At 35.5% G+C, this 69,692-nt stretch overlaps 2 protein-coding genes and 1 pseudogene across 2 annotated transcripts in view; 2 read left to right on the top strand and 1 right to left on the bottom strand.

Annotated features, from left to right (window-relative positions):
• LOC141503322 (semaphorin-4D-like) overlaps positions 1–24,027 on the bottom strand; it is a 77,066-nt gene extending 53,039 nt beyond the window's left edge. The window contains 2 exon segments of the mRNA XM_074208548.1: positions 11,206–11,330; positions 23,968–24,027. Of these exon segments, the coding sequence (XP_074064649.1) occupies positions 11,206–11,330; positions 23,968–24,027 (185 nt within the window).
• Positions 24,028–33,867: 9,840 nt separating this feature from the next.
• LOC141497362 (actin, cytoplasmic 1 pseudogene) lies at positions 33,868–35,093 on the top strand (annotated as a pseudogene).
• A 22,347-nt stretch (positions 35,094–57,440) lies between these two features.
• LOC141499318 (cyclin-dependent kinases regulatory subunit 2) lies at positions 57,441–65,111 on the top strand. Its single transcript, XM_074202094.1, has 3 exons — positions 57,441–57,891; positions 63,827–63,954; positions 64,301–65,111. The coding sequence occupies exons 1-3, from the start codon at positions 57,833–57,835 to the stop codon at positions 64,351–64,353; spliced, it is 240 nt and encodes a 79-aa protein (XP_074058195.1). The 5' UTR covers positions 57,441–57,832; the 3' UTR covers positions 64,354–65,111.
• The last annotated feature ends 4,581 nt before the right edge of the window (positions 65,112–69,692 follow it).

The following is a 69,692-nucleotide window of genomic DNA, read 5'->3' as shown; positions in this document are numbered from 1 at the left end:
TTTACTTTCATTTAACCTATGGATGAAGGCAGCTAGGTAGCACAGTGTATAGAGTACTGGGTCTGACTTCAGGAAGGCTCATGTTCCTGATAGCAGATCCTTACTAGCTGTGTTACCCTCACAAATAACTTAATCCTACTTACCTCAGTTCTTCTGTAAATGAGTTGAAGAAGAAAGTAACAAACCACTCTAGTATCTTTGTCAAGAACACCCCAAATAGGGTCACAAAGAATTGGACAAAACTTAAACAAGTGAACAGGAAATGAGTGATCCCCTCTCTCATGATCAATCTGCTGCACTCATAATGAATATGTTCATGTTCCTATTTGATGCTGTTAATTATTATATTAAGTATGTGTCAATAAGGTAACATGAATGTGAAATTAATTTTGATTTATTAGGTGTTATCTAATTGCATATAGAGTACTGATATTTCAGCAGAGTTACTGTTGATACTTTCCTGTGTTGATACTTTCCTGTGATCTTATGCATGTCAAGTACCATCATTAATTTATTGTTTTATTTGCTATATAATGTTTACCTGAAGCATTGCCTCATTATATTATTATGATATAGTCTAAAATTTAGTTACAGTTTTTCAATCATATTCAACCATTCCTGATCTCATTTTGGAGTTTTCTTGGCAAAGATAGTGTAATGATTTGCTACTTTCTTCTCTAGCTCATTGTCAAGGGTCACATAGCTATTATATGCCTGAGGTTATATCTGAACTCAGATCTTTCTGACTCTGGGCCCAGCATTTTAACTACACTTAGCTATCTCATACACTAACATGTTTGGTGCTAATTTATTTCTACTGATTTTCTAAATACTATAATCATGGAACAAGCTCTTGAAAAAAAATAAGGAGGCTAATTGTATTGAAACAAAATTATAGGTGTTTAATTTGACAGAGGTCTTCTGATATTAGAAAAGGACACAGAGTGACAATAAGGACATTGGAAGAGTGATGAGAAGAAAGATGAAAGAGAAGGGAAATAATGATATAATTTTTTAGTAAAGTTAAGACTGAGGAGAACATTCAGTAACTACTTTGTGAATAACCCAAAATAGTAGCTTGCAATTAATTTCCAAACTTATTCCCCACCACAACCCCAAGAAGGAATTGATCAAGGGAATAAAAGTCATAATGATCAAAAGCAATCTGCTTTTGAGACAAAAAAATAAGAGATTTTTAAAAAAATATTTAATTCAGATAAAGGAAGTTCACCTCTACATAGGACTTCTCCATGTATAGGTCTAAATCCTCCTCCTTTTGAACTTTGTAAAGGATATCCTTCATTAAAGTAGTGGCAAGCTACCCAACTAAACACACATCTTTCCATTGTATGTCTCATTTGTTGCTGGTAATAAATGTAATATTTAATAAAGTTATTTTTGTGACTTGATTCTATCAAAAGTTTCTATTAGATATGCATCGACATGAAAGATTCTACTTAGTGAAAATTTTTATAGACTGGTTTGCTTCATTGAGTCAATATTGATCAAGGAAATAATAGCCCATTAACATAAAGCTTTTAGAGGAGAAAGGAAAAGATATATAGATATATATATATAGATATATATAGATATATATATATATGAATTTCTAGTTAGCATCTTTCAAATAATCTTTTCCATAATTACCATTTTCAGATCCAATACATAGGCAAAAGAGAAGAAAAAATGCTGGAGGGAGAAATAAAGAGAGAGAAGAAAGAAGGAAAAGAAAAGAAAGAGAAGAGGAAGAAAAAAGATACATGGTAGGGAATTCAGTTTACTTCAACCAAATTACTTAAGCACTTATTTCATGCAGAAAATAGAGTTGTGTTAGGAGTAGCAAAAAGTTTAGATAAGATATGGTACCTACCTTCTTAGAATTTAGAGACTACCAGAAGGATATGCAAAAATACTAATAATTCTTGCTATATGTACAAATTAGGTACCATATACTTATATAGGACTTTATTAATAATTTGTATGTACATAAAATTTTATGATATATAAAATACTTTACAGGTAATATTAGCTTATTTGATCCTTATGACTATCCCGTAATATAAGTATTATTTTGTCACTTTATAGACATAGAAATCATAGTTAAAATTACTTGCCCAAGATCACTGTTAATAAGTAGTAGAGTCACTTCTCCAGAATCTATTTCTGAGGATTAGGGGGGTCTGAAGACTTAAATATTATTACCCCCCTGGTAGAACCAAAGGGAATAGGATGAGGATAAATATGTACAAAGACATAAAAGCAGGCATTCATGTTGTGTTCAGCAAGCAAAGTTGTCCAGTTTGGTTCAGGCATGGAGAATAAATTTGAATAAGCCTAGTATAGTAGATTGTGTGAATCAAAGGAAAATTTTACTCAACAACGTGAATCAAAGGAAAATTTTACTCAACAGACAATAAAATCTCTTGAATATTTCTAAGGATAAGGAAGATAACTCTGACAGTTTTAATCCAGAAACATAGCTAAAGAGAGAGTTGAATGGAGGCATAAAAGTCTGGTAGAAAGCCATTTCAAAATTCCAAGTTGACAGTGATAGAGACCTATAATAGGACAGGGATATTTGAAATGGAGAGGGAGAAATAGAATCCATAAATATGCTTGGTAAAAATCAGCTTCATGACTAAATGAATATGACTGAAAAAAAAAGCATGAAGAGTAAACAATAATCCTAAAACTACAATCAAGACAGACCCAATGAATTGTGCTACCACAGAAAAATGCAAGAAAGTAGAAGAGGTTATAGGGAAAAGCAAAAAATTCCACTGGATCTAAAAGTAGATAAGACTAGAACAAACTCTCCATTTTATAGATGAAAAGAGGCAAAGAGGTTAAATAGTTTACCTAGTGTCACACAGCTTATAAACAACAGTCCTGGAATTCACACACAGACCTTAGGATGAGGTAGAACATTGTTATCTCTTTTCTCATGCTGCAATTATGGTTTTTCCTAAGGTCATAAAGGTAGTAAGACAGAGAAGTGAAATTTAACTTAAAATTCAGTGCCCTTTCCTGTATAGTTCTCTCAATATAAGCTCAGCTAGATTATCATTAGAGAGATTTTACATATATATATATATATATATATATATTCATAAACACAAATTTTTGTACTTGGCCTTGAAACAAAAAAAGTTGGATAAACTAAAGAAATAAGCAGGTGACATTTTCCTCAGATATTGATTACGTTTCTCACAGCTCAATTTGGGGCATATTGAATTTGAAATGTCAGGTGAACAACCAAATAGAGAAATAATATAGCAATTGTTGATGTAAGCTAAAAGTCACTTAGCACAACTATTATTGAAATATAAGAACAAAAATACTTCCTGTTTATTAATAATGAAAATAGAACACCAACAGAAATTGTAGTAAATCTATTTCATTTCAAAACCACCTGTTATCCTTCTGGTTTCATTGACAAATATTCTTAGGACAGAGGTGTATTCAATGAAGGCTAGTACTTCTGGTGTGAGTGCTAACAATGTCTTTTCAGGGCGTGTTTTGATCTTTTGTATTCACCCAACTCTCAACCTGGGGCTCAAAAAAGCTGTAATATGTAGAGTGGCCACAGCCCAGTAAACCATTTCTGCAAATGGTTTAAGAATACTTGAGGGGGTCTGAAATTCTTTGGTGAATTAAAGTGATGTCTATCCCAAGCTTGTGAATATTTCTAGTGGAATAGGCAGATGAGAAGAATTTATTCCAAATGCCCTGAAGTTGGCCACAGTTTACAGCTTAGTAGACACCAAAGACACCACTGTAAATTGAGTCATAACAAGTTATCTTGTTATTGGACTCTGGAAGAGAAAGTGAAGGCAACAAATTTCCACAACTCTTTATTTAAATCAAATTTATGCACAAATCAAAAGAAAACACTTGTACTATTTACTTTTTTTACCTATCTCGAAGTCCTTTGTCAACAGGCAAGTAAATGATGAAGTAACAGGTGTTGTGATGTTTTGTCCTTTATTCTCAAAGAAGACTATGACATCAGGGAGGTGATGCCATGACAAACACATGAGTTTGATTTGTGTTAGGGGGTGCTGTGTTAAGTCACCAGTCCCACTTTCTCCTCCAGAGTCATCTGGATCCAATGGTCAGATATGAATCAGGATGACTAGAGTATAAGGCAATCAGGTGGAAGTGACTTGTCCAAGGTCACACAGCTAGTAAGTGTCAAGTGCCTGGGGCTAGATTTAGTGCCTGGGGCTAGATTTGAACTCCCATCATGCTGATTCCAAAGACAGTGCTCCATCCACTGTACCACCTAGCTGCCCAAGTAGTAGTAACAACTCTGCACACAAGTGGCCCAGGTTATAGGGTCATCTTCTCACTGGAAGCAACAGTGGAATATGGCATTCCCTTGAGTGTATGAGCAACCTTTTAAGGATCACACTGTTTACTTCCTGTTATGAGGAAGGGACTATAAAAGATGCCCTAAAAATTTTCTGCATCATCCAATCCTGGCCTGCTTGCCACAATATCCTGAAGTTGAAGGACAAAACAAATGTTCAAAAACTTTTGTAAATATCATTTCATTTACCATCAAAACATGAAATATGTGCACTTTTAAAGAAAACACAAAATCCAGTAGACTTGAGAGGTGAACAGCTTTTTGTTGCAGGGGAACTCAGCCAATATCTCATTCAAACAGCAGCCCTTAGTGCAGCAAGGCTAGTACATAAAGACCAGTTCACCAAAGTCAAAGGTAGATGCACATTTTTTCTGGAATGACCATAGTGAAGTAGTCCCAGGAAATTGGTACAGGTTTAGCTTGGATGCCTATCAAAAGAAGTGAACATCAGGGGGTGGAGTCAAAATGGTAATGGGAAAGCAGGAATTCCCAGAAACTCACTCCCCCAAAAAAACTTCAAAAGCAGTCACATTAGTACTCTAGCCCAAATCTAGAGGGGCAGAACCCACAGAAAGATTGAGTGATATGGGCAGCTAGGTGGCATAGTGGATAAAGCACCGGCCCTGGAGTCAGTCGTACCTGGTTCAAATCCGGTCTCAGACACTTAATAATTACCTAGCTGTATGGCATTGGGCAAGCCACTTAACCCCATTTGCCTTGCAAAAAAAAAAAAAAGAAAGACTGAGTGATACAATTTCCCAGTCCAAGACGACTTACAAGTTCCCCAGGAGAGGTCTGTTTCACCAACCAGGTGTTGGAAAAAAAGCTGCAGCTACAGCTGCAGCACAGCACAGCAAAGCACAGGGATCACTGTTAACAGCATGAAGGGATGGTGAAAGAACTCTTCTACAGAAGAATGAGTGCAGAGCAAGCTCCAGCCTCAGAGCAGCCCTGCAGTGAGAACCTGCAGCAGGAATCGAAGAAGCCAGCCATCACATCCAGAGCACATCCCAGACAGTAAGGGGGTTGGGGGGACTGCAGAAATCTCTCTACTCTCCCTGGGACAGGACTTTGCTGTTTGCCTACAATCAGATCCAGGTTGCAGGGACTCTCCTCACAGTTTTGGGGGGGGGGGAGAGGCTATGGTCATCCACATATCAAAGCACAGAAAAGAAAGCATTCAGAGCCTCTCATAAGACCTTGGAGGAATTAAGGTCCCAGTGAGGTATCCCAAAAATCCCCCAAAGCATTGGAAGTGCAGTAAATCAATCATAGGCTGAGAAAATGAGTAAACAAAAGAAAAAGAAGAATCAGACCATAGAAAATTACTTTGGTCCCATGGAAGATTGAGAAGATGACAAAGTTGAACCTTCTGTATTCAAAGCTTCCAAGAGAAATAGAAAATGGTCTCAGGCTATGGATGAACTCAAAAGAAGACTTTGAATCTAAAAAAAAGACTTTGAAAAGCAATTAAGGGAAGCAAAGGTAAAATTGGGAGGAGAAATGAGAGCAATGCAGATAACTCATGAAAACCAAATCATCAGCTTGGTGAAAGAAATACAAAAAAAAATGCTGAAGAAAATAATATGTTAAAAACAGCTTAAACCAAATAGGAAAAGCAACACAAAAGGCAAATGAGGATAAGAGTGCCTTAAAAAGCAGAACTGGAAACTGGAAAAGGAAATTTAAAAAGCTCTCTGAAGAAAAAAACTCCTTCAAATGCAGAATGGAACTAAAAGAAGCTGAGGACTTTGTGAGAAATCAGAAAGAAATGAAACTCTTCCAAAAAATTCAAAAATTAGAAGAAAATGTGAACTATCTCATTGGAAAAACAACCAACCTCGAAAACAAATCCAGAAGAGATAATTTTAAAATTATTAGGCTACCTGAAAGTCACTAACAGGCTAAGAGCCTAGACTTCATTTTTCAAGAAACCATACAGCAAAATTGCCCTGAGATCCTAGAAACAGAGGATAAAATAGAAATGGAGTCACCTCCCAAAAGAGATCCCAAAAGAAAAATTTCCAGGAATATTATAGTCAAATTCCAAAATTCCCAAGTCAAAGAGAAAATACTAAAAGCTTCCAAAAACAAACAATTCATCTACCCAGGTTCTATTGTCAGGATTGCACAGGATCGGCCAACATCTACATTAAGGGCTTGTAGGACTTGGAATATGATATTCCAGAAGGCAAAAAAAATCTTGTTTTAAAATCAAGAATTTAAAACCCAGCAAGACTGAACATACACTTTCTTGTTTTTCATTTATTTATTGAATTAGAACTTTACAAGTTTTACCCTAATCTCACTTTCCTCCCCCCACCCCCCACAGAAAGCAGTCTGTTAGTCTTTACATTGGTTCCATTGATCTAAGTTGAATGTGATGAGAGAGAAATCATATCCTTAAGGAAGAAAAATAAAGTATAAGAGATAGCAAAATTATATAATAAAATAATGGGGGGGGTTAATTAAGGCAATATTCTTTGGTCTTTGCTCAAACTCTACAATTCTTTCTCCAGATATTGATCTCCATTGTAGATATCCCAACATTGTGCCTGATTGTTGCACTGATGGAATGAGCAAGTCCATCACTCCCATGTTGCTGTTGGGATGTATAATGTTCTTCTGATTCTGCTCATCTTGCTCAACATTAGTTCATGCAAATCCTTCCACACTTCCCTGAATTCCCATTGCTTCTAGTTTCTAATAGAACAATAGTGTTGCATCACATACAGATACTACAGTTTATTAAGCCATTCCCCAGTTGCTGGACAATCACTTAATTTCCATTTCTTTGCCACCACAAACAGGGCTGATACAAATATTTTTGTACAAATGATGTTTTTACCCTTTTTCATCATCTCTTCAGGGTATAGACCCAGTAGTGGTATTGCTGGATCAAAGGGTATGTACATTTTTGTTGCCCTTTGGGCATAATTCCAAATTTCTTTCCAGAAACGTTGGATGAGTTCACAGCTCCATCAACAATGTGTTGGTGTCCCAGATTTCCCACATCCATTCCAACATTAATCATTGTCCTTTCTGGTCATATTGGCCAGTCTGAGAGGTGTGAGGTGGTAACTCAAAAATGATTTAATTTACATTTCTCTAATAAGTAGTGATTTAGAGCAATTTTTCATCTGATTATGGATTGCTTTGATTTCCTCAGCTGTAAATTGCCTTTGAATATCCTTTGACCATTTATCAATTGGGGAATGGCTTGTTTTTTAAAAAATTTGACTCAGTTCTCTATATATTTTAGAAATATTCCCTTTGTCAGAAATACTAGTTGTAAAAATTGTTTCCCAATTTACTACATTTCTTTTGATCATGTTACAGTGGTTTTGTCTATGCAAAAGCCTTTCAATTTAATGTAATCAAAATTATCTATTTTGTTTTTAATGATTTTCTCCATCTCTTCCTTGGTCATAAACTGTTTCCCTTTTCATAGATCTGACAGGTAAACTATTCCTATTGTTTTCTATGTCTAAATCCTGCATCCATTTTTGATCTTATCTTGGTATAGGGTGTGAGGTGTTGATCCAATCCATACTGCCATTTCTGCCATCCATACAATCCATTTCTGCCATACTAACTTCCAATTTTCCCAAAGAGTTTTCATTGAAGAGAGAGTTTTTTTTTTCCAATAGCTGGACTCTTTAGGTTTATCAAACAGCAGATTACTATAATCATTTCCTGCTATAGCACCGCATCTATTCCACTGATCCATCACTCTATTTCTTAGCCAATACCAGACAGTTTTGATGACTGATGCTTTATAATATAATTTTAGATCTGGTAGGGCTAAGCCACCCTCTTTTGCATGAAAAGATGAACTTTCAATGAAATAGGGGACTTTCAAACTTTCCTACTGAAACAACCAGAGTTGAACAGAAAGTTTGGTCTTCAAGTATAGGACTCAGGTGAACCATAGAGGGGATGGACAAGAAGGACTAACTATGAGGAACTTAATGATGCTGAACTGTTTGTATTCCTGCATGGGAAGAAGATACTGATGACTCATATGAACTTTCTCGTTTACAAGAGCAGTTAGAAGGAGCATATATAAACAGGGCACAGGAAGGAGCTGAATATAATGGCATAATACAGTAAAAAAGATGGAGTCAATGGGTAATAAACAAAAGTACTGGGAGAAAGAGAAAGGAGAGAAGAAGAGGCTAAGATATTTCACATAGGAGTCAAGAAAGAGCTTTTTCAATGGAGTGTAATGGGGGAAGGTGAGGGGGAATGAATGAGCCTTCTTTCAGAAATGACTCAGAGAAGAAATAACATACACACTTAATAGGGCATATTAATTTATCTTACCCTAGAGAAAAATGACAGGAAAGGGATGGGATAAGGGGGAATTGGGGGAGGGAAGGAGGGAATAGTGATAGGAGAGGGAAGATCATGGGAGAGAGTACTCAGATACAACACACTTTTGAACAGAGACAGGGTGAAAGGAGAAAGAGAATAGAATAAATAAGAATTGGAAAGGATAGAGTGGAGGGAAATACAGCTAACAACTGTAGGGAAAAAATAATGAAGCAACTTCTTTGGTGGAATTAGGATAAAGAAGTCTGAATACGGACTGAAGTACATTTTTCTCTCTCTCACTATTCTTGAGGTTTCTCAACTTCTTGGGTAGGGGGGCAATTATGTTTACTCTCATACCAAGATTATTATAATAATATAAAATAAATGAACAAAAAATAAAATATGAAACAAAAAAGAATTGAACATCAGATTTATGACAATGTGATTACCACTTGCAAAAAGTACACCAACATCATTAATGCAAATACTCCCACCATGTAGAACACTGACGTGATCATAGAAAAATTTTATGTAGACTTCATAATCAATGTGACAAAAAAGTTCAAACTTATAATTATGGGTAACTTTATTGCAAAAGTAGGCACAAATTACCACATATAGTAAGGAGTCCTTGGGAAAAATGGAATTAGAAACAGTCACTTTACTATTGAAGACTTTTAAATCTCATCACCAATATTATCTTCTGTTTACCTAAATATAATAAAAACTTTCTGGATGCCCCATTGGAGCACAAACATTGGCATTTAATAGACTATGTCATTGTAAGGAGAAGAGATAGACAGGATGTGAGAGTGACCAAGGCAATATTTGGCACAAAATGCCAGACTGATCATAGACTTACCTGAGCCTACTTTAGTAGGCTGATCTTTCACCTGAAAGAGCCTGAATGACTTCAGAAATTAATGAACAGTCAATATGGTGTTTGCTGCCTGACAACTCTAGGAGGAATGCCAAAGAACAAAGATCCATGTGCCACTTTGACCAAGGTTTTTGATATTGTCATTTGAGAGGGATTGTGGAAAATTTTGTCAAAATTTGGTTGCCTGGAGATGTTTATCAGCATGGTATGCCAATTTCAAGATGTCATGTTTCCCTAGATTCTGGAAAATGGAAAATGCTCTCACACTTCCCTACTATCAGTGGAGTGGCTGCTTTTTAGCATATCTTCAACAATGTTGTCAAAAGCCTTCAACAAGGATTCAAATAGCATCAAGGTCAACTATCACACTGATAAAAAACTATTTGACTTGAAAAAGCTATAAGCCAAGGCTAAATGGGAAGATAATTGGTGAGCAAATTTTTGTTCACAGTTGTACTCAATGCTGCGATACAACAAAGAATGAACCTTGTACTAATTTTGGCCTAACAGCACCAAGAAAACAGAGGTTCTCCATCAGTCAGCACCACACCATCCAAACTTGGAATCATCAGTTATAGCAAATGGAGAAATTTTGAATACTGAGGATAAATTCACTTACCTAGGCAGTATAATTTCCAGAGAAGTACATGCATGATGGGGTTGATGAAGATATTGCCAGAGCTAGTTTGGTATTTGGGAGACTCTGAAGGAAAGTATGAGAAAGAAGAGATGTTAGAATGCCTACCAAATTGAAGGTCTACATAGTTGTTGTGCTGACCTCATTGTTGTATGCCTATGAAACCTGGATATCATAGGGGAATTTGGAAAAGGGAGGGGGAGGCCTTAGAAGGAAATATAATCAATTCTGTTTTGAACATGTTTAATTTAATATGCCTGCTGGACATCTAGTTTGAGATGTGTAATAGGTAGTTGGAAATGCAGGACTTAGAGGTTTGAAAATCATCAGCATACAGATAATTTAATCCATGATGAGATCACCAAACAAAGTAATTTCCAATTCTGGAAAAGTATCAAGATTAGAAAAGTAAGTTGAGGTCAAGTTGTGATTTTAATGTTAAATTTTTATATTTTATCTAGAGGTGATAGGGAGCTGCTGGATTGAATAATCAAGTGATACGGTCACTTCTCTAGGAAAATGACTTTAAAAGCAGGGTGGAAGGAGATTTGGCAAGGAGAGACATGAGCCAGGAAAATCAGAATACAGGAGGGTAAGGGTGGCTAGGTGGCACAGTGGATAGAGCACTGGCCTTGGAGTCAGGAGTACCTGAGTTCAAATCCAGTCTCAGACACTTAATAATTACCTAGCTGTGTGGCCTTGGGCAAGCCACTTAACCCCATTGCCTTGAAAAATCTAAAAAAAAAAGAATACAGGAGGGTGTCAGGCAGTGATAGTCTTAGTCATAACTAGGATGGTTGTCACATGGATTCAAAATCCATTTGAATTCAATTGGCAAAATGAGGTACACTGAGGTCCTTTCTCAAGCTAAATGGACAAGCATTCAAACTCTACTACAGAAGGAGAACCTCCTGTGGACTGGCCACATCATTTGAATCCCATTCATTCATTTGCCTAAAAGATTATTTTACAGAAAACTCCTATAAAGCAGGCACTCACATGGTAGTCACAAGAACACTCTCAAGGTTTCTCTGAAGAACTTTGGAATTCATTGTGAAATATAGGAGACATTGGAAAAGGACCATCTGACATTGCACATCCTCATCAAAGAAGGTGCTGGTGCTCTATGAGCAAAGCAGAATTGCAGTAATTCAAAAGAAATGTGAAATTTGTAAATTTAAAGATAATTCCAATCCAAATGTTCATATGAACTATTTGTTTCTAACTGTGCAGTACCTTATTTTGCCAATTAAATTCTAGGTAGAGAATTCCAAGTTCATATTGGTCTGATAAAATACAATCGATCCATTTGTATCTTGGCTCCAACAAAATGATGGCATGTTGATCCTCTTTGAAAATGAAGACAACAAGAGGTGGCTAGGTGGTGCAGTGGATAAAGCACAGGCCTTGGGCAAGCCACTTAACCCCGTTTACCTTGCAAAAACCTAAAAAAAAAAATGAAGACAACAACCAAACAACCAACAAATGTTTTCAATGTCATCTGGATGAGTTTGGTTCTTTGTTGCTTATTTTTCAGGTTACATTTTACTGAAGTACTTTTTGTTGATTTATGAGACAATATTGTTAATAATCTCTCATAATCCTCCCCATAATATTTTTGAATTATCTTTAATAAGTGTTGCCCTTGGCTTCTTGACAAAAAGGTAAGGTGCTTTAAGTAGAAACTTGGTTAAAGATAATAGGCAGAGATGATAGATAAAACCTTAGGTAGGATCAATAGTTAAAGTCATGTGTGGGAATGAGGTTGTCAAAGAGTCAATTTATCAAGTATTAAGAGTTGTGACCTAGCATATATACCCTATATCAAATTGTTAACCTTCTCTATGTGGGAAGCAAGAGGAAAGAAGGAAGAGAATTTGAAACTTAGCTACCACAGTAATGAAAAAGTTCTTAGGAATTTCAAGTATCATCAAAGTTTTAAAAAATGAATTCTAACTTCTCTGGTGGACTTATTCAATAAAGAAGTCAACTCATCTCAGAGACTGAACCAATGAAATATGAACACAGACTGAAGTACACTTTTTTCTCACTTTATTTCTCTTTTGGGGGGCAAGGGGGTTTATGCTTACTTTCACAATAAGATTATTATAATAATATAAAATGAATAAACCATAAAAATGAATGCTAAGATTTTTTTACATATAACTGGGGAAAAATTCTATTACAAAATTTTTAAAAAGAATTATATTCCAGGTACTGAGTCAGGCAATGAAGATATGAAGAAAAAATAAATAAAATAGTATCTGTCCCAACATTCCATCAGGGGAAACAATATATAAATATATATGTATATACAAAATAAATACAAGGTAGTTTTCTGAGTAGCAATTGAGTAAATCAGAAAGGGTTTCATATAGATGGTGGTACTTTGTTTCAGTTTTGATGGAAACTAGGTATTCTAAAGGATCATTGTGAGAAAGGAATGCATTCCAGACCTGGGGCAAAGTCAGTACAAAGGCATGGAGAAAGTATAGTGCCATCTGTGAAAAATTATAAGCAGATCAGATTAGTTGTCAGATAATCAAGAAATATTTTTAAGACCCTACTATGTGTGAGGCACTGTGCTAAGAACTTGGATACAAATATGCAAAAGATATTCCCTTCCCTTGAGGAGCTCACAATCTACTGGGGAAGATGAAATACAGGAATTGTGCACAAACTACTTATAGAATAAATAGGAAATATAAACAGAAGGAAAGTGCTAGAATTATGAAGGGATTTGAACACCAAACATAGATTTCTGCATTTGATCCTGAAGGTAATAGTCACTAGAGTGACATGGTTGAACTTATATTTTTGAAAATCACCTAGGTGACTGAATAGAGGATGGATTGTAATGAGGAAACACTTGAAGCAGGACAACCCATTAGCAGGCTATTGCAATAGTCCAGGCAGGAAGTGATGAGTGCCTGCACCAAAGTGGTGGCAGTGGCAGAGGAGTGAAATGGGTTTATTTGAGAGATATTCCAAATGTGAAATTGACAGGCCTTGGATATGGGGACATAAAAGATATTTAAAAGTCAAGGATGACACCTACTTTGCAAGCCTGGGGGACTGGGTGGATTGTGGCACCCTTAAAAGTCATAGGGGAATTTGGAAAAGGGAGGGGGGCATTAGAAGGAAATATAATCAATTCTGTTTTGAACATGCTTAATTTAATATGCCTGCTGGACATCTAGTTTGAGATGTGTAATAGATAGTTGGAAATGCAGGACTAGAGGTTCGAAAATCATCAGCATACAGATAATTTAATCCATGAGAGCTGATGAGAGCAGCAAGTGAAGTAATTGAGGGAGAAGAGAAAGGGACTTAGGACAAAGTCCTTTGGGATGCTCATGATGAGTAAGCATGACCTGGTTAAGGATATAGGAATGCAGACCAAGAAAGAGTTAGATAAGTGAAGAGAAGATTCAGGAGAGAATTGTGTCCTGAAAAACCCCATGCACTTTACAATTCTGGAAAAGTATTAAGATTGGAAAAGTAAGTTGAGGTCAAATTGTGATTTTAATGTCGAATTTTATATTTTATCTAGAGGTGATAGGGAGCTGCTGGATTGAATAGTTAAATGATATGGTCACTTCTTTAGAAAAATGACTTTAAAAGCAGGGTGGAAGGAGATTTGGTGAGGGGAGACATGAGCCAGGAAGATCAGAACACAGGAGGGAATCAGGCAGTGATAGTCTTAACTAGGGTGGTTGTCACGTGATGATATAAAGGCAACAGATGCGAGAAATTTTGTGGAAACAGAATTGACCAGACTTGACAACTAGTGTGGAATGAGTTAGGTTAGACATCACGCCATCACAATCAATTCAAACCCATGCCCTCTGAATAGGTAATATATCTTTTAGCTACCCTGTTAATGAAAAAGTTCTTAGGAATTACAACTATCATCTTCCCATAAAGGAATATAGACAGTTTAACATTATTGAATCCCTTATGACTGCTCTTTTCTGTTTATCTTGTTATGCTTCTCTTGATTCTTGTATTTGAAAGTCAAATTTTCTATGCTTGAAAACTCTCTATTTCATTTTATACTCAATTTTTCTGGCTAGATAATTGAAGTACTTTCTCCTTAAGCTCTGGAATTTCATTATATCATTACTGGGAGTTTTCATTTTGTAATCTCGTTCAGGAATTGATCAGCGAATTCTTTCAATTTCTATTTTATTCTATGGTTCTAGGAAGTCAGGGCAGTTTTCCTTCATGATTTCTTGAAATACATGTCAAGGCAATTTTTAATCATTGTTTTCAATTAATTCAATAATTCTTAAATCACCTCTCCTGGATCTTCAAGTCAATTCAAATGAAATATTTCACATTTTCTTCTATTTCTTTCATTCTTTTGATTTTGCTTTATGGTTTCTTGATGTCTCATGGAATCATTAGTTTCTGTTTGCCCAATTCTAATTTTTAAGAAATTCTTTTCTTCAGTGAGTCTATGTACCTTTTGTCTCATTTAGCCAATTCCAGTTTTAAAGAATTCTCTTCAGTGGATTTTTGTACCCCTTTTATCTTTTGGCCTATTGGGTTTTTTTTAAGTCTTTGATTTTCCAGCATTTTGGGTGTCTTGTTTTTGGTTTTGGTTTTTGCGTGGCAATGGGGTTAAGTGACTTGCCCAAGGTCACACAAATGGGCAATTATTAAGTGTCTGAGACCGCATTTGAATTCAGGTACTCCTGACTCCAGGGCCAGTGCTTTATCCACTGTGCGACCTAGCTGCCCCCTACTTTTGGTGTCTTTATCAAGTTGATGACTCTTTCCAAGATTATCTTGCATCTTTCTCATTTTTTCCCAATTTTTCCTCTACCTCTCTAATTTGATTTATAAAATTCTTTTAGTTCTAAGCACATCAAACTGTAAACATATATACAAAAACATAACTCTTTTTAAGGTGTCAATGAAAGGGAATCTGAGAGGGTGATTACAAATTGAGAAATTTATGAACAAGTTATAGTATACAAATAGATAGAATACTATTGTGCTGTGAGAAATGATGAAGGAAATGGTTTCAAAGAAGCCTGGGAAGATTTACATGAACTTCAGAATGAAGTGCATAGAACCAGAAGAACAATTCTATAATTACTAAAATCTTGTAAAGACAAATTTCAAAAGAATTAAGAACTCTGATCAGTGTAATTGGCCATCCAAGATTCCAGAAAACAAATGATGAAACATGCTGCTCACCTACTGGAGAAATGAAAGCCTCATCAAGCAGAATGAGGCATACTTTTTAGAGACAACAAAGGTGAAATATAGTTTACCTGACTATATGTGGGGGGGGGGGGGGTTCACTCTCAATTAGAGATGATGTTGAGGTAGGAGGGAGAGAAGGTGAATTTCTGTTTGAAAGAAAACAAATATGTGTGTGTGTGTGTGTGTGTGTGTATAATTGTAAAAAGAAAAAATCCTTTTAAAAATAAGTTTTATGAGTTCAATGCTTCTGAAAGATCAAGAGTTCCATAGAAATATCACCATATATACTCTAGGGGTTCTTAAACTTACACTCATACTGACAAGTGAGGTCCTCAGAGGACAATCCTATTTGCTTCCCTCACTTATCCACCTCAGGATTCTAAGTTTACACTCCTGAATGGGTAAGATATCTTTATAGTACCTGAGACCCTGTTCCAATGTATTGAAGTTAATATTAATCGCTAGTTATTTCTAGAGTGTTGTCTAACTAATTTTAGTTATTTCCTCAACATCATCACTATGAATTAATGACTCTGTATCTATCACTTAACCAATTGACAGTAATTAACTCTTACAGTAATTATTTGCTGAGAAGATACTACAAGAACATAAATACAAACATACCACTCTCCCCACAAAAAAAAAAAAACCCTGGAAAACAAGTCTCCCCTATACTTATTCTCTGAGCAAAGTGAGCTCAGACTTAACATTTTGCTGCAAATCATTTGACCCACCAAATTCAATCTGAATTCAACATAGGTAGTGGATGAAGTTACTCACTTATTTGAGACCAGGGTCTCAGTTTTGATTCACAGATAGGCAGGTTCTGCCCTAAAAAGAAATGTAACTGAATGTATTAGTAGTAGAAGTTAGCAAAGTAGCTACAGAACATATGCTATGTCATGAACTCAAGGCCTTTCTCCAACGTGGTAGCTCTCCTTTGGAAGTTCTCCAACTTAGTAACATCCTGCTTAAATTGTGGTATACAGAACTGAACACAATACTCTGTCAAAGGGCAGATTCTGACAGGACAGAATCCAGTAAGATTGCCACTTCTCCAATCCCTATTCCCTCTTTTTAACTTTCCTTTTAATTTCGGGGGTGGGGGAGCATTTCCATAACATAGTACAATTAAAAAAAATTATGATTGCACTTGAAACTGCAAGTCTACTATACAGAATTGCTATTCCTTTCCAAATATATAACTAAATTATCATGAAAATTTCCCTTCCTTCCCCCCCTCCCTCACCCCAGAGAAATGGCTATTAATTAGACACAAATGTAGATAGATAGCTTGATAGATATGTTAAATTATTTTATACATATTTCTATTTATTTATTTTATCTCTGGATTCAAATAGCATCTTTCTTCATCTATCCTTTATGTTAATTTTAGAATTTATAATATTCAAAATAACTCATACCCTAAAAATCATTCTTAAGACAATATCGCTATTATTGAATGCAATATTCTTTTGGTTCTGTTCATTTCACTCTTTGATATTTCTCACAAATCCTTTCATTTCTTACAGCACAGTCGTCTTCCATCACAATCATCTGCTCACATCTTGTTCAGTCATTCCCCAAGTGATGGGCATCCAGTTCTTTGCCACCACAAAAAAAACTGCTATATACATTTTAGACCATATCGAGTTTTTCCCTTTTTCTCTAATTATCTTTAGAAAAAAGTACTAGTATTGCTGGGTCAAAGTTAAATATAATTAGCTTAATAATTCTTTAGGCATAATTCTAGACTACTCTCCAGAATTCTACCAATTCCCTCAATTCAACCTAAGATCAAATTAGGTTATTTTTGGTTTCATTAACACACTATTGATTTACTTTATGATTGCCTAATTTTCTAAATATTTTTGTCAATAACTTATATCTTCATAAGAATATCAATTAGCTTTACTTATCAATAATTCTCCATTATATATTCATTAGAATATTCAAATTCATAATTATTCAACAACACTAAATTTGTACCCTTAATTTCAACTTGTCTTTCCTTTGACAGATCTGCACCCAATTAATTTAATAGCCCTGTATTTTTTACCATATTTGTTATCATTAAATTTCCTAACACATGATCAAATGGTTAACAATAAATGATTTATAATACAATATCTAATATACACTGTCATATTACTGGCAAAAATTTCTTATCAGCTTAATTAAATGACAAGAATTTTTGAAATTTGTTTCATTCTAGAATTAATTCTATTCCAAATTTCTGAACCAGCATGATCATTTCTTCTATGTAGCTCCATCTGTGCAGTGAAATTTTGTTTAAAGGAACCATAGTAACGCCTATTATTTCATAACACGTTGAAGGAATGCTTTTCAAATGTCTCTAGCAAAGACAAGGCACATACAAAAAAGAGATGCTAGAATCCATTGGAAGAGGTACTTCTCACAGAAACTCAATGGATATTTCATGACAGTTATTGATGCAATGTCATAATAAAATGAGAAATCATTGGAATGTCTTTTAAAAGATTTTCAAACTATACTGAATTTTATTATTTTTGTACTTCAATAATTTTCACTTTCATTATTCTGAAATTTAAAAGATATCAACAAACATGAGAATTTCCAGGAACAGGGAAAAAAAGGTTTGAATAAAACCATGAATATCTAGCTTGAATTTGGAGGATCATGTGGATTTAAGGGTTTGGGGACATTGGGATATATAAACAATTCATTGCTCTGGTTTTAAAACTGTGCTGCTTGTCTGTATCTCCTTCTGAATTGTCTTCTGTGATCTGTGCATTTTTAAGTGCTTCAATGCCTCAATAACTATCTTTTTTTCTTTCTTGATGTGTTTGAGTTTTGGGGGATTATCACTAGTCGCACTAATTTTCCCAAATCTTCTTCCCAAATTTAAGGGGAGAAAACCTCCATTAAACAAATAACCATATTGATAAGCAATAAACCCACATATTGTCAAAGACTGAGGATATCTTTCTTATTCTACATCATAACCCATCATTTCTCTGTGAGGAAATGGAAAGCATGTACACTTCATCATCAGACCTTTGCCATCTTAGTTAGTCTTTGCATTGATTAAAATCTTTTAAGACATGTGTTTCATAGTTGTTTTTCTTTACCATATCATAGTCAAGATATATATTGTTCTCTTGCTTCTGCTCACCTCACTTTGGATCATTTCATACAAAGTCTTCCAGTGCTTCACTGAATCCATTCCTTTCTTTATTTATTACACTTACATATCATTGTATGTTCAATCATTCTTCAATTTATGGGCATCTCCTTATTTTTCAATGCTTTAACATAAGAAAATGTGCTTTTTCTTTGAACTCATTGAGATATATCTCTAATAGTGATATTATTAGATCAAATATATGCAAGGTTTGTTGTTGCTGTTGTTTGTCCTTCATTTTCCAAGACCATGTTATCAGGGAGGTGATGCCAGGACATGTACTTCTGGAGTCTATTTCTCCTACAACCCTTGAAAAATTATCATTTTACTTCTTAGTCTAATGATTTGAAAGAGAACAGTAGAGTTATTTTAGTCTGTATTTCTCTCATGGAGCATTTTTTTCACATAGTTAATGACAATTTGAATGTCTTCCCTTGAAAAACTGCTTATTTATATCCTTTGATAATCTACCAATTGGAAAATATCTCTTGCTATTATAACTTTATATCAATACTCTATACATCTTGGATATCAAACCTTTATCAGAGAAATTTCCTGTGAAGATTTTCCCCTGAATTTGTTGTTTTTCTTCTAATTTTAACAGCACTAATTTTGTTTATCCCAAAACTTCAATTTCACATTACCAAAATGGACCTTTTCCCTCTATTATGAAACTCTCTACTTGTTTGGTGTATTCATTTTCCCTAACCACAGTTGAGGAAAGTATCTTCTTACATATTTTCTAATTGGATTATTATTTGACCTTTTGCATTTAAATCATACATTTCTTTAGAGCTTATTGTGGGATATAAGATATTAGTCTAAATCTATTTCTGCAAGACAGTTTTCCAGTTTTCCTAACTTTTTTTGTAGAACAGTATGACCTTATCAAAATTTCACTATGTTCAATTGTTTCCTTATGTTATGTATCTGTTCCACTGATCAAAATTACTATTTTTCAACCAGTACCAAATATTTTGATGATTACTGCTTTGTTATATAGTTTGAGATCTGATAATGCTAAAACCAATTGTTTCTTTTTTTTTCATTATTTCCCTTAAGATTCTTGACTTTTATTCTACCAGATGACTTTTGCTATCATTTTTCTAACTTTGTGATGTAAACAATATATTTTCTTGTGCCCTTGGGCTAATTATTCCTAAGGTCCTATCCAGGTAAAATTTCCTAGCTCTTTTCCTTAAGAAGTATCAAAACTTTCTTTGATATTTGATTTCCTGAAGAAACTGACTCAGGATCTGGAGGTAGCTTCTGTTCTAAGTACCAAAGACCACAAATTCTGCGAATCTTCTTAAAAATAGATTGACAGTATGACTAACACCAAGAAGCTCTGCAAAAGCTAAATCAGTGTGATATTGTTACTGAATATTGTTGGTGAATATACTGGTCAAAAAAATCTTTTGCTAATTGTTAAATGGCAATTATCTCTTCATTGTCAAATCCAATAGCCTTTACTAGTGGTGAGATTCAAAAAATTAACAACCAGTTCCACACTCAACATAAAATTAGGTATTAGTTCTCCTAAATTATTGCAAACCAGATGAATCCCATCACTGACTCCAAACCCTGATTACAAGTGTCATTTTAACAACTGTTTCACCAAACTCAACATAAAATTGGGTATGATTTCTGAGAACCAGCTGTATCCCACCACTACCTTTTCCCAATCTTTATCTACCTCCAACTCTCTGAAATTGAGCACTTTCTCTCTTCCCATACTCTTCCAGTCTGATATCATCTCTTTTTCTAGACCTTCCTCTAGAATACACCTCTAGAGTGGCTAGGTGGTGCAGTGGATAAAGCACCAGCCCTGGAATCAGGAGTACCTGGGTTCAAATCCGGGCTCTGACACTTAATAATTACCTAGCTGTGTGGCCTTGGGCAAGCCACTTAATCCCATTTGCCTTGCAAAATCCTAATAATAAGAAGAATACACCTCTAACTTCAGGTGTCCCTCAGTCCCTGGATCCTCTTTTCTGCTTATTCTATATTATTTCAAATGATGACCTCATTGGCTCCCAAGGATTTAATTAATATCTCTAAGTTGCTGATACTGTCTTTTCTGCCCCAATTTCTCTCCTGACATACAAATTCACATTTCTGCCTTTCTGACATTTCAAACTAGATATTCAGACATCTTAAACTTAATATGTCCAAAACAGAACTCAGATATCTTTCCTCCTAAATCCTCCTCATTTCCTAACTTCTCTATTAAGGTATAAGGAAATAGTATCCTCCTAGTCCCTCAGGTTTGTAATCTGGGAGTCATTTAAGATTCCTCACTCTTTTAGCCTCCGCAGTACCACCCCTATCCAAGCTACAGCCAAGGCCTATTCATTTCACCATTTCAATTTCTCTCCTCTGACACTACTATCACTGTGGTGCAAGCTCTCACCACCTCATGCCTGGATTGTAATACCCTACTTATGAATCTGCATGTGTCAGATCTTTTCCCATTCTAATCTATTATCTACCAAAGATATTTTTCTAAAGCATAGGTCTGACCATGTCACCCTTCTATTCAATAAACTCCAATGAGTTCCTATTGTCTCCAGGATCAAATAAAAAAAAAATCCTCTATTTGGCATTCAGAGCCTTTCCTTTGCAGTCTCTTTTATACCTTGGTCCCTACGAAATTTTCTTCCATTCAGAGACAGTGGCCTCCTGAATATTCCACAAACAAAATGCTCCATCTTTTGACTCTGGGCATTTCCATATCCTTATGCCTGGAATGTTCTTCCTCCTCTACCTACTTCTTCCCTTGGCTTTTCAGTCTCAGATATTAGTTATGTAACCCTGGCAAATCACTAAAATCTGTTTTGTCTCAGTTTCCTCCTCTGCAGAATGAGCTAAAGAAGGAAATAGTGAAATACTCCAGTATCATTGCCTGAAAGTCCCCAAATGGAGTCAGACAGGATTGAACAACAAAATCTCAATTTTTGCAGGAAGCCTTTCCTAACTTCTTTTAATTCTATCACCTTCCCCTCCGTAATTATTTTCCATTTTTCTGTATATAACTTATTTTGTAAATATTCCTTTACTTGTTGTCTCTCTCATTAGATTGTGAGCACCTTGAGGAGCAACTACTATCTTTTGCCTATTTTTGAATCTGAATATTTAGCACAGTATCTGGAAATACAATATATGCTTAATAAATGTTTATTACCTAACTGACTGAGGTTCCAACATCAAACTTAAACTAAATCAGGCCCAGCCCATTAGTTTTATGAAATAATTCTTTGATGATTTAATTGGTTTTGGCATTAAATAAATTTTTTTATCATTTTATCATACTTTATGGGACAACCATTAGGAATTATAATCTCTCCAATCATTTAAGTATGCCCTCATTTTTATAATCCTATGTGTTTTGTAAATCTCTAACTATATTCATATAAATCCTATGACTGAGTATATGAACTCAAATAGTTTATACCTTCTATATTTATTTTGAATTGAATTTCTCTTATCTATTTATATTCATAATTTGGTTTTCCTTATTTTTTTTTTAGATTTTTCAAGGCAATGGGGTTAAGTGACTTGCCAAGGCCACACGGCTAGGTAATTATTAAGTGTCTGAGGTTGGATTTGAACCCAGGTACTCCAAGGCCAGTGCTCTATCCAGTGCACCACCTAGCCATCCCTGGTTTTCCTTTTTAAAAATAAAACTAGATAAAAGTTTATCTTTGTTATTATGGTTCTATACCTATATGTATATATATACATATAGATAGATAGATAGATAGATAGATAGATATCCCCATCCCCACAAAAAAAACAGACATTAGTTTTTCAATTCATTGGGTTTTGAGGTTTGATTTTTCTTGCAGTATTGTTAATCTATTCTTTGATTTTCAGAATGTCTATACTGATTTTTTATTTAGGGTTTTTAGTTTTTTCCTTTTCTAATTTTTTTCAGTTGCATGCTCAATTTATTCATCTATTCTTTCTCTTTTTTTGATTAAAGTGTTTAGAGGAAAGAAATTTCCTCCTGAGCATTGGTTTGATCACATCTCAAAATTTTTTGAAATATTTTTTGTCATTCTAGTTAATGAAATTATTGTTTTTATGATTTGTCCTTCCACATATTTTTCAGAATAAATTTTATGGTCTCCATCTAAGTTTGAATCATTTCTTTAAAACCTCCTTAATTATTCTAGGTTTTGCTGCATTGTGATTAGTAAGGATTGTATAGGTTTAATACTTCTTAATGAGGTTCTTATACCTCAGCATATGATAATTTGAGCCCAGAACTAACCCGATATTTTGGATGTCTAGACCAATGATGATTCCAATTAGGATCAAAATACGCTTTATGGCTTGACCCAGTTCTCAATCCCAGAGAAATGGAAAATTTGTTGTGGACAAGGATCATAACCTCTGAGTTAATGCTGTCTGAGTCAATATTGTTCATCCATCTACAGCTTTTTGTTATTAGTCTGCTAAACAGTACCAGACTTCAGAAGAGATAATTTCAGCCTGGACAATGTTATTTATACTGAATAGTATTATTCTGACTGTATCCACTACAAATTTATATTATACAACCTCAAATGGCCCCTCACTACTGCTAGAGCATGTAGCTTGGGCCACTCAGCTGGGCTACTTTCCTTCTATAACTAACTCCCTAATTAATTCACTATTCCACTCACCAGCATTGCTTCCCAATCTCTTTGTCCTTCCTCAAACTTTTTATGGCTCCTTCTCCCCTATCCCTTTCAGCTGAGAACCTAAACTTATATTTTACCAAAACAAATTGAGGCCTTTCACTAAAAAATCCCTTTTCTCCCCTCCTACTTATTTATCATTCAGCTACCTTCTACTATAATCTCCTCCTTCATCTCAGACTCAAATGAAGAAGTGGCTCTTCTTGTCAAGGCAAGCTCCTCTACCTAAACAAGTGGTCCCATTCCATCATCTCCTCCAATAGACTGCCCCCTCTGCTGTTCCCAATATTTCATTTATCCTCAATCTTTCCCTGTCTATAGGTTGCTTTCCTACTGTCTACAAACGTACCCATGTCTGCCCATTCTCCAAAAAGCCTCACTTGATTCTTTTATCCCCACAATAATCCTATATCTCCTCTATTTTTGACTAAACTCCTTGAGAAAGGCTTATCTAATAGATTGTTTCCATTTCATTTTCTCTCTCTCTTAACCTTCAACCATCTGAAATCTAACTTCACCAATGGAAACTGCTCTCTCCAAAGTTACCAATGATCTCAAAAATGTCATATCCAATGCCTTTTTCTCATGCTTTTTTTATTTCTCCGCATACTTTAATATTATCAGTCATTCTCTTTTCCTTGATACTCTTCTCTGAAGGTTTTTAGAACACTATTCTCCTGCTTCTCCTCCTACCTCCTTTTTGGTTTCCTTTCTTGCATCTTTATCCGTGTTACACCTGGTATTTGTGGCCATCCCATAGAGCTCAGTACTATTTCACTTGATGATCTTATCAATTACCAAGGATTCAATTATCATCTCTAAGCCTATTATTCACAAATCTACTTATTCAGCTTTAACAACTTTGCTGACCTCCAGTCTTGCAACTGCTTATTAGACATCTTAGAATTAGAATCAGATGCTCTATAGACATTTTAAACTCAACATGTCCAAAACAGAAGTCATTATCTCTCTACAAAAAAATCATGTTCATTGCAAACTTTGCTATTACTGTTGAGGACACCATCCTTCCAGTCCCCAGACTCACAACCTAGATGTCATTTTCTACATTCCACTATCTCTTACTGCCTATATCTCGCCACCTCACCCTTGCTGCCAACATCTGTCAATTTTACTTTGCAACAACTTTGGAATACAACCCCTTCTTTTCTCTAACCTTATCATCAACTTGATGCCAACCCTCATGTTTTCATGCCTGAACAACTGCAATGGCCTACCAGTTTGTCAGCCTGCCATAAGTCTTTCGCTATTCCTTGACTCGGGCACACAATTGATTTTCCTAAAGCACAGATCTGACCATGTCACCCTCATACTCAATGAACTTCAGTGACTCCAGGATCAAATATAAAATAATCTATTTAGTGTTCAGACCCTTCATAACCTATACTCACCTTTCCAGACTTCACTCCACCATGCAGTCTTCAATCCAACAACACTACTTTTCTTATTTTTCCACAAACAGTCCGTCTCTCAGATCACTGACTCTCTCCCATGACTGGATGTTCTCCCTCCTCATGTCCATCTCTGAATTTCCCTGGTGTCCATGTCTCAGCTAAAATCTCACCTTCTACAAGAAATCTTTCATAAACCCTCTGAAATCTAGTACCTTCCCTCTGTTGATGATTGCCTTGTTTATACATAATTCCTTGTATATTGTCTCTCTGACTAGGCTGCAAACTTCAAAAGGGCAGGAACTGTCATTTTTTGCCTTTTTTTGTATTCTCAGCATTTAACACAGTACTTGACATATAGTAGGCACTTAATAAATGTATTACTATCTATATAAAGTACCGTTTTTAACTATTATCCTAGAAATAACAAATCCTTTTTCATTTTTTCATAGAAATAGCAATCTTTTCACCTGCTAAATAATTGTTTGGGATTTGAAGATATATATATATATATATATATATATATATATATATATATTACTTTTGAAATCAGAAAATAAAATAAGAAATAATATTTTCCTCCAAAATTTTTTAAGAAACCCAATTATTTGAATAAAGGTAATATACTGACACCACTTTTAGAGATTTTTCTAAGGTTGTTCAATAACATACTTACATACTGTAATGTGACAAAAGTAACCCAAACAATTGGGAAAAGAGATTGTGGGTATGAAGAGATGGACTCTGATAGAAAAGATTTTTTAATTGAATCAGTCATTATAACACTAAGGTAATTTAAACGCTGAACTGAAAGAAAAAATTCAACACATCTGCAAGTTGATAAAACCTGAATCTGTCTCAGTAACTATGGCAACTCTACCAATGTGTTGGTAAAAAGAAAGCAAAAGCATTAACTTTTAATACCTTCATAAAGAGAGTTGAATTGGTTTTTGCCTGAATGATTTTTGAACTCTGTGTGTGTGTGTGTGTGTGTGTGTGTTTCTTTAAATACCTTTTTAAAGGAACAATGATTTGTTTCATTCTCAGATCAGAAGGTAAAAGGAGACAAACAGAAGTTAGAAAGACAAAATACAAAGTACAGGACAAAGAAGAGAGGAATTAGTAAGATAAGGGAAGATCCATCATGTGATTGATACTCAAAAAAAAGGTAAAGTCAAGTCAATAAGCATTTATGAAGCTCATACTATATGTTAGAAGTTTTGTTAAGCTCTGAAGATACAAAGAAAGGTATATGTAGGTCCTGATCTCAAAAAACTCACATTCTATCTGAGGAAACAGTATTGCAAACCACTGTTTTCATACAAGATATATAAAAGCTAAATTGGAGGCAATTTTAGATAGATGGCACCAGTATGGAGAGAATGGTCACTAAGGAAGGCTCTTTAAAAAAAAGATTATTTATTTCAGGCAATAAGTTTAAGTGACTTGCCCTAAGTCCACACAGTTAGGCAGTTATTAAGTGTCTGAGCTTAAATTTAAATTCAATCCTCCTGATTCCAGGGCCAGTACTCTATCTGATATACCACCTAACTGTACCCTAGGGAATACTCTTTGCAGAAGATTCATATCTGACCTAAATCTTGAAGGAAGTCAGTAAGCAGAGTTAAGGAGGAAGAGCATTCCAGGCAAGGAAAAGGCATGAAGTCAGAAAATGGAATGTCGTGTGCAACTAGTGTTGCTGGATTATAGTGGAAGGAAAGGTAGTAAAATGAAGGAAGATTGGAAAGATAAAAAGGGGCTAAGTCATAAAAGACTTAAAAACCAATCAAAGATGCTGAGTGAAGTGAGCAGAACCATTAACATCAACATTGTGTGATGATCAACCATGATAGACTTAGAGCTTCTCAGCAGTACAAGGCAAAGAAAATTCTAAAGAGCTTTTGATGGAAAATATCATTCACAGCCAAAGAAAGAACTCTGGAGTCTGAGCGCAGAACAAAGCATACTATTTTCTATTTTTTAAATTCCTTTTTTAAGTTTTATTCCCCCCGCCAAGGATTTTTCCCCCTTTTGTTCTGATTCTTCTTTCACAGAATGACTAATATGTAACTATGTTTAACATAGTTATACACATATAACCCATATCAAATGGGTTGTATAAGGAAGGGGGAAGGGAAAAGAAGGGAGAAAAATATGAAATCTAAATCTTATAAAAACTGAATATTGGAAACTACCTTTACATGTAATTGGAAAAAAATAAAGAAACATAATATAAAAAAAAACAACCAGAGGATTTTATATTTGATTCTGGAGGTAAAAAGGAGATATTTTTATTTAATGTCATACCTTTTGTTTTAGGAATATCAGTTGGGACAATTGAGTGGAGTAGGAAGAGACTTGAGGAGTGACACCCAGGTTCTTTAAAAGCTAAAAAGAAGCATAGAGAACTTTTCTCCCCAGGACTTTTTCTCTGACAAGTGGGAGTAAACACCCAATTGACAGTCACAGGCTTAAAGTGATAACTAAATATGACAAGGAATTGGTCATATTATTCCCTATGATTTTGCAAGATAATTTTTAAAAAACATGTTAGATAATATTTTGACTAGAACAAGTTAATATTTTGACTAGAACAAGTTATTAAGCTATCAATAGTTATGCTTTTTAAAAATACTCCCAAACACTAATAATTAAAGAAATGTAAATCAAAGGTGATAAAAAAAGAAAAGTAACAAACATTGTAGACTGTAGGAAAACAGATCTATTGATGTGTTGTTAGTGAAGAGGCGAACTGGTTTAATCACTCCGGAAAGTAGTTTGGAATTGGGCAATTTGGAATATGACCCCAAAGTCATTAAACTGTGCATATTTTACCAAGTAACATATTTTCTAAGTCTATCCCTCAAAGAGAGCAAAGAATGAGGAAAAATATCCATAGTGTGAAACTATATCACTTCTTTAATGTAGAGAAAAAAAATTGGACAGTACTGACTCAACAAATAATAATATAACAATGTGATGGAACATGAAAGATTTGAATTGATTTGGGGTTTCAAATGGTATTCTGTTATTAGAAAATAAAATTGGAAAAAAAATCTATATTTAATCAGTCAACCAAAAAATGTGTATTAAGTACTTGCTATGGAAAAAAAATCTTTGTGGTGCTATAATATTCAGAAAAAATAAACATGAATGCAAATAAAGATATAAAAATAGAAGTTACAGAAATAGAAAAAGAGGTTTATAAATCCATGAATTTCTTATATGTATAGCTCTTTTAAAAGTATATTACCAATTCCACACCTGAGTTTCAGAGCTGTCCTGATTATCTTTATCTCCCTCTGATTCTCCTTGCTTTGTTCTGTGATTTTTAAAAAAATGTTTCAATGACCCTCTTTCCTTTCTTTTTTTTGATAAACTATTACTATCTCCCTCTCTCTCCTCCAAACTCACTCCATTGTAACAAATAAGTATCATCAAGCAAAATAAATTCATATATTGCTTTTATGGGGGGGGTTGTATAGTTTTATTCTGCACCTTGAGCCTATCACCTTTCAGTAAGGATATGAAAAGTATTCTTCATCATATTCATCATATTCTTCTGGAGTAATGGTTGATAAAGATTATTTTCTTTATAATATTACTGTTTCAATACAGTAATAAGCAAAATTATATTTCCTACTTTAATATATCATAAATTGCTCTGTCATTACCCAATTGATAGGTACTTCCTTAGTTCCTAGTTCTTTCTTTCTTACTTCAAAAATGCTATAATTAATATTTTGTACATATGAATACATTTCCTCTCTCTTCAATTTCTTTGAGGTATAGACCTAGTGGTGGTAGCACTAAGTCAAAGGATATTAGTACTAAAAAATAATAGCTAACATTTATGTAGCACTTACTATGTTCTGGGTACAGTAGTAGGTGCTTTACAATTAGTTTCTCATGTATGTTCACAGCCACTCAGAGGAATGTGCTGTTATTATCTCTATTTGTTGGCTGAAGAAACTGAAGCAAATAGAGATTACATGATTTTCCCAGGGTTATGCAGCTGTTGTCTGCAGCTGTATTTGCACTCAGCTCTTCCTAGCTCTAAGACCCAATGCTTGGTTCACTGAGTAACCTAACGGACTTTTGGTGAATAGAACTCTAAAGAATGGCATAACTCCAGAACCATGATGTCCTCCAACAGCTCTTCTCCCAATTGTCATTTTCCTGTATTGTCATCTTTGGTAATATGATGTGTATGTAGTAGAATATCAGAATTATTTCTTAACATGATTTTCTAACACCTGCAAGTCAAAATATAAATAAATTTTAATTTCTAAAAGTCTACGACAATTTAAAGGGGAACTATTCATTGGGTCTTTTAGGCATTTGACTCAGTTGAGGAAAAACAAAGAAAAAAATCTTTATAATAAAAATTGGTACTAAACTTTAGCAATAGTTTAGATGAGATTTTAGAATCAAAGACCCAGTTATTTAATGCTTTCTCTAGTTTACCAGTTAGAAAATAAAATTCACCAATTGGAAAAGGAAACAAAAAAAGTCTAACTGAAGAAAATAAAAACCTTAAAAGCTAGAACTGGATAAATTGAAATGAATGACTGTAAGACACCAAGATTCCATCAAACAAAACCAAAACACTGAAAAAAAAATAGAAGGAAATGTAAAATGCCTCTTGGGAAAAACTGCCAACTTGGAAAATAGATAATTATTGATCTATCAAAAAGTCACTATCAGAAAAAAGAGCCTGGACAATATCATGCAGGAATTTATCATGAAAAACTTCCAAAATATTCTAAAATGAAAAGATAAAATAGTCTTTCAAAGAATCCATTGATCATCTTCAAAAAAGATACCCCAGAATAACAACTTCAGGGAATATTGTACCTAATTTCAAAATTCTCAGTTAAAGAAAAAGCAGTCAAAAAGAAGTGATTTAAATACCAGGAATCTACAATTAGGATTATGAAGGATTTATCACTTTCAAAGTTAAAGGAATTATAGGGCTTGGAATATGATATTCCAAAGGGCAAAGCAGCTTGGATTACATACAACCAAGGAGCAACTATTCTGCAAAATTTAGCATATTCTTTCATGGGAAAAGATGTTCTTTCAATGAAATGGAGGACTTTGAGACTGAACACAAAAATTGATTTTCAAATATGAATTCATGAGATATGTAAAAATGTAAACAGAAGGGGGGATATTAATTAACTCTAGAGAAGAGTAATTCTCCTAGGACAAAGGGTATGAATATAAATTGACATGAAGTGATCAAACTTTTAGCTCTTAAGTGATTTTGCTTTACAAGATACTTTAGCTCATGAGGACTGTATTTCTATGGAGGGTACTTGGAAAGAGAGTGTAGTGTAAATTGATTATAATTTGATGATGTTTAGAGAATTATATTTCTAATGGGACAGTGTATTTGGACAGAGTGCACATTCAATACAAATAGTACATACAGGTTGTCTGTATGAAGTGACTTTGAGATACTGTTGCATATAAATCAATCCCTGAGAATATCAGAGCAGATAAAAGGAGTATATCTTGATAGAGGTTGTGGATACAAATTAGGATTAAAGCAACCAAGACTTGAAAAAGAAAGATTATAATAAGGAGAAGGCAAGGCATTAGAGGATAAGAAGAGGCACAAAGAATTATTAAAGTAGAGGAAAGAATAGTGCATGTGAGTACTGAGTAAATATTCCTCAATAGATTTGACCCAAAGAGGAAATAATATAGTTTTCCAATTGAGTTTAAAAATATAGCCTTCCCTACATGGAAATGCGAGTTAGGGTGGGGAGTGGCAGTAAAGGGAAAGAAGGGACTGATAAAAGAGAGGGTGAAAGTAAAAGTAAAGATAAGTTAGTAAAAGTTAAAAAGAAAAATCTAAGGAGAAAGGGAGAATGAAAGAGAAAAGAACTGATAGAAAGAAGAGTTGAATGAAAGGCAGGAATTAGAAGCAAAATCTTAGTAAGGAGGGATAAAGGAAACGGAAGAGAAAAGTATACATGGGGAAGGAAATGGAGTTCGTAATCATAAATTTAAATATGAATGGGATTTTTTTTTTTCTTTCTGCTGGTCTTTTCCCCTTAGTTCCAATTCCTCTTTCACAACATGACTAATATAGAAATAGGTTAAGCAAGAGTGTACAGGTATACTGCATAGGGAGGGGGGAGGGAAGGAAGAGTGGTAAAAAAACCTGAACTCATAAATTTGCAAATGGATGATGAAATGCTGAAAATTATCTTTGCATGTAATTGGAAAAACAAAATAAAATTTTAAAAAAGAAAAAGAAATCATGAAAGATGAGACTATAGAAAATCCTGGAAAGGTTTGCATGAACTAATGCTGAGGTGAAGTAATCAGAACTAGAAAAACATTGTACACTCTCACAGAAACATTGTGTGATGGTAAACTATGATAGACATGCTCTCAGCAGTATAATAATCAAAGACAATTCTCAAGGACATATGATGGAAAATACCATCCATATCTAGATAAGGGACTATGGAGTCTCAATGAAGACCAAAAATTTTTTCAATTTTTAAAATTTGCTTTATGTATTGTTTTTTCTCCCTTTTTGATTTGATTTATCTTTCACACCATGATTAATATGGATATATGTTTAACACGGTTAGAAGTGCAAACTTATATTAGATTGCTTCCTAAAAGTGGGAGAGGGAGAGAAGGGAAGGAGAGAGAAAAATGTGAAACTCAAAACCTTACAAAAAAATTATTGTTGAAAACTAGCTTTGCATTTGTTGTAAAAATCATAGATGATTTTTTTTAAAAAGAGGACTCTGGCAATAATCTTTACAGCAATGACTGAAAGAGGAACTCCCCCTCCCTATGATTCTCACAGGACAGTCTATATCCTTTTCCTTTACAGAGATGAATAGTGGAGACACCCTTGAATTTCCGGAGCATGATTTCCTCTTCTTATATAACCTGCAAAAATTCAGTCAGTTTTTGTATAAGCAATAGAAACGCCACCACCACCACCACCACCACCACACACACCCCAACCCCCGCCCCATCTTGCAAATCTCGGAACAGAATAAGCATGAGGCTGATTCTTCACCACATGAGAGTAGGTTAACCGCATTCAGTTAGAAGTTCAGCTAAAGAGGGGATTGATTGACTTAAACTGAGATATATAGTCAATGCTTTCAGCATTGATTGATGACTGTCTGTTGAGGGAAGTATTCAACCCATCTTTCCAGGTTCATGTCCTTATCACTAAACAAGATAACTATCAGCAACTGAATAGTTGAGATGTACCACAGATCTTTATATACAGTTTTTAGGATATCATAAAAATATTTTAGATTGCTATTATTGGTGTAAAAACAAATTTCATCTCCCTTCTTACTGAGCCAAGAATGTTGCATCTCTCTCTCCAAGCTTTGTTTGCACTTTACTTTTCAAGGAGTTAAACACTGCTTTCTTAGAGACAAAGTATCATGCTGGTAAACCCTGTGGAGTTATCATTTTTTTGCTTCTGCAGTTTTCATGTTTTCCTAAGTGACCCCAGTAATAGGGAGAGCTGTAAAGTTGACATAGCTTCTGTAATTTTTTTAATTCATCTATTTTTTTAACATTCATCCATATGCATAAGTATATTTTTATGTTACAAAATTTCCTTCCACCCTCCCTTCCCACCCCCTTCCCCTCAGCAGCTAACAGTCAGGTTAACATTGTACATACATATTTTTGTTTAAAGATTAATGATTTTCAGTATGAGGATTAGGATTAAGGGAAAGAGATACATAAGAGATAAATTTTATAAAGTGTTCATCAGATCTGAAGGGTTGTTTTTGTTTCTGGTTTTGTGTGTGTGTGTGTGTGTGTGTGTGTGTGTGTGTGTGTTTTGTTTTGTTTTGTTTTTCTTCCTCTGGATGGGGAAAACATTGTCCATAGCCAGTCTAATATGGTTGTCCTAGCTCTCTGAATTGCTGAGAGGAGCTGCTTCTACAACTTCTATATTTCTCTTATTATTTTCATCAAATCAATCTTGATGTTTAGAAGTGTTTAGACCCAGATGAGTAAATGCAATTCTGTGCACCAAATCTCTGAAAGCTGCTCACTCCTTTTCTGCTCCACAGTTGCCAACCATGTGTTGGTTAATCTTTCCTTGCAAATTAGCAACTAACTGTTCATTCATGGAGAAGCACTCTAATCCATCCGTAGTTGTCTTCCCTTGGGTCACTCTTTTTGTAGAATATGAATATTTAGCTTAAAAAGAATAGTTATGATCAGTCTACCACTTTAAGCCACACACTGAATTTGTCACTCTCACATCCTGTCTGTCTCCTTTTTATAGTGACATAGTCTAAATGCCAATGTTTGCTGCAGTGGTATATCTATGAAGTCTCATTGCATTTAGATAAACAGAAGACAGTGCTGGTGATGAGAAGGTCAAGAGATGCACAAATCTTGTTATTGCTGCTTCTATCTCCTTTCTTCCCTACCATGTCTGATATTCTATGTCTATTCTGGTGTTACTAACTTGTTCTCTTTGGTACATTGATAATGAGAGTCTCCAGATCTTCATAACATTTTTCTGTAATCTCATCAGGGTTCATCATGGGGAGCATACTCACTGATCATGATGTCATGGAGCTTTCCAAAAGTGGCAAGTGTATTGTCGTGAACCTGTAGTTCACTCCTTTTGGGAAAGTACACAACCTTGCTAACTAGATTAGATTTGATTGTGAAACCTAAATCAGCTTCATAGCTCTCCCTATTACTGGGGGTCACTTAGGAAAACATGTATCTATCTCTGACTTTGGTAAATTGGCCTTGTTTCACTCAGGGCTATTTGGATGTGATATCTGCTCAGTTTTCTCACAACTAAAACTATTTATCTTTCAAGTTTGCTAGCTTTTGTGTTATCTATGAACATGGGCACATATTAGTGGTGAATAAAATCATCTTAAAATTTTTTTGTACATATTTTTGTGTTTTTGACCACAGGGTGGGATCCTGACTTACCACAGTAAGCAGACCAAGGTTTGCTGAAACAGACAAGTTTTAGGGAATTTTTTCTAGCCCCTTCCTCATGCCAGGAGCCAAGCAGCAGTCTTAAAAAAAAAATTACTCAGGTAGCCGTGAGCTCTTCCACCCGGCATGCACTTGCCTCCCCAGCCTCCAGGTGCGGCACCACCGCCTCTCTTTCTCCTAAGGGTTTAGACTTGCCACCTCTGAGTTCACCATGGATGATGATATTGCTGCTCTTGTTGTTGGCTCTGGCATGTGCAAAGCTGGCTTTGCAGGAGATGATGCCCCTCAGGCCATCTTCCCTTCCATTGTTGGCTGCCCAAGACATCAGGCTGTGATGGTGGGTATGGGCCAGAAAGACAGCTACGTGGGAGATGAAGCTCAGAGCAAGAGAGGTATTCTGACTCTGAAATACCCCATTGAACACGATATTGTCACCAACTGGGATGACATGGAGAAAATCTGGCATCATACTTTCTACAATGAGCTCCATGTGGCCCCTGAAGAGCACCCTGTGCTGCTCACAGAAGCTCCCCTGAACCCCAAAGCCAACAGAGAAAAGATGACTCAGATTATGTTTGAGACCTTCAACACCCCAGCTATGTACGTTGCCATCCAGGCTGTGCTGTCCCTATATGCCTCTGGTCGTACCACTGGTATTGTGATGGACTCCGGTGATGGTGTGACCCACACTGTGCCCATCTATGAAGGTTATGTCTTTCCTCATGCCATCCTCCGTCTGAATCTGGCTGGCCGTGATATGACGGACTACCTCATGAAGATTCTGACTGAGAGAGGGTACAGTTTCACTACCACAGCTGAGAGGGAAATCGTGCATGACATCAAGGAGAAGCTGTGCTATGTTGCCCTAGACTTCGAGCAGGAGATGGCCACTGCTGCCTCCAGCTCCTCTCTGGAAAAGAGCTATGAGCTCCCTGACAGGCAGGTTATCACTATTGGCAATGAGAGGTTCCGATGCCCAGAAGCTCTCTTCCAACCTTCTTTCTTAGGTATGTAATCCTGTGGAATTCATGAAACTACCTTCAACTCCATCATGAAGTATGATGTTGACATCTGTAAGGATCTGCATGCCAATACTGTATTGTCTGGTGGTACCACCATGTACCCAGGCATTGCTGACAGGATGCAAAAGGAGATTACAGCCCTAGCCCCCAGCACAATGAAAATCAAGATCATTGCCCCACCTAAGCACAAATACTCTGTCTGGATTGGAGGCTCCATCCTGGCATCTCTTTCTACCTTCCAGCAGATGTGGATCAGCAAGCAGGAGTATGATGAATCTGGGCCTTCCATTGTTCATGGCAAATACTTCTAAATGGACTGTTTGTGTTTGTTTTTGGTTGTTTTGGTTATTTTTTTTGTCAAAAGGGTGTGATAATGGCCCCAAAAAAGAGATGAGATTGGTAAGGCTTTATTTGTTTGTTTTTTTTTGTTTTTTTGTTTGTTTGTTTTTTTGGCTCTTGACTCAGGATTTAAAAACTGGAACAGTGAAGGTGATGAGCAGTCTAAGTATGCTGGAGGCAGACATCCCCAAAGTTCTACAGTGCATCTTCAGGACACTGATTGTACATTTTTTTTAAGTCATTCCAAATAATTGTATAATGCATTGTGACAGAGTTACTTGCCTCTATGAAGGCGGCTATCCTACTCTTAGAGAAAAGGAGCTACTTAAAACATCCAGAAGGGGAAGGGGAGGGGGGAAGGTACTAGTATTGTTTTTCATGTAAATTAATGTAATCCTTTAAAAAAACTTTTTGTATCTTCCGCCTTAATACTTGTTACTTTTTTTTTAATTGTCAACCATCATGGATGGCCCCCTAAAATCCCTCCCTACCCCCAACATAGATGTGAATGAAGACTTTTTTTGCAGTCTCCCCAGGAGTTTAATAAGATTGGTGCCAGTACTTGGGGGAGGGGAGGAGCTTTACCTGTACACTGACTTTTAAGACCAGTTCAAATAAAAGTGCACACGTTAAAGAATCTTGAAAAAAAAAAGTTACTCAGACACATGGGAGTTGCCAAATTCCACTGCTACTTCAGTTTAGTGAAAAGATGATCTTATGGTTTGGGCTTTGTGTTGGGTTGTGACTACAACTTCCAGTGTATCCATACCTGCTGGTTCATCACTTGCTTATTCATCATTGCCACAGGAATTTGAAGAAAATAAATATAGTGAAATGGTATGGCAGATAACTTTTGACTGATGTACATATTGGATTTAAGTAGAGTTGCTTGGAATTATTGACCTCACACTTGCTTCCATAGTTATAACTCCAGTGGCAAGGCAAAGGTCAAGATGACTGGCAATGCCTCAATATACAATGGATGACCCTAGCATCTTCAATGTCTGATCAAGCTGTAAGTACTCCACAGTGCTTCCTTCAGTCACCTTCATGGCCATGGAACAAATTGTTCTCATCCTCCCATTCTGCAGGGAGAAGTCTTTGCATGACTGGGTTAGACACCCTGCTAACTTATCTAACAGATTTGAGGCTTATCACTTACCCTCAGGCTTATTTACCCTGTCTGATGAGCTGGTTTTACCAGGATGTGGTCAAAAGGCATGCTACTGTTTCTTGGAGTCACAGGTTAGAGTTGGGTTAAATCAAATGTACACCAAAGGTTGAAGCAGCTCTGAAAAGGCTTTGGCAACCCTCATATCAGAGGTACTAGACTTCTGCAAACACCCCTTCACTTCTGCTCTGGTGAATGATGATGCACTTGCATGCTTCACAGGACCCATAGACCTCTCAAATTCACAAGATTATCTATCAGAAAGTACAAAGAGCAAGCAGAGATTCAGGCTCAAGCTCATGCAGTTGCAGCTCAGAGACTAGCTAGTATGTAGGTATAATCATAATGATACTAAGGTAGAAAAGAAACTATACTGCCCTCACCACTCCATTGAGTTACATTTTGTACCTGGAGAGTCAAAGTTGGTAGAAGACCCAACAGAATTTGCTTCCCCTTTTAAGAGATGCTGCAGCATCTCCCCACCACCACCACTGCTATTACAGGGTGGGTAGAGGGATAACTAAAGAATTACTCAGGATTTATCATACCATATTAAAATATCAGAACCTTTCAGCAATAAATAATCACTTTTGCCAGTAGAAATCTCAAAGTTCTAATTTATCATCTAGAACTAGATAGGGAATAATTCTGCATACTCTATGAAATGGCACTCATTTCAAGTATATTCAAAAACTACAGAATAAGTATTATATTAAACCCAAGGAGGCAAGATTAGTACTGAAAAGAAGGATGAAGAAAGAACTCCTGGAGGAGATAGCATCTGAAATGAAATTTTTAAAAGAAATGATTTCAAGTATAAGAGACACCATGAGGAAAGGCAGGAGAGCAAGGGGAACAGAAAGTTGTCTTGTTAGAGTGAAGGGTAGTGGTGGGGGGTAGGGAAGAAGGAAAAGGGGAGGAATATCCTAAGAGAAAGCTGGAAAAATAAGTTAGCAGTGGATTGTTGAGACCCTTGAAAGCTAGGCAGAGTACTTTGGACTTAGTAGTCAATAATATATTTTTGACCAGAGAAGTGACATACCAGATCTGTGCAACTAGAAGATAATTCTAGTTATTGTATAAATTAGAAGGAGGAAATTGGAAGACCTCTTAGCAATAGTCCAAGCAGGAAGCCTGTAGTGGATGGCACTGGAAATAAAAAAAGATGGAAGTAAGAGATTTTTACATAATGTAAGATGGGCAGGATGAGATAACTGATTAGATACGACAGGAAGGGGAAAAGAAAAAGGCAAAGTTAGCATCATGATTTTAACTATAGCAGTGTCACTGATAGTTTAAGAGAAAATGTAATAAGCTTGGATGTGAGATTAAAGAGGAGATTAGATGGAAATAGTTGTAGAGGTGGGTCTGGAGTTCATAGAAGTCAAAAGTTAAGAGTTGCATATTTGAGAATCATTCTTAAAGCAGTATTTGAACTCTGGGGAATAAATAAGATGGCTGAGGAACTTGGGAGAATAATCATAATGAGTACCAGAATACAATGAAGGAGACAAAGAAGTAGTGTTTACAGACATATAGGAAGAACAAGGAGTGACTGGTATCTCTGACATCAGGGGGAAAAAGTGAACAACCAAGAGGAGAGAATAATGATAGACAGTGTCAAAAGTTATAAACAGGTCTGTTTAGTCCCTGTTGGACACCATATGTACAGTCCCTCTACTGGGTGTCATATGATAAGTCCCTTTCCTGGACTCTTAAGTTGAGTCCCAGTTCTGGACTCCCTCAATCTTCCCTAGGCAAGGATTGGAGGGGCAGGAGACAACGATGACAAAGGAATCAAGTAATCCATCAAGATCTCCAAGTGTGGAGGCAGCTAGGTGGCGCAGTGGATAGAGCACCGGCCCTGGATTCAGGAGTACCTGAGTTCTAATCCAGCCTCCTACACTTAATAACTACCTAGCTGTGTGGCCTTGGGCAAGTCACTTAACCCCATTTGCCATGCAAAAAACTAAAAAGAAAAGGATAATGATTATGTAATATTCCATTACAATAATTAGCTCATCTGATGCACAGTAAAGTGTACTGTGTACAAAGTAACAACAATATTGTAGGATGATCAGCTCTGAATAACTTAGGTTTTCTCAGCAATACAGTGACCCAAGACAATTCTGAAGTCTTATGATGAAGAATGATATCCATCCCCAGAGAAGGAGCTGATAATGTCTGATTACAGATTGAAGCATACCTTTTTTACTTTATTTTTCTTGAGGTTTCTTTTCTTTGGTGGTGGTGGAGGGGCTATATTTTCTTTCACAACATGAATATTATTGCATTGTTTTGTACATTTACATTAATAACATAAAATTGCTTGATTTTTCATAGTGGAGGAGAGAAAGGGAGAGAATTTGGAACCCAAAGTTTATAAACAAATGCTAAATATCATTTTACATGTAACTGGTAGAAAATAAAATACTAAATAAGGAAAAATAATAATTAGCTCATTTAAGGCAGGGACAATATAATGACTCCTGAAATCTCTCTGATTCCCTACTCTGAGGTTTGAGGGAGTTTATTTTTAAACAGGAAATTATGAATTCAATCACTATTACTGCAAGTCCCCAGTTAGGAAAATTTCCAACATTTAGGAAGAAGTTGAGTTCTATGTTTAAATTTACACTTAAATCTACCTCTAAATAAGGCTCTTGGTACTAGAAAAATTATTCACAAAACAAAAGATTATATTATAGTACTTTAAAAATAGATATAGATAAGCACTGAAAGTAGATGGGAAACTTCTCAGGACTTTTCTCAGTCCTTGGTTACATAGGTAAATTAGTGACATTTATTGGAATCTTCTACTCTGAGATACTTGTAAAGCTGAAGGCCCTCCTCAAAATATCCCTTCTCTGCCAAAGCTTCCTCTCACTTCTTATTCCTTTCATTGTTTGCCTAGAAGGTGCAGATTCTTGATTCAATTTTGTCTATGTCCTACTCCTTTGTCTCCTTTTTCAGACCCTTCAAAAATCTCTAAGTGAACTTGAAATGTCTCCTTCCTTTTATATTGCTAGAGTTAAAAGCTTTGCAGTGTCTCTCACACAATGGCTTTGATTGATTCAATATACCCTAAATGTACATTGAACTGAATGTACCCATTCAGTTCTTTAATCAAGAAATATTCTTATCTCAAAAAAGTGATTATTTTTAATAAGTAGGATAATAAATGGAGCCCATCCTCTCAACTATTTTTAAAAGAGCCATTGTGCTTGGGGTGGCTGTTGCATTCACAGATTCCATCAGATTTCCTGGATGAAACAACCTGTCCATTTGTTACTGACAGCACCTTCAACTTCCTACCTTTGTAGTTAACAGAAAGGAATCATAGAATTTCAGGATTGGAAGGTACATCAATGAACAATTATTTAAAACTGTTTCTGAAGGATATGTTCTTTAATTTTGGTAGCATAGAAAGATAACTTTTTAAAGTTTAGTGAATAGTTCAGGGATGAGAACAAGGGCTAGGAAAACTTTTTTCAGTATAGGGAATAACAGTTATGTTTGCAGGCAGACAGAGAAAAGAGAGTGGAAAAGAAAAGGTTGAATATGTATGAGAAGTGATAATTGTTGGAGTAAAGTCCTAGAGGAAGTAAAAGGAAATGCAATTCAGGAGAAAGATTAGATAGATAGATAGATAGATAGATAGATAGATAGATAGATGGATGGATAGATAGATGACATATATGATAGATAGATAATTATAAATTGATAGATTGACTAATTATCTTTGAGGGAAAGTAGGGCTTCTTCTGACATGACTAAAGGGAAGGAAGAGAGAACAGATGTTGATTCTGAGAAAATATTAAGAAACGGAGCAGGAAATTCCAAGACAGCTTCAATCTTTTCAGTGTATCAAGAGACTATCTGCAATAAGTATGGGAGTAGAAGTACAGGTAGGGGCTGGAGAAGAACAAAAAAAGCTCTAAAATATCATAGCAAATAAAATATGGAACATAGAAGAATTGATAGATATTAGCAAATGTCCAGATGAAATTATAAACCCTTAATTTCTAAGGGGTGAATCAACTTAATTTACTTACCTTTAGGGTTCTCAAAAATGGAATAAACATTTAAACAAATTTTAACTGTAGTAATAAAAGATTATTAATATTAAATCATATTTACATTGCTTAAATTATGATTTTTTTAAAAATTAATTTGTTGTTACATTTTATGTTCTGAATTATCTCCCTCCCTTCCTACCTCACACTAGGGAAGGCCACCATTTGACACAGATCTATATAAATATAAATTTATGTGCGCATATATACTTATATATACATGTATACATTTATATATGTAAAACTATATTATGCAGACTTCTATTTATCAGTTCTTTCTCTGGAAATAGCATTTTCATTCCATAATTTGAGAATTTATAATACTCAGAAAAATTTATTCACAATAATTTTTAGAACAATATTGTTGACACTGTATTCAGTGTCTTAATTCTACTCATTTCACTCTTATTTCTTGCAAGTCTTTTTATGTTTTTCTAAAATCAATCAGTTCATCATTTCTTACAGAATAGTAGTATTCTAGCCATTCTCCTATTGTTGGGTAGCTCTTTAATTTCCATTTCTTTGCCACATCATAGAGAACTGCTATTAATATTTTAGAATATTAAAATACTTTTCATTTTTTCAGATCACCATGGAAAATGATATTGCTGGATCAAAGGATTTACACAGTTTTATAACTCTTTGGACTTAATTCTAGATTATCTTCCAATTTCAGTTTATAATTCCACCAACAATGAATCAGTGTCCCAATTTTTTTACATCTCCTCCAACATTTGTCATTTTCTCCTTCTATCACTTTAGTCAGTTGGAAAGGTATAAGATGATATCTTATTTTAATGTATATTTCTCTAAAAATGATTTAGAACATTTTAATGTGACTATAGTTTTGATTTATTCACTGAAAAATTGCTTGTTCATATTCTTTAACCATTTGTTAGTTGGAGAATGACTTACATTCTTATAAATTTGACAAAGTTCTCTATATTTGAGATATGAGACCTTTATCTGAAGAACTGCCTATAAAAATTTCCCCAGGGTGGCTAGGTGGTCCAGTGGATAAAGCACCGGCCCTGGAGTCAGGAATACCTGGGTTCAAATCAGGTCTCAGACACTTAATAATTACCTAGCTGTGTGGCCTTGGGCAAGCCACTTAACCCCATTTGCCTTGCAAAAACCCTAAAAACAAAAACAAAAAATTTCCCCCAATTTTCTACTTTCCTTCTAATCTTGGTTATAATGATGTTATTTTTCCAACCCCCTTTTAATTTAATGCAATCAATGGTCAATATGACTAAAAAGAAAAATGATCATTTTTAGAAAGGATGTGAGAAAACTAGGACATTAATGATCCGGACCCAGTCTTTCTGGAAAGCAATTTGGAATTATGCCCAAATGGCAATAAACCTATGTATACCCTTTGATCTAACTGCTCGTATACCACTCCTTAGGGCTGTATCCTAAAGAAATCACAAAAAAATGGTAAAAAAAAAAAAACCCTATATATTAAAAGGATTTATAACAGCTCTTTTCATAGTGGCAAAGAATTGGAAATTGATGACCATCAAATGGGGAATGATTGAATAAATGGTGATATATGAATGTGATAGAATACTGTTGTTCTATAAGAAACCATGAGGGAAAGGATATTATAATAATGGAGAGATTTGCATGAACTGATGCTAAGTGAAGTGAAAAGAATCAGAAGAGCATTATATGCACTAAAAGCAAAATGGGGTGATGATCAACTATGACTGACTTTATCATTTCTATAGCACAATAACCAAAGACAATACAGAAACTTGTATGGAGAATGTTATTTATAATTTCATAATCCAGAGAAGGAATTGTAGTATTTAAATGCAGAGTAAAGTTTACTATCTCTAATTTTTTAAGTTGTCTTATGATTTATGTCATTTTTTCTAATTTTTTTCTTCTATCTAGATGTGATTCTTCTTTCACAACATTTTTAATATGAATCTACCTTATTTCCCCATGTATAAGACTCTTCTTTTTTTGAAAAATTTGGGGTCTAAAAACTGGGAGCTTCTTATACAGTGGTTGTAGAATTTTTAATTTTCATTTTCCACTTTTTCACATTTATTGTGTTTGCACTCATAGTCTCACATTTGTTACCATATATTAAGTTATATTTTGCCACATTCTGTCCAGAAACAGCTCAGAAAACATTTTCATACAGTGTTGAATTCAAGTTCAAAGTGATCCAGTTTGTAAAAGTGAATGGGAATTGTGCTGCTGAACATAAGTTTGGCCCTCCTCCAACTGAGAAAATAATCCAAGACTGACTAGGGAAGAAGATAAACGAAAACAGCATGGTAGAAGAAGGTCATGAGAGGCAAGTCAGCAAAATTCTCTGATTTAGAGAGGGAATTGAAGAGTTGGATTGAAGAGCAATGATGGTTCTTCATGAGGCCAGAATAATTGTTGATGAAAAAGAGTGACTAGGGGCAGCGAGGAGGCACAGCAAATAGAGCACTGGACCTGGAGTCAGGAGGACCTGAGTTCAAATTCAGACTGAGACACTTAATAATTACTTAGCTGTGTGACCTTGGGCAAGTCACTTAACCCAACTGCTTTGCAAAAAAAGTGACTGATTTCAAAGGAGAACACAACTGGTGCTTCAGTTCATGAAATGGAATGGACTAAGCATGCATCCATGTACCAGACTTGCCCAGGGTGTAATTCTGGTCAGACCAGAGCACAGGCAGGAGAGCAGTCAGAGCCTCTCCTAAGACAGAGATCTGTCATCAAACACAGAAGAGGACAAGCTAATGGATAGGGGTTTTGACACTGTATGAATTTTATGATAAATAAAACTTAAGTTCAATAACTTTAGGTAATACCTTTTTTCAAATTTTGGGATTCAAAATTAAGATGCATCTTATATATGGGGAAATACAGTATGTTTAGCATCGTTATAGATACAGAGCCTATATTGCACTGCTTTCTGTCAGGGGAGAGGGTGGAAAGGGAGGAAGAAAAATTTAGAAAAAATAATAATTGAAAATTACCATTGGAATTAGTTGCAAAAAAAATTTAAATAGAAAATAATTATTTAATGTAATCAAAATTTTCCATTCTATATCTCAAGATGTTCTCTGTCTTTTGTTCATTCATAACTTCTTCTCCTATCCATAAGTTGAATAGATAATATATTCAATGTTCTTCTAATTTAATTACGATATCTCATTTTATCTGGATCATGTATCCATTTGACTTTAACTTGGTAAATGGTATAAGATACTGGCCTGTGTCCAATTTCTGCCAAAATGCTATTCAGTTATTCCAACAATTTTTACCAAATAGTGAATTCTTATTTCACAAGCTTAAATCTTTTCATTTGTCCATCAAACACAAAGTTATAGCCATTTGTCTGTCTACTCTGTTCCACTGATCTACCTTTCTATTTCTTAAACAATACCAGATAGTTTTGATGAGCGTCAAGCTTTGGCATTGCTAAACCCCCTTCCTTAACATTTTTTTTCATCAATTTCTTCAAAATTGTTGACTATTTGCTCTTCCAAATTAATTCTGCTATTATTTTTTCTAGTTCAGCAAAATTATTTTTTGGCAATTTTGGAATGACATTGAATAAGTAGATTAGTTTAGGTAGAATTGTCATTTTCATTATATTGACTCTTCCCTTCCATGAATGATTAGCAGTTTTGTAACTATTTAAATCTGACTTTATTTGCATAAAAAGTTCAGGAAGTTCCTGGGTTTGTTTTGGCAGGTATAATATCAAGTATTTTATACTATCTATATTATTTTTTTTTTTAGATTTTTCAAGGCAATGGTGTTAAGTGGCTTGCCCAAGGCCACATGGCTAGGTAATTATTGGGTGTCTGAGTCCAGATTTGAGCTCAGGTACTCCTGACTCCAAGGCCTTTCTATGTTATTTTAAATGGCTTATCTCTTACTATCTCTTCTCACAGAGTTTAAATGGTGATATATGGAAATTTTGATGATTTATGTGATTTTATCATGCTACTTTGCTAAAATTATTCATTATTTCAACTAGCTTTTTAAATGAATCTTTAGTATTTTCCAAATATATAGTCTGTAAAAAGAAAGTTCTGATTTCTTTTTCTTCTCTTACTGATATTGATAGTATTTCTAATACAATTTTGAACAATATTGATGATAATGGACATCCTTGTTTCATTCCTGATCTTATTGGGAACAAATAATGTTTGCCTGGGTGTTAGGTAAATGCTTTTATCATTTTAAGAAAAAAAAAAGCTATTTATATTTATGGTTTCAAGTGTTGGGTTTTTTTAGGTTTTTTTTTTTGCAAGGCAAATGGGGTTAAGTGGCTTGCCCAAGGCCACACAGATAGGTAATTATTAAGTGTCTGAGACCAGATTTGAACCCAGGTACTCCTGACTCCAAGGCCAGTGCTTTATCCGCTACGCCACCTAGCCGCCCCTCAAGTGTTTTTAATAGAAATGAGTGTTGAAGTTTATCAAAATTAATTTCATTTTCAAAAAGATCCTTTTCAATCAAGTTCCTAACTTCACAATTTCAAGAGAGAAGATTTTGTACTTATAGATTCTCAATATTATTTTATGAATATTTAATATTTCAAACAATACTCTAATTTTCTTTTTTCCATGGCTAATTCTAATGCATATTTATTTTTAATTGATGTACAAACAATATTTTTATACATTACTAAAACATTCTTGTTTAAAAGTAAACATAATACCCCCTTCCCCTGAAAAATATAGATCTTCATGAGCAATAAAGGAAAGAGGAAAAAAAATAAATTAAATAAATGTGCTTCAGTCTGTGTTCCAACACCACCAGCTCTGTCACAAGTGGATCACATTCTTTATGAAAAGTCCATCATAAAAGCTATTTCCATATTTTTCCACCATTGCCATTGCTGATCGCAAATCCCTCCATTCATACCTCACTATTACCATATACTATATTTTCGCTCTCCTTTCACTCTGTCCCTCCTCTTAAATGTGCTGTAGGGTAACTGAGTGGCGTAGCAGACAGATCACTGGTCCTGGGGCCAAGAGGCCCCAAGCCCACCTATGACCCCTAAGGCCCAGCAACCTTCTGGCCCTGTGGTCCTGGACAGGCCATCCAATCCCAGCCCCTTGCAAGAAGTAAAAAAGAAAATGTGTTAAATCTGACTACTCTCCCCCATGGTCCACCCTCTCCTCCATCACTCACATCTCCCCCTTCCTTTGTCCTCCTTCTCTCCTTTTTACTCTAGATGTCTATACCCTATTGAGTATATATGTTGTTTCCTCTCCAAGCCACCTCTGATGAGAGCGAAGTTTCCCTTATTCCCCCCTTGCCTTCCCCCCTTCCATATCATTGCAATAGCTCATTGCAATAATAAAAAAAAATCTTATTATATGAAATATCTTAGCCTATTCCACCTCTCCTTTCTCTTACTACCATTACATTTCCCTTTTAGCCATTGACTCCATTTTTACACTATATTTTATCTTCAAATTCAGCTCTCTCCTGTGCTTCATCTATAAAAGCTCTTTCTACCTGCTCTATTAAATGAGAAGTTTCATATGAGTATTATCAGTATCATTTTTCTATGCAAGAATACATGCAGTTCATTATCATTAAGTCCCTCATATTTTACCCTTTTCCTCCACTCTCTATGCTTCACCTGAGTCCTGTATTTGAAGATCAAACTTTCTGTTCAGCTCTGGTTGTTTCAACAGGAACAATTGAAATTCCCCTAGTTCGTTGAAAGTCCATCTTTTCCCCTGAAAGAGAATGTTCAGTTTTGCTGGATAATTGATTCTCAGTTGCATTCTGAGCTCTTTTATCTTTTGGAATTATATTCCAAGCCCTGTGAGCCCTTAATGTAGTTGCTGTTAAGTCCTGTGTGATCCTGACTGTAGCTCCATAATATTTGAACTGTGTCCTTCTGTCTGCTTGGAATATTTTCTCTTTGACTTGGGAGTTCTGGAACTTGGCTATAATATTCCCGGGGGTTGTTTTGTTTTTACCTCTTTCCTGGGGAGATCAGTGGATTCTCTCAATGTCTATTTTGCCCTCTGCTTCTAGGATATCTGGGCAATTTTCCTGTAGGAATTCTTTAAAAATGATGTCAAGGCTCTTTTCCTGATCATGACTTTCAGGTGTCCAAATAATATTTAAATTATCTTTCCTGAATCTGTTTTCCAGATCAGTTGTTTTTTCAATGAGATGTTTCACATTTTCTTCTTATTTTTCATTCTTTTGGTGTTGAAGTATTGTGTCTTAATTTCTCATAAAGTCAGCAACTTCCTTTAGCTCCATTCTAGATCTAAAGAATTTGTTTTCCTCTGAGAGCTTTCTTATCTCTTTTTCCATCTGGCCAATTCTGCTTTTGAAAGCATTCTTTTCCTCAATAACTTTTTGAACTGTTTTATCCATTTGACTTATGCTGGTTTTTAACATGTTATTTTCTTCAGCATTTTTTTGGATCTCCTTGACTAAGCTGCTGACTTCTTTTTCATGTTTTTCAGGCATCTCTCTCATTTCTTTTCCCAATTTTTCTTCTATCTCTCCCTTATTTGATTTTCAAAATCTTTTTTTGAGCTCTATCATAGCCTGAGCCCAATTTCTGTTTTTCTTGGAGTCTTTAGATGCAGAAGCTTGTACTTCTTCATCTTCAGATTGAGTATTTTTATCCCTGGGATCATAGACATTGTATTTCTCAATGGTGTTCCTCTTCTTTTCTGTTTACTCATCTCCCCAACCTGTGCCTGGTTTTGGGGTCTTCCTGAGCTTTTGAGTATTATTGGGACACCCCCACACACAAGGATCTCAGTGCGTGAAGCTCTGTCTTCCCTCCTGGTCTGTGAATGACCATAAGTGCACCTCTCTGCCATGGGGCTGAGTTGGGGGGGGGGGGGGGGGATGCTGTTCTATGGGGGTCCTAGACTATGATCAGAGCCTCACAGTCCTGGTTCCAGGTAGAAAGGACAGACCTTGGAAGTCTCTCTCCACTCCCCTACCTTATACCCTATTGAGTATATATGTTGTTTCCTCTCCAAGCCACCTCTGATGAGCTTGAGCTGGGCACTCAAGGCTCAGTTGCCTGGAGGCTACTGCTTACCCTCTCTGACTGCTTCCTTTTCCTGGATCTGGGCTGTTGGGGCCACCTCTACTCACTGAGTGCCCTGAGGGCTGGGCTTCATGTGCTTGCTCTGGCAGAGGTCCCCCAGCTGATCTTCCAAGTTGTGCCCAGTGCTTGGGGGGGGTGCAGGTCAGGAAACTTCCCCCCACTGCCATGAACCCTGGCTCCCAAGTGCCCTGGGGCTACCTCCAGGAGGCTGAAGTTCCTTCACTTTGGTGGACCACCCCTCTAATCCCTGGAGCGGAGCCTTTCCTTTATTTTCCTGGTTACCTTGTTCTGGAGAATTGCCTCACTGGATCCCTCTGTGGGTTCTGTCTCTCAAAAATTTAGAGTCATAATTTTATGATTTTTGAAATATTATGGCAAGAGCACCTAAGAGAGGCTCTTCTGTTGCCATCTTGGCTCTGCCACAATACCTTCATGATGATACTTTTATCATTTTAAGAAAAACTCTATATTTATGGTTTGAAGTGTTTTTAATAGAAATGAATATTGTAGTTTCTCAAAATTAAATTCATTTTCAAAAAGATCCTTTTTCATCAAGTTTCTAACTTCACAATTTCAAGAGAGAAGATTCTCTTGTATTTATAGAGTCTCCATTACTATTTTATGAATGTTTATTATTTCAAACAATACTCTACCTTTCTGATGATACTTTATGGGGTGAGATTTGAGAATCAGAAAGTGCTATACAATAGTAAGATGTTTTATTAACATTATTTTTCAATTTATAATAATAATTATTATATGATAAATATATAATTATTAAATATACAATAATAAATGTATATAATGTTGTATTAACACTATTATAATTATAAAAAAGAAAGAAAGATCCTCCCTAAATATTATAAAACCTAACCTTGAGTTGGAACATTTCAAGTGAAATCAAGAAACACTATTTCTCTCTATTCAAATGTAGTAGCAAATAATTTTGTCAAGTATTGAAATATCAGTTCTATGTTTAAAGATAGTTTAGTTATTAAATTGGGACCAATAATGCAATTAGGAAAAATACTTATAAATGAGAGGGAACAAAGATTTTTTTTTAAATTACTTAATCGGAGTAACTAGGAGTTGCAGGGAGCTGGCCCTGGAGTTTGGAGGATTTGAGTTCAGGTCTGACCTCAAACACTTAATGATTACCTAGCTGTTTGACCTTGGGCAAGTCACTTAGCCCCATTACTTTACAAAAATCAAAATAATTTAAAATTACTTAATTTTTCAGGGATTCAATTTTTTGAAAACAAATGAAGAAAAATATTTTCTAAAATTGTTATAAATAACTAGACATGAAATTACTTTTGCATATCTACAATTTAATATTAAATTTGAATATTAAAGATTAGACTATTTCCTCTTACTATTAATGAATATTAAAATTGGAAATTATATGTTGCTAGTCTGGAAAAAAGAAAATAGTTTTAATTTAAAATTTTAATCTGTTTTAGTTAATATATATTTATACATATAGATAGCCCAGGGAGTAAGTAAAACTTTTAGGGGCTCTAACCTAATTCATGCCTTGCTATTGCAGGTAACCTAGATCCAGAAATAATTAATTATTCTGGACAAGTTCCAAAATGTTATCTATGGCCCAATATGAGTTTTTTCAAACCAAGTTTACTCTTTTCAATAATCATCTCTTTTTTGACTTATTACACATCCAGACATTCTCCGAAGAATATAGAATTTAGATTCCATCTGGGTCATTACAAAAAAAAAAAAAAATGAGCCCTGAGCAACCCTGAAAGCACTCAAGTGAACAAAAACATCAAATACAGAACAAGGAAACAGAAAAGCCTTGAATTCAAAACTATACACAGTCAAAACAACTCCCATTTGTAGGGGACTCCACCCTCTAGAGGCATATAATGTTCTCCTGATTTAGAGTATTCTCTGACTGAACTTTCTCTTCTTTTTCACCAAAAGGAGGAAATGACTCAGAGATGAAAAAGTACATAACAACTCCTTCTTGTAAGCCACATATCCCCAAGGACATATGAAACCTTATGGTCTCATAATACACATACAAAAAGTATTCAGGATTTCCAAAGTCAAGAAACAATACTCTTAAAAGAGTGGAAAATGGTAGGGGAGGAAGATGAACATGGGAGATGAACCAAGGATTTTGAATACTATGTCCCAGAGAAGAAAGTGATCCTGACAAATATGTGTTTACATATGTATCCATACATACATACATATATGCAAAGCACTTTGTAAACCTTTAAAGCACTACATAAATGTTAACTGTTGTTGTTGTTGTAGGGCATGGTGTTGGATTTGGGGGAAAAAAAAGCTTGTCTATAACCAATGATTTATTAACCAGTAAATTTACATAGGAGCTGAGGGTTCTTTACTATCTTTTTTTTTTTTGGTGAAGAACTAGACTTAGAGACAAAATCTGAAATTCCTGGAGGAAAACCTTGGTGAAAGCATGAATTTAGAAGAGTCAGATTAATGAGTATCCTGTAGATTGAAACTAATAATAAATCTTGAAGCTTTGTAAACCAGCTAAAATGATTGAATTTTCTAGGTCAAAAGGACCTTCAAAAATGTACTAGGGTTGGGTCCCAATCAGAGGGGGGTGATCATCTGGGATTCCCCACCCCCACCACCCCCATACACATACACTTTCTTTTCCTATAACAAGTCTTGATTTGTTTGTCAGAGCCATCTTGGTTCATCTCCCTTCATGGTCATAAAACTACTGTTACTACACATCTTTACAATTTAATCCTGGTATTTTTATGGAAATCATGTAGGTTCTAGTAAATATTAACTTTACTTAGATAAGTCTGCTATATAAAATGCACACATAGTATGTAGCATTTATGTGTATGTTTGTATGTAGATATTATGGAAGGTTTATTTTTTAAATATTGCATTTCATTCCACATGCTTTTTTTATTTCAAATTAACATTAATAAGCTCACATATCAGTAAAAAAGGACATGAACTATCTTATGAAGGTGGATGAGGCAACTAGCATTGCATGATATTGATTAATTTCAACTGAGGATGTACTTAATTCTTAGTCTAATTTGTCCTTATCTAATTAATCAACCAAAAAGCATAGGAATTAAATTAGAAAATAAGTGCCTATTATATGCCATTGTGTTAAGTATACTGTATTCAAAGATAAAGGTGAAACAGTCCTTTTCTTCAAGGATCTTACATTTTAGTGAAAAATAACCAGTACATAAATAGATATATACAAAGTAGATATAAGGTAACCTAGAGGCATTCCATTATGGAGAACATGTCATCAGGAGAAAAGCAAGAAAACAAAAGATGGAATAGTGTATAAGGAACAGCAAGTAGGTCAGTATGACTGGATTATAGTATCACTGAAGGGAGTAATGTCAGTCACAGTCAAAAAGCATGAATTTAGAGTTTATTATGTGCCAAGCACTGAAATAACTTTTTGGGGATACAAAAAAAGTAAATAATCCTGCCCTCAAGAAACTTCTAGATCAATTGAGGAAATAAGTAAATAGATGCATACATACAAATGATATACAGAGTAGATAAGAAAATGGCTCTAGCAGCTAAAGAAATAAGGAGAAACTTCCTACAGAAATCCCCCACAGGATTTAAGGGATTTAAGCTACATCTTGTTGTTACTCAGGGAATCTAAGAAACAGAAGTGAAGAAGAGTATTCCTGGCATGGGGAATGATGAATACAAGACAAAGAGATGAGAAATGGAGTATCACATGTGAAGAAGTAGATCAGTATGACTTGACTTTAGAATAAAGTGCGGGTAGTAGAAAAGAGAAGATTGGAAAGGTAGAAAGGGTGAGGATATGAAGAACTTTAAGTGCCAAATAGAGGATTTTCTGTTTGATCCAAGTGAAATACTTTACTTTTCTATCCTAAATTGCCACAGAATACTGCTGACTGGTTACTCCAAGCAGGACTGAAGATTCTAAAAACCAAATCTGTACTCCACTGCTAATAGAGCAAATTTGAGTTTGGTCTCCTATATTTGACTCACAATCATGGGATTCCTACTGTCAAGTATTCTTCTCCCAGGAAACTGAGAGAATTTCCAAGGAGCCACTGGAATTTATTCATTACAGCCCATTCAAACATGGGCTTTAGAAAAATCTTTTTTTCCCCCTATCTATTGGGAATATGGATTGGAGTGTGGACAGACTGAGGAAGGAGGATCAATTAGGTAGCAGTTACAATAGTCCAGATACAGAATAGGAAAGGCCTTCTATAAAAAAGAAAAATGGCATTTGAGCTGAGTTAAAAAAGATATCAGGAATGTCAACAGGCTGAGATGAAAAGTAGTCAATGCAAAATCCTTTGTTAAGTGATGGAATAGATATGGCAAATTAGCTGATATTGCTGGACCAAAGACAGGATAGGAAAGAAAAATCAAGTATAAGGAGCTGAAAATTTGGAAGAGGTCAAGCCATGAGAAGTCTTATATCTGATCCCTGAGGCAACATCTTGACAATGTAAAAATCCCTCAGCTACTTGGTGACCTAATATTAGAGTCTTCAACTCTTCAAGGGCATGGCTTCTTAAAGTGGATAGTCTCATCTACTGTTGAAACAATTGGCTGTTGTCCTTGGATAAGAGACACTGCATCTTTGTCCAAAAGTACTGCATTTAAAATTGTAAAAGTATTTAGTCTTTTCCCTTGCCTTTTGCCCTTGAACAAGGAATATTTTCTTATTCTGACCATAAATCTTGTCATTTGCATTCTAAATGCTTCTATTTTCTCCCTTAACTGATACCATCCCCCACCCCCACCCCCTTCTCTATCTTTCAGTTTCTGGCGAAATACTTTACTTTTCTATCCTAAATTGTCACAGAATACTGCTGACTGGTTATTCCAAGCAGGACTGAAGATTCTAAAAACCAAATCTGTACTCCACTGCTAATAGTAAGAGCAGATTTGAGTTTGGTCTCCTATATTTGACTCACAATCATGGGATTCCTACTGTCAAGTATTCTTCTCCCAGGAGACTGAGAGAATTTCCAAACAATACCACACACACACACACACACACACACACACACACACACACACACACACACACACACAGTGTGAGTGTGTGTGTGCATAGTCTATTAGGCAAGTGTGTATTCTAAAGAGAAGTCTTAGGAGGAAGGTAAAAGGTCATAAGAGAATGATTTCTGAGAAATCTCTAAGATTGAGCCTGGTCTAAGTAAACCAATGGATTACAACTCCATTACCAAAATGTCACAAATTCCAGACAAATCTACAAATTTGTTACTCTCTCACCCTCCTTCTACAGGACTTACCCCATTGGCCTTCCTCTCAGTTTTTCTGATTCACTCTTTCCCTGATATCTATAGATTTGTAAACTCCTTGAGGGCAGAGGAAGTTGTTTCATTTTTGTCTTTGAATCCTGAGAGCCTAGAATAGCACACACTGAATGATTTTTCATTTTTTTAATGGGGGGGAACCTCTTGATCTTACTTGTCTCTTTTCCCCCATATCTCACTTCTCCAACTGATCTGGATCTATAACTCTAATGAAACTGCCCTCTCAAAAATCACTTCCAAATTAGAATCTAAAGGCCCTTTTTTTAGTTGTCATTCTTTTTGCTCCTTCTGAAGCAGTATTTAATAATGCTGAATACCACCCTCTCTATCTGTGAACAAATGTTTAGCTATTTAAAAGATACAAACTATTTTACTACAAGACTTATAGAATTGCGAACTCATCCAAGGTTTGATTTAATCAAGACAGTGTCATTTATAAATACCTTCTTGAAGATCTCACTAGTATGAATGACTGATTATTCACTCTTACTTCTAATACTGTTCTTCTATTAATTGTTTCCTATTTATCCTGCATATAGCTTACTTTGTATATATTTGTCTGCATGTTGTCTCCCCCCATTAGACTTTAAGTTACTGGAAGTGACTGTCTTTTGTCTCTTTTTGTATGCATTGTATTTAACAAATTGCCTGGCACTTAGTAGGTGCTTAATAAATGTTCATTGGTTGATTGATTGACTGGGGAAAGGAGGAGAGTATGTGTATTAACAATCTGAAGAGTAAAATCTAGCTCTGCTTGAGTGGAAGTCACAGAAATAAAAAGAGAACATCAAATGAGAGAGGGGACAATTCACAAAATATTATTCTAAGAGAGTTAAGAGAACAAAGGAAATAAACAGCATTTATAGATGCAAGAACACTTCCAATAGATAAGCACTAGAATAACAGATTCCATATTACAATTGTGACTCCAAGGGCCATATACATGTTGAATGTTCCAGAGCAAGAAATAGAGAGTTGGTTGTTAAAAAAGCTTTATCAGCATACAAGATACTGAAATAAGGCCAGGCAAAGATGTCAACTGGGGCTTGACCTCATCTTCAATAAGTCTATCCTAACTAAATGTGTCACAATATTAAGAGACCCCCTGTTTTCCAAAGTTAAGACCCAGTAAGCAAGCTGTGCTCTGAACTTGGCTAACAAAAATCCTTTGCACTAACCCTCTGGCAAAATTGCATGAATAAAATTGCTTTGACCTGCACCAAGTGTTCTCTGAGCTCAAACAAGCTCTGAATAAGCTCAGACAAGTACCTATGTTCCAGTCATGAAGCCCTACTATGATTCAAACTTGTCTCATTGGTGCTATTACCTCTCACTTGTTAGAGCCACATTTCACTATGTAACCATTTGGTTTAAGTTTTGAGATCTTCCTATCTTGCCTCCAGTTCCCCAACCTAGGAGACAAACATGTGTCTAATTTGCCTTTTTTGCTTTGCTAGCAACATGTTTGCTCTATTCATTTTGTGTATTTATACTAATATATTGTTTCCCTCAATTTGAAATTAAACTTCTGCATGATTCCTGACTCTTGTCTCTAGACTGCTCTATTCAGCTCCAACCATCCATTGGTTAGAGGCTGGTTCAGTTCAGTTAACACTTTTATAAAAAGTTTATGTTTTCTAAGTGATAAAATGGATAGAGTCTTGGCCTGGAGTCAGGGTGTCTCAAGTTCAAATATGGTCTCAGATACTTGCTAATTGTGGGACTCTGGACAAATTATTATCTCCATTTTACAGTTGAGGGAACTGGGAGAAACAGACAAACTGAGACAAACCGTTTGTCTCAGTTCCTTCAACTGTAAAATGGAGATAGTAATAGCACCTCCCTCCCTGGGCTATTATGACGAACACAATTGTAAATGCATAGCACAGTGCCTGCGGTATAACAAGCACTATATAAATGTTAGTTATTATTATCAGCAGAAGAGAAACTGAGGTGGAGGTGAAGGAATGGGGAAGAGCAAGTAGGGTCTGACTAGTCTATTCCAACTAGATTTCATATGGAAGTAAAGATTAAGAATGTAGATTGCAATGAGTTTCAGAACAGCATCTTAATTGACCAGTATTTTTCAATCTTTTTTATAGTAGATGTTTGAGGATACCTTTAAAGCTAATGGAACTTGGACTTGGTGATTTGAGTGTTAAAAAAAAAAAAGCAACAACACCTGAGATAATATAACAGGATAAGCTTGAGACTCCCTAAGGAGGTTGATATAAACAGGAAAATGGGTCACTATGAAGCTGGTATGTCCAGACAATTCACTTCTCATGGGAGAGCAATGACTAGAACTAATTCCAGCCTCTTCAAGATTCCAGATGGATTACTTCAGACAAGTTGAAACTCAGTATCTATAACCTTTGACCATTCTAGATTGAAATCAGAAAATAAAAGTGTCAGTGAGCACTAACTTTAGAGCATTAATTTTTCAACCTCTAGATTAGATCCCGAAGTAGTCTACCTTGGAGATGCCCTAATAGTAGAAAAGTAGAAAGACATTAAAGCTGAAAATATTGTACAAGTACAAGAAATATAGGCATGTTCCTTCTTCATGAGTGGAATGTAGGATGTACCCAATAAGAAATTCAAAGAATTTAGTTACAGTGTCTGCCACACACTAAATACATAACAAACAGTTGTTATAATAACTATCACTGAGAAATTCAAAGATTATGTACATGGAGCAGAAGTCCAAGCATGTACTGATGATAATACACAGACATATTTGACCAGTGCCAAGTTGTAGAGATGGGTAGGAGAACTGGTCAATTATTTCAGCATGTATCACAGGGCTGGAAAAAATAATTTGCATAGAGATGTTTTGTCCAGATTGACAGGACATCAGAGCTGTATTAATGCCAGAAGGAGGCTGGAGAGCTATTTAGGAAACCCAATGACCTAGAATATATCTGATATTGCTACTAGGCCAATACCTCAAAGAGATCAAAGACAAAGGCAAACCATTTTTGTTTTGGGGGGTTCTTTTGTAACAATCCAAAACTGAAAACTAACACCTGTAAGGAATGGCTAATGACCAAACCCTAGATTAATTTGTTACGGGTGAAGCAGAAGAAATAGTTACACTTAGATTCAAGTGACAACACTAGAATTTGGCTAAGCAAAATTTTCTTTGCATGTAATTGCATATTTCATGTTGTCTGTTAATTACTAAATTTTACTATTTTATTGTTTGACTGCATACTTTATTGTGTTCAAATTATAGCAACATGTTTGCTCTATTCATTTTTTGTATTTATACTAATATATAAAGTTAGACTTTTTCATATAGGTCTATTGTTATTTTCTAGCTAACTACCATTTCTTTGTTAGTTATGTTTAGCTTGATTATTTATGGTTAATTGCAGAATACTCTCTCTCTCTCATATATATATATATATATATATATATATATATATGTATGTATTTTGGGGTTTTTCATGTTTGTCTGAATGTAATTTAGAACATTTGTCACTGAAGTTACCTTCGGGTGGTCTCTATAACCAGTATAGTCAAAAAGTGTTTATTTTTTGTTTTCAATGACAATGTTGGTTATCAGGGACACAGGGGACACTTGTTTTTAAAGCATTACATAGTTTTGCAATTGAAGTTTATTCCAGGTTCCAAAATATTTCAATGTATTATTTTACTCTTAATTTAATTCTATAATGAAACCAAATTGTACTTGCTTCTGTTCCTCAAACAACTAAAATATATATATTAAAAAAAAAACCCAGGGAGCAGCTAGTTGGTGCAGTGGACAGAGCACCAGCCCTGGAGTCAGGAGTACCTGAGTTCAAATCCAGCCTCAGACACTTCATAATTACCTAGCTGTGTGGCCTTGGGCAAGCCACTTAACCCCATTGCCTTGCAAAAATCTAAAAAAACAAAACAGGAATTTATGACATAACACCTTTTGCTCCTCACACAACTAAAATATTAAAACATGTACAGGAATTTAAGTCATAACACCTGTGATGTTAAAGCAATTAAAACATGTGCAGGAATTTAAGTCATAACACCTGTGATGTTAAGCAAACTAGATTTATGCTGAAAACTTTTTTCTGGATCGAAATCAGAGTCGTTTCCTTTTATTTTGCACTGTCAAAAACTTGTTTGCAAACTCTGTCCAATTGTTGCATGGTATATCTTTCAATGAAAAAGAATTTTGAAACATTCATCCGATAAATTGATGAAACTGTAACTACCAATTAACATTAAAAATCCTCATGATAGGCAAGGACTTTTTGAAAATGATGCATATTTAATCACATTGCTCGAGCAAAAAGATTTTTTGCAACAGTTTTAAGTTATTTTTTCAAAATTTCTATTTTCATCCTTTTTATTTTATATTTTATTCATAATCTAATTGTATAATGACAGTGCATGATTGTAAATCGTTTATAATTATCCATAAGTCTAATTAAAATGAACGTTTCACAATGTATGCATGTACATGGGTTCGTATTCTTGGAGGGTAGAGGGCTCGAAAAGGTTCTCTTAAAAATAACCAGGAGACTACATTACATCATTACCGCTTCCAGGCCCCCAGCACAGCCTGAGATTGAAACCCAGGAAGCGGTTCGTTAGGGCATCCGCACCGCCCCTACCGGCCTCAACGGCTGCCCTCGCCTCTAACGTCCCACCGCGCACGCGCACGCAGAGCGAAGCGCAAACGGCGACTACAAAGCGGAACTTCCCCAACATCTAGCCCCGCCTTATTCCTCCCCGTTCCCACTTAACCGACGAGCTCCTCCTAGTCCAACCCCTGACCCTAGTCCGGTGTGCGTCATAGCTCCTCCCGCCCCCTGCACACCGCTTCCCTACGGGCCTGCTAATTTCACAACAGGCCTCTGATTGGTCAGTCGTGAGGAGCGGATGAGGAAATGAGCCTCCGGGGTTGGGCAAAGCCGGGGGGCAGAGCAGTGGGTTCCACCCCTTCCGGAGAGCGCGCGTGATGAGTGGTTGCCGCTCGCGTCCAATCAACGCCCGGTTATTGGATTCAAATCAAGACCCCTGGGGGCAGGGAGCTGCTAGCAGTTAGTTGGAGCTCCCGCCGCCGCCGCCTCGGCTCCCCGGCTGCGCCCCGGCTGCGCCCCCGCTGCTCCCGCTTGTCGCCGGCGGAGCTCCGAGCCACCCTGCGCCGCCGTCAGCATGGCCCACAAGCAGATCTACTACTCGGACAAGTACTTCGACGAGCACTACGAGTACCGGTGAGGAGGCTCTCTGGGGCGGGGGGCGGGAGCCTGGGGGCCGGCTTGGAGGGGCCTCCCCACGCCGCCCCCTCGGCTTCCCTCCTTTGTGTGGAGGCGCCGCTCCCGCGTGCCGGGCCCGGCCTGGGCGACGGGCTGGGGACGCCCCGGGCCCGAGACGGGAGCCTTGTGCCTCGGGGGAGACGGGGCCTGGGCTCCGCTTGGGCTGGAGAGGCGGAAGCCGGAGCCTTGAAACCCTGAGCGCCGATGCGAGCCCCTCTTAATCTTGGGTATCAAACCGGCCCCCACGTCACTCCCCTCTCGGGAATATCGCATTTAGGGCTAGGTTTGGGCAGGAAGAGAACCTGGAGGGAATAGAACGCACTCGTTTTACAAACTGGGAAACTGAGGCCCAGAGGCGAGTTGCAGCCGGGCTCATTGAACCCTCCAGAATGGATGAGGTTCTGGTGGGGGAGGGGTGTCTCTCAGTCCTGAACAATGGAAGCTTCTTTTAAGACGATAAAAACACTTTAGTGCAATGGTTAGGACCCTGGAGGTAGAAAAACCAGTCCAGCCTCTCCATCAGACGGGGCTTGGATCCTAGAACACTTTGAGACGCTTTTTTCTCCTTTTTTTACAATGAGGGAGTCGGATTCCCATTCGTTAATCGATTTTCCTAATTTCTGAATTAAGCTATGGCTGTTTTGGCTTCAACTTCAGTTTTAGAGTGACTTTTTGTCTTCACCCACACTAAAGGTATTCCAGCTAAGCCTTGAGTTTAATAGGGGTTTCGTTTATGTTTTGTCTGCATTCGTTTTTTTAAATAGTCCACCAGCTTTTATAGAGAACCTCCTTCAAAGAGCCAGCCTCCTTCCAGAAACTTCTTAGAAGTAAGCTGGGGTTCCCCAGAGGCCTTCCATCTATTTATATCCAAGTTTAGATGTTTGAAGAGGGTTTGGGAACTGAAGGCATTGGAGAAGTTCTCAGGTAAAAAGTGGCTCTTGGAGCCTTTAAGGAAACTCAGGATTCCGAGGTTATGAAGACAAAGGTCCAGATGAGAAGGAAAATCCACAATCTCCCCATCCAACCAGAAAACAAAAAAAAAAAAAATCCTGTGCTTTGCATTTCGTGAGTTGCTAATAGAAGGGAGCTCAGAAAGCTTAATTAGTGACCAGTTCACAAACCCACAACTAGAGTGGAAGAATTCACAGCCATGCTAAGCTTAGATAACTTTGCATTTTTCACCTTCACAGCTATCTCAGATAAATCAATCCACCTAAGCATTTATTAAAGCAGATTTACTCTTTAGAGACCTGTCTGACATCTTGTCTGAAGAATAGCTATTTTAAAATTTTCTGAGTTAAAAGGATATATAAAAGACTTAAGTTGATAGCTATGTTCTTGTGGTTGTTGACTTGTATTTTAATTGCCAGGAACTGGTGAACCTTTAGCCTTTAATATCGGTAGACAGCAATATAATGACCTGTTGATAAGAAGTAATTTAATCAAGATCTTTACTTTTTGAGCCACACCAGTAATTTCATTGGTGTAGAGAACTACCTAGCCAAGGACATTTCTACAAAGGCAGATTAGTGACTAGCAACTGAATTTTAGAGGGTTAAGGTAAATTTAAATCACTTACCTAAAGGAACTTTATATCTTTACATGATAAATATAACAATAGGTCAGTAATATTGCTGTATTTAAGTTCCATATCACTCCCTGTGAATTAGAATTTAGATCTTAAATTGGTGGAAACTGCCTTGTGTATTTTGTAAACTTGTCCACATAGTACTTAGGGTACTTTTTGAATTTTGCACATGCATGCAACTGTCAAGGCCACAAATATACATGCAAAGACCTCTTGAAAATATTTAATAACATTATTCTTCTGTTAAATTAGCATTAGGTAACTCTAAACTAATAGGTTCATGACCCAGTATAAAACTTAACATTAATCAGATATTCTTATTGATGAACTATTTAGGAAGTATCTGAGTTTGGCATTTCTGCATACATGTACATAGATATTTGTAAAGTTTTTTACTAATGCATCAGTGATTGTATGTAGACTACAATTTAGCCCCAAATTTTTGAGGAAATAGCTAGTGAAATTTAATATCTGTTTTAGTTTTGTCCCTATTAATCAGACTTTTTGTTAAGTACCTACTATGTCCTGGGCAAGATGACTTCCAAGCAAAGGGATTTAACTATTGACACCTAAGGACTGGGTAACATACCATAGACATTGCAAAGCATTTGTGCTTCTCAGTTGTTAGAAATAGTTCTTATTCCTTTAACTTAGTTAAGTAAATGAGTTAACAAAATTGGTCAGGGAGCTCAAACATAGGATTGTAGATTTTAAATTGTAAAGTCCACTGGGGATTATCAATGTTTACTTTATTTATAATGTTGTTAAAGTAAGATAATCCTTTTGGAAGAATGGTTTAAGAAGCCAGTCAAAACATTCTGTGGAAATTGGAACCACCTCTTAAAAGTCCACCCTGAATTTTGCATTTGGAGAAACTGACATTATAAAAGATTAACTTAAGACTTTATTTTATCCTAGAGTAAGTGAAAAGTAATCATGGCTGTCTATGACTAGACAGAGGAAGTACCTAAGGGAATGTACTCTTCAGGAAAACACTACTGGTTCTAAAAGTGGCAACAAAGAGTGAACAGCAGAGGGAAAGTGTGGTTTGTTTAAAAGTATTTTACTTTGATTAACTGTTCTAGGAGCTGTTTACCTATATTTATTGGTGGATTACAAAAACAGGGATTGAGCCTGATCATCCACTGTACTGGGATACTTTGCCAACTGTGTAAATCTTAAAGACTAGTCCTTCACTTAGAAGAATTGCAAAAGAAAAAGGGGTTGAAAAATAATGGGTAATATAAGAGGAAAGTTTTCTCCACGTGGTCATGCCCTTCTCATCCCATTAATTCTGAACCCCTGGTTGTCATCATTCAACCCCATTTTTCTACCCCACCCTTCACTATTTTCTCTATTATTCCCAACTCCTCTCTCTTTCTGACCCCCCTCCCCCCATCCACTTTAAACCTCTTGAGCTCTGGAATGCCTGCTCCATGAGCAACAAACTTTGGTCTTAATTTTTTCCTTTTGCAACTTCATCAATCTCCTGGCTCTCACTGAAAATCTGGCTTCTTCCTCTTGATGACAAAACCTAACCTGGTCAACCCTTAACCACCCAGCATTCTCAGTTATTCCGCTGACCAGTGGAAGTTAGGGGAATTGGAATTCTCCTTGGATACCTGGGTACCATTTCAAGGCAGTTCCTCTACCACCATCATTCAGTGTCTCATTTGAGATTTAACAAAATCTGGTGTCAGCCTATTAAAATTCTGGTTACTTCTGTCTGCTAACCTCCAAAACACCTTTTCCCCAGAGAGTCCAGGGCCTTGATGCATCTTTCTTTCTTCTCCAGCCCTAAACTAGCCATCAGCATTTCAGACTATCTCATCTATTTATAGAGGTGGCCATATTCTTGTTCTTACTGTTATTATACAGTCTGTGTTCTTGAACTCTGAAATTCCCTATCTGATCACTCTTTCACACCATTTCTTCCTTTCCCATGCAACTCTAAGACCTGTTTTCACCATGATCCTCAATCTTTCCATTCATTTCTTTCCTAGACCTTCACCTCTTACACTAGTCTTCTGTCCCTTTTTCCTTTCACTAATCTTGGTCCTCTCCAGCCAAGCCTCAGTGTGGTCACTTAGTCATTATAGACAATTTTGGAGCATTAATATACCAGTCTGTGATTTAATTTCTCAGTTGCTTGTTGAATTCGATGATGTATAATTACTTATTAAATAACCTGTTCAAGATACTGTGTATATTGTTTTAATATAGATTTATTTTAATATAGATTTATTATGTACTTAGTCTTATGAGACAGGAAAGTATGGCAGAATTCTATTACTTTCCCTAGTCTCAGCTGTCTTTCAGATGATATGAGAGCATGTGTGTGCGCATATGTAAAAAAAAAATAGGCCCAGAGAAGGAAAGTAAATTGCCCAAAATCAGTTAAAGTAGGATGGGGGCAGCTAGGTGGTGTAGTAGTAGATAGAGCACTGGCCCTGGAGTCAGGAGGACCTGAGTTCAAATTTGACCTCAGATACTTAATAATTGCCTAGCTGTGTGACCTTGGGCAAGTCAATTAACCATTGCCTTAAATAAATAAAAAAATTTGAAAAAGATAGGATCTAAACCCAAATCAATTTACTCCATATTCAATCCTTTCTTATCATCATTACTAATATTTTGTTTTTAAAAGTTTATATAGGAAGAACACATTCCTGTTTATAACCCCTTCACAAACCTTCTGCATATACAAAGTTGGGGGGGGGGTCTTAAATTAATCATTTCAGCCTTTGCTTAAAGACAGTGGGGCAACTACTTCCACTTTTGGATAGCATCAAAGTTTTTCCCTGAGCCTAAATTTTCTTTTGTAACTTGTCCCTATTATTTCTAGTTCTCTTCTGTGGGACCAAGTGAATTAAATCTAATTCAGGTAACACCTATCACCTATATCTTCTGCCTAAACACTCCAGTTTTCCAGTTCCTTTAACTTATCTGAACTGCCATGATCTTGAGCACCTTTGGAAACTTTCCAGTGTTTAAGGTTTCTTGAAGTACAATTAACAGCAATTAGTAGTACAGTAGATAGAGCAGGACTTTGGAGTAAAGAGACAACCTGAACTCAGATCCAGCCTCCAAGATGCTATATGACCCTGGATGAGTCACTTACTTGTTTCCTGTAAGCTGGGAATAAATAGCACCTAAGGGTAGGGTCGTTGTGATGATCAAATATAATATTTGTAAAATACTTAGCACTGTGTCTGTTACATTAGTAGGTTCTATGTAAATGCTTATTTCCACTTTTATACTTTCCTTAATTCCATAGAAAGTATTTCTAGCTTTCTAGCAATTCTTAAGACTTCTTTTTGTGAAGTTGATTATTTGAATCCACATTTTAAGATTTTTCTATTTGTTCATTTTTAAATATTAGATTAAATCCTGTGTCCCAACAAATCAAGTTCCTTTTATTTATTTATTTGCAAGGCAAATGGGGTTAAGTGGCTTGCCCAAGGCCACACAGCTAGGTAATTAAGTGTCTGAGGCTGGATTTAAACTCAGGGACTCCTGACTCCAGGGCCAGTGCTCTATCCACTGCGCCACCTAGCTGCCCCCAAGTTCCTTTTAGTATGGGATCTTAATTTTTGGCTTCAAATATGCTGGCTGTCCATCCTGAATTCGGTGTCATAGTCTGCTAATGCTACTTAAACCTTTAATCCAGGTCATGGATTTAGAAAAAAATATTAGACAGCATGACAGCCAAGAACAAACCCAAGTCCCTGGGGCATTCATTTGGATATCATGTTAACATTAATGATTCCCTTGGGTCTAGTTATTCAATTTTACTATCATTTGGCTTCATGTCTTCGTGTTTTAGAATTGAGAGGCATCATGGAACAATAGGAAGATCACTGAATTGGAATAAGAATTTGATTCAGAACCCATTTTTACTATTTACCATCTATCTGATCGATACACTTAATTTATTTGGACCTAAATTTCTTTACATATAAAATGAGAACCAAACACTTCTGGGCTTCCTTTTAATTCTTATTTATAATCCTATGTTCTTAATTATAGATTGTTAATGAAGATATGAAGAAATCTTGCAGTCCTATCTCAAAGATCCTATGAATTGTCAATTGTCATAACCTGAATTATTTGAATTATACTTCTTTAAAATACTTGGAATCACATACAAGAGACCTGAATTTTGCTTTTTGTTCTTTTGTTTAGCAAATCTGTGACTTTGGGTTAAATTCATTTGACTTTTGGGCATTAGCTACCCTATTCATGAAGCATCTGACTTAAAGAGAAAATCATTATTTCATGTACTTTTAATTTTTCTTTCAATAGGCATGTTATGTTACCTAGAGAACTTTCCAAACAAGTACCAAAAACCCATCTGATGTCTGAAGAGGAATGGAGGAGACTTGGTGTTCAGCAGAGTCTTGGGTGGGTTCATTATATGATTCATGAACCAGGTATGTTTAACATTGAAATATAGACTTCAAATTCTTAGTTTTGCTTAGCAGTCAGCATTTCTAATCAACTAGGATAACAATGGATACATTTATGTGGCACTTTACATTTTTTAAAGAATTATTTTGTATTTGTTTTTTTCATATCTCCTAGTTACATAGGTCCTTTATTAATTAATAATTATTAATGGGTCCTAAAAATAATTTGACTTTTCATTCTATCCACACTTTTCTATGTCACCCATATTCTTATAATAAAGATGATGATGATGATGATGATGATGATCAAAAGTTGACTATTCTTCCTATCTGTTTTAACAATAATTTTGTTGTATTTTTTCCCCCATAGAACCACATATTCTGCTCTTTAGAAGACCTCTTCCAAAAGAACAACAAAAATGAAGTTTATTTGGGTTCTTCACTTAAATTTTTTTTTCAAACTATGTATATGTGTATATATGGTAGTATTCAGTGAATACTTGAAAAAAATGTACAAATCATTCATCCATACCTGTGCATGAGCTGTATTCTTCACAGCAACAGAGCTCAGTTAAATGCCACTTCAAGTAGGCTGCTTTACAATGTTTAAGATACAATTTTTCTCTAGTCAATTTTCTCTTTAATATAAGTGCCTATTTGACTTCTCCTTGAATTACATTTGTTTAATAAAGTTCATGTGTTACATGTATGTCTGAGTACTTGGTAATTGGGGTAGGTGTTTATGTTCAAATTTTCCACTGTTAATTTATGAATATAATGTACAGTTTTTTCCAATTGTTTTAGAAAATAAAATCCAAGGAAATAAACTTCAAAAACTGTAGAAAAAAGTTAAATGAATGTTAATCTGCATGGTACAGTAGAAATCACATTAATTTGAAAAATTGCTAATAAAACTGGAAGGTCACATAGGCTAGTTTTTTTCTGAAAGCCAGTGAAACAGTCCTCTAGTCTGAATTGGCTCAATTAAACACAAAACCCAACACAGAATAAAGGTTTCTCAGGATTGATGAACTTCTGTGGGAATTTTGTGACTGAGCTGGCTGCTATGACACATGGAGGGAGGCAGGGGTCTAGAGGGCAAGTTGTCTCCTGTTGAATCTGCATCTTTAATAATTATTCTTTCCTTGCTATTGTTAAGTAAACTTTTGTTAAATATTAAATGGCCTTCAAAGTGTCTCTTTTCATCCCATTCCCACACATGAACTAAACTGACTTGAGTTATGCTTTACCTAGAACATTTAGGAGACTGGTACAGACCATATAATAACATTGTAGATAAAAGAGCATGCTGCAGCTAATGAAAACTATGGATCTTATAATTGCAATAAGGCATTTCCCCTGCATTGACTTGTAATTTAGCCCATTCTAAAAAGAACATATGCACTGTCACAACATTTGTGTTAACCAAGGTTGTTAAAAGCTGGATCACCATAAGGAAAAGGAAAGTAAACTGGGAACCTAGTACCTAGATAACCAATAGGAGTTAGCCCTTAACGCTTTATAAAGATTGCCATGAAAGCAAGGGGTAATACTGATGAGAGGGGAACATTAGTCTTGACCAAATAAATCCCATAGAAAATTTAGTCATGATTAAGAGCTATAAAGAAAGAAGATAGGAAATGTGGAGCTATTAAACCTAATTTTATTTTTTTTAAAACTAACTTTAAAGATTGAGTGGACTAAAGAATGACAGTGAGATAATATATCAAAAGCTATGGGATGCAACAAAAGCTGTACTCGGGAAAATTTGTTTAAATGCTTAGATCAATAAGATCAGTATGGATATACAATTTAAGAACAAATTTAAAATCTCCAACAAAACACAAAATTGAAATCCTAAAAATTAAAGATGAGATTAACAATTGAATGTATGAAAATCTTTGAATTAATAAAACTAGGAGTTTATTTTGTAAAAAATAATTGGTTAATAAAAATTTTAAAAGAATCAAATCACAAGTATTAAAAGTGAATAAAGATGAAATCAAAAGCAATGTATTTTGTCTAATATCTAAATAAATTTAACAAGTGAAATTAAGAATATTTACAAAAAGATTTAATTTCCTAGATTAACAAAAGAGGAAAATGGAATATCTGAATAAGCCTATTTTAGACAAAAAGATTTAGGCTGTGAATGAGTTTCCTAAGTAAAAACATCAGGGATGGATTTTCAAGAAATTCTACAAGCATTTAAATTCCAATATTAAATTATTTTGAATATGAAAGGAAGGAATTTGACCAAGCTTTCTTTCTGAAACAAATAGGATACTGATTCCTAAAACCAAGAAGAGTAAAAAACAAAAATTCATTAGTGAATATGGATGCAAAAATCCTAAATCAAAATAGTAGCTAAGAGACTATAAAATATAAAAATATATATACCTTGTGATCAAATGGGATAAAATATCAGGAATATAGGTTTAAACATGAGGAAAACAAAATTGATATCAATAACAAAAGGTAACAAAAAATAGATGCAGAAAAAAAGGATTTTGAAACTACAACTATTAAAAAACATTTGAAAGTAGAGGTATAAAATGGATTTTTCCTTAAAATGATAAAAAATCACCGAACTAAACACATCAGCAAAAAATAACTTAAAATGGGAATAAATTAGTCTTCCCAATAAAAAGTGGAACAAGGATGCTCATCACCAATATTCAACATTGAATTGAAAATCCTAGCAATAGCAATAAGAGAAGAAAAAAATTGATGGAATCAGAATAGACAACTAAGGTAACAATAAAGCTCTTCTTGTAGGTGATAGGATATACTTGAAAAATTCTAAAAGTTCAATTAAAAAACTAGTTGCAACAATGAATAGTTTTAGCAAAATGGTGTGAAAGTAAGTCAGCATTTTTAGCTATTTTATATATATACACACACACACATATATATATATATATATATATATCGCCAACAAAACCCCAGAAGAAGAGATGGTAAAAGACACCCCATTTAAAATAACTTTACAGTATAAGATACCTGAGATTACCTGTCAAACCAGGAAATAACAATTATACAAATAGATTGAAATATTTGGAGAAATATTTATCATGGGTAAACTAATCTCTTTATTCCATGCCACCCCAATTCAATTACCAAAACATTATTTTATTGAGTTAGAAAAAAAAATAAGCAAAATTCATTTGGAGAAACAAAAGGTCAAGAATATCAAAGGAACTAATGGGGAAAAAAGGAAAGGAAGTTTAGCAGTCCCAGATCTTAAACTATAAGGCAGTAATTGTTAAAACTATCTGATACTGGCTAAGAAATAGATCAGTGAAGCAGAGTAGATGTTAAATAGCAATGATTATAATAACCTTGTATTTGATAAATGTAAAGATTTAAGCTTTTGGGATAAGAATTCATTATTTGATGAAAATTATTAGGAACTCTGGAAAGCAGTCTGGCAGAAACAATATCTTATACCATTTACCAAGATAAGGTTAGATATGAAGAGAGATATAAGAAAATTAGAAGAACGTGGAGCATATTTCTTATCAGACTTACGGATAAGAGAAGAATTTATGAATAAGATAGAGGGCATTGTTAGGTTTGATTTCATTAAATTAAAAGTTTTTTTAAAAAACTATAGCTATGATTAGAAGAAAAACAAAGTTGGGACAAATTTGCATAAACAGCTTTTCAGATAAAGGTCCCATATCTCAAATATATAAAGAACTTTGTCAAATATTACAAGTCATTTCTTAATTGATCAAATGATCAAAAGTTATGGACAGGCACTATTTTGATGAGGAAATCAAAGCTATTTAAAGTCATGAAAAAAATGGTCTAAATCATTGATTAGAGAAAGCAAATTTAAACAACTTTGAGGGGCAACTAGGTGGCGTAGTGGATAAGAGCACTGGCCCTGGAATCAGGAGTGCCTGAGTTCAAATCCGGCCTCAGACACTTAATAATTACCTAGCTGTGTTGCCTTGCAAAAAAAAAAAACAAAATCCAACTTTGAGGTATCATCTAGTGCCTATTAGATGGAACACTAATTCATTGTTGGTGGAAATGTGAACTGATGCAGCCATTTTGGGGGAGCAATCTGGAATTATCTGGAATTATGCCCAAATAATCAGAAAAATGTCAATCACTCATGGTTAGGTCAAGCTAATATAATAAAAATGACAAATCTACCCAAATTAAATTACTTATTCAATGCCATGCCAAACTACCAAATAACTACTTTACCATGCTAGAAAAAATAGTAACAAAATTCATCTGGAGCAACAAAAGGTCAAGAATAGCAAGGGAGGGGCAGCTAGGTGGTGCAGTGGAAAGAGCACCCGCCATGAAGTCAGGAGTACCTGAGTTCAAATCTGAGCTCAGATACTTAGTAATAACCTAGCTGTGTGGCCTTGGGCAAACCACTTAACCCCATTGCCTTGCAAAAGCCTTAAAAAAAAAAAAGAAAGAAAAGAATAGCAAGGGAACTTATGAAAAAAAAATGTAAAGGAAAGTGGCCTAACTCTACCAGATCTAAAACTACACTATAAAGCAGCAGTCATCAAAACTGCCTGGTATTGATTAAGAAATAGAGTAATGGATCAGTGGATTAGGATAGATTCAAAAGAAACTGCAGTAAATGATTATAGCAATATATTGTTTGATAAACCCAAAGATATCAGCTTCTGGGATAAGAACTCATTATTTGACAAAAATTGTTGGGAAAACTGGAAAATAATATGGCAAAAACTAGGAATTGATCCACATCCCACATCTTATTTCAAAAGGTCAAAATGGATTTGGATATAAAGAGCAACACCATAGAGAAATTAATAGACTAGGAAATTAATAGATCTATGGAAAGGGGACAAATTTATGACCAAAAAAGAATTAGAGTACATTATAAAATGAAAATGAATGAGTTTGACTATATTAAATTAAAAACCTTTTGCACTAATAAAATCAATGCTGCCAAAATTAGAAGGAAAGCAGAAAACTGGGAAACAATCTTCAGAGCTAGGAGTTCTAAGAAAGGTCACATTTCTAAAATATATAGGGACCTTATAAGGTCACAAATCATTTACCAATTGATAAATGGTCAAAGGATATGAACAAGCAGTTTTCAAATGAAGAAATTAAAGCTATATATAATCATATAAAAATCATTATTGATTAGAGAAATGCAAATTAAAACAATGAGTTATCATCTCACACCTATCAGTTTGTCCAAGATGAAAAAAGGGAAAATGATCAATTTTGGAGAGATTGTGGGAGCATTGGGACATTGATGTATTGCTGGTGGAGTTATGAACAGATCCAACCATTCTGGAGAACAATATGGAACTATGCCCAAAGAGCAATAAAACTTAATTCCCTTTGACCCAGTGATTCCAATTCTAGGCCTATATGCTGAAGAAATCATAAAAAATGGGAAAAGTCTCACATGTTCCAAAATATTTATAGCAGCTCTTTTTGTTAGTGGCAAAGAATTGGAAATTGAGGGGATGCCCATCAACTGGGGAATAGCTAACAAAGTTATAGTACATGAATACTATGGAATACTTTGTTCTATAAGAACCATAAATGGTTGAACTCTAGAGAAGTATGGAATGAGTTACAGGATCTGATTCTGAGAGAAGGGAGTAGAACCAAGAGAACAATGTACACATTAACAACATTGTGAGATGATCAACCCTAATGGAAGCAGCTCCTCAGCTGTTCAGAGAACTAGGATAATAGTATTAGGCTATGGACAATACTGTCCCCATCCAGAGGAAGAAAAACAA

Source organism: Macrotis lagotis, chromosome X (assembly GCF_037893015.1).
Source record: "Macrotis lagotis isolate mMagLag1 chromosome X, bilby.v1.9.chrom.fasta, whole genome shotgun sequence".
Classification (NCBI taxonomy): domain Eukaryota; kingdom Metazoa; phylum Chordata; class Mammalia; order Peramelemorphia; family Peramelidae; genus Macrotis; species Macrotis lagotis.
Note: the sequence above shows the minus strand (reverse complement) of the source record. Positions and strands in the feature narration are given on the sequence as shown.

What these genes read in the sequence shown, in the direction of transcription:
- LOC141499318 (XM_074202094.1), top strand. Translation starts at nt 57,833, where the DNA reads ATGGCCCACAAGCAGATCTACTACTCGGACAAGTACTTCGACGAGCAC. An exon ending in GACGAGCACTACGAGTACCG is followed by an intron (nt 57,892 to 63,826) that starts GTGAGGAGGCTC and finishes TTCTTTCAATAG; the next exon opens with GCATGTTATGTTACCTAGAG. An exon ending in TTATATGATTCATGAACCAG is followed by an intron (nt 63,955 to 64,300) that starts GTATGTTTAACA and finishes TTTCCCCCATAG; the next exon opens with AACCACATATTCTGCTCTTT.